At 39.2% G+C, this 60948-nt stretch overlaps 1 protein-coding gene across 1 annotated transcript; it reads right to left on the minus strand.

The window, feature by feature from the left end:
* Window positions 1-22816: 22816 nt before the first annotated feature.
* Window positions 22817-58547, minus strand: DUSP22 (dual specificity phosphatase 22). The gene is made up of 7 exons (XM_007423861.4): window positions 58191-58547; window positions 49548-49581; window positions 45105-45187; window positions 36820-36869; window positions 31549-31623; window positions 30489-30660; window positions 22817-23949 (listed from the first exon to the last, which is right to left on the minus strand). The coding sequence occupies exons 1-7, from the start codon at window positions 58209-58211 to the stop codon at window positions 23818-23820; spliced, it is 567 nt and encodes a 188-aa protein (XP_007423923.2). The 5' UTR covers window positions 58212-58547; the 3' UTR covers window positions 22817-23817.
* Window positions 58548-60948: the final 2401 nt, after the last annotated feature.

Genomic DNA, 60948 nt, shown 5'->3' on the forward strand with positions numbered 1-60948 from the left:
ATCATAAGTAGGCTAGGTCATGAGATAATGTCTAGTCCAAGGACAGCCGGCAAGTTTCGTACTAAGAAAGGATCAGAATCTAGATTTCCACCCACCTCATCAGATCTAGTGCAAGATTGCTGGGTATTTAAATGTTTTGCACTATTTCTGTAACACCCCGCCTCATCATTACCATAACTGAATTTCACAAAGGGGTTTTTTTTTGTTTGCTTGTTTTGCTTTTAAAAAAAAATAAGACGAACATCTTCACATTTGGCTTCATGTAGGTTTAAGAGAGGAATCATGCAGCCTTATCTATCCAGCAATAGCATTATACTTTTGAAATTGCTGGTACAGTAAAACCTTGGTTTGCAAGCATAATTCGTTCTAGAAACATGCTTGTAATCCAAAGCGCTTGTATATCAAAGCGATCACCCACAATCCCGCAACGAGAGAGAGAAGAACCATTGGCTCAGTTGTGATCATGTGACATTCAGGGTCACGTACTACTCGTATTGCAAGACATCGCTCGTTTATCAAGTTAAAATTTCTTAGAAATGTTTGCTTGTCTTGTGGAACACTCGCAGAACAAGTTACTCGCAATCCAAGGTTTTACTGTATTCATGATTAGAGTTACTGTTGCCATTTTTAAAATCCAAAATTACTTTTTAAATGATACATATACATTCCACAGCTGAAGCATCTCAATGAAGCCAGTGGGAAACGTTCTCTGCTGGCACAGAGTCAGGTAGCATCAGATACGCTGCTGTACCTAGGAAGGCTTTTGCATGGCTCCATCTGCTGTTTCAATTATGACCTTTCCTAGATTGGGAGAACCTGTTCACTTTCACTTGTATCTTGGTCACCTCTTGTTTGGACTACTACAAATTCATGGCTTAGGACTGGGTTACCTTAGGGACCGTCTTTTCCCAGTTGTTTCTACCCGTCCAATCTGGTCTGGCAGGTTGGGCATGCTCCGGGTCCTGACAGCCAAGGAATATCGGCTGGCGGGTATCAAGAGATGTGCCTTTTCTGCTGTGGCACCTGCCCTCTGGGACATCCTCCCTCCTGAGATTAGGATGGCCCTGACCCTTTTGGCTTTTCAGAATGCCTTGAAGATCTGGCTTTATGCCCGGGCCTGGGGCCCCAAGCGTGTGAAGGGCCCCGTTTCATGATTGTGCTGATACTGACGGTTTTTAAAGATCTTTTGGCTGCATTTATATTTATATTTAATTTTTTGTACTGTTTTAAAGGTTGGCTGTTTTTATCATTGTTAGCTGCCCAGAGTCACTGGTTTGAGATGGGTGGCTATATAAACTGAATAAATAAATAAATAAATAAATAAATAAATAAATAAATTGGGGCTATCCTGGAATACTACTCGGGAACTTCAGCTGGTCCAGAGTGCAATAGTTCAGGTAATTATGGGTGCCAGTTGGCTTAATCACATAATATAACTGCTTTGAGAGCTTACCAGTTTGCTTCCAAATGCAATTTAAGGAGCTGGTAGTCACTTTTGAACCATGAGTATGTTTGGGACCACCTACTACTTCCAATGGTTTCTGCCCATTTATTAAGATCCAGAAGAGGAAGGCTCAAACGGGACCCTACCTCTAAGGAATGTCATCTTCAGGAACCATGGGGGGTGCCTCCTCAGCTGCTGCCCTCTTCTCTGAAAAACCCAACTTCCTTCAAAACCTAAGGGAATCTTCCCCTGCAGATTATATCAGCCCCAGCAATCTTGAGTTTTCAAAAAGCAGTTAAGACCTGGCTTTTTCAGGGAATATTTGAAGGCTGATGTATTTGTTTTGAGCCCTTCTACAGTGGAAATGTAAGAAATTGTTGTAGAGCTGTGGCTTGGGCAGTTTATTATGTTTCTGTATATTATCTTACCCTTCCTCCTGGAATTGGGTATGTGCATTACTCAGAGTTGATTATAATTAGAACTGTAAATAACCATTGTGAATACCATACCATACCATACCAGTTAGTAAGGATGTAAAAATTAACTGAAATGTTAGAATTAACAGAACTATTAATTTTGATATATAGCACTTAGCGTTTTATGTGTTTTAGTTTAGATGAGATCAGTAATCCTTGATCTCATCTAAACTGAGACATCACAAATAACACAAGATGCTAGTGATGGTAATTTAGCAATAGTTGGACAACCGTACATCATCCAATGTTAATCTAAATCCTTAAGGTTTTTTTTTTTTTTTTTACTATGATTATCCTTGTCTTTATGTTGATTTACAACTTGGATCCTTATTAAACTCTGTTGGCAGAAGCATTCTGACAGTGGACTACAAGTCAAAGGGGGAGGTGGGACCACAAAGACAAACATAAATGGTGAAAATAGCTTCCCTTGTCTTTCCAGTGGAAGCTTTCTTGTGAGTAGGGGAAATCAAGTGTTGATCAGGACAAACATTTTTAAAATGTGAAGTTTCCTTTACTGATTTATTGATTTGTTTTTTATCCCACCTTTATTTATTCCTTTGGCTGCCTGGTACATAATGAGATGGGCGGTGACAAATTTGAAATATAAATAAATATAAATATCCACTCAAAATTATATATCCAGACTGCCTCCCAGTTTGATGCCCATCAGATATGTTGGGCCTCCATTTCTATGATCCCCAATCAGTACAGCCAACATCTAAATTTGGAAGCATCAGCTAAGGAAGACTGTTTCACCACTTTTCAAAGGTTCATATAAAATGATTTCAGTAGCAAGAGGCTAGTGAGGTGAGCCAGTACCTTTATTTCCATATGATTGGGTCCTCACATTTTTGGAGCCAGTGACCCATCTGCAATTTTGCAACCGTACTATGAGTACTCACATATAATGGATGCCACAGTAGATGTGGCCAGTCACAAAACACCCATACACCAGAAGGCAAACAAAGCCCTTGGTGCAATGAGCTGTCATGCAATTTTCTAAGAAAGCCTCTGGGATCCATGTATCCAGTTCATGTTTGAAGCTATTGCTTTGCTTTCTGCCATGCTACATTCCCATTCATCTCCTTAAATTTAAATGCATCTACAAAAGCAGAATAAGGTAAGGCAGGATCCAGAAACATGTTGATGGACCCGTTGTTGTCCTCAGGCTACATGTTAGGAACTCGCTACAACCTGACTTGTGGCTTGGCTCTGGTTTGAACAGAGGACTTTTCCACCATAGTCACAGCCAGTGTATAGTAACAGGATTAGACATATTTGCTTCTTCAATCTTAATTCAGGGGCTTCCCCATCTCAGCTTCAACTACCTATAAAACCCCCAGGGAATTGAGGGAAGTTCTTAGTTTATAAGAGAAGAAACCCATATACATATCTTTCTATTCAACTTTGCATTAAAGTGTTTTCATTATTGGCTTGGTTTGCTGAATTTAAAATTATTATTTGTTTATTTTTTAATTCATACATACCCTGATTCTTCAGCAAATTTTTCTATTACTCCTTAAGATTACAAACCTATTTAGTAATATTCCAAAGCAGTTATGTTTTACTGTCTCTGTTTTCCTTTTTCTATCTATCATGCCATTCCTTTTTATTTTCAGCATCCTGTAGATGACTACAAACTACATCTTGTTTTTACTTTTTCCCATTTTCCCATTAAATCTAAGTTTTGAGCTATTTTAGACAGTGCACAGAAGATGGGATAAAAATTTCATCAAGAAATAAAATGAAAAATAAACCAACATGTAGTGATTGGTATAAAATAACCACTCATGTCCTGGATTCATCTGGGCCAAAGTCTGATCCTGCATCAATTATGCCAAAGATATTTTAATGCATTGTGTGTGTGGCTGCATTAATGCATGGGGTTTTTTTCTTCTATTTCTTGTTCTGATTGTTGGATTCTATTATATCTTCAGTTTGATTATACAGTAGTTGTGGTTTTTTTACATAATTTGCCCAGAGAGCATTTGGGCAGATATAAAAATAAATAGAACCAACTTTGGACTATGGGCCCACCCATTGACAGTTACATGCAAACATTTAGACTGTCTTGGTCCAATTGCATATTTCAATGAATCCCTAAGTGAACAGAAGCTGACATGACCTCTGTGTGGAACAATGATAAACACAACATCTTTATGCAGGCTTGAATGCTTGCTTACTATCCATGTACAGCTGTTTACAGATTCAAAATAAGGTAACCACAAAAACAGACAAAGGTATTATAAATGTGAGATGGATAACCTTAAAGGGGTTTGACCAGACAATCCTCTCCATCCCTTTCACCCATCTCATCAGTATATGAATAGTCATTATAATGCTCATCACAGTCAGTATATAATATGACCTGGGATGTATCCTACCAAAGCTTCAAGCTGACTTCCATTTGTTCAGCTGAAAATTGGATTTTTGCCACCATATGTAAGTTTAATAAAAGGCATAATGCAGCTCCAGAAGGAGATATGGGCAACTGGGAACAGACTGTGGTAGCATATGAAGATGCACTGTTGCAAGGCTATATGCTAGATCTAATACAATGAATGGCATTGTTTAAATGCTTTAAAGGATCGTATAAGGCATTCTAGAAAAGATGAGTGAGATTTCATTATATAGAAAAGCTTTCCCCTAAGCAGTATCTTTCAGATATGTTGGACTACAGACCCCATCATCCCTCTAGGGGAATATTAGGGGGAAGGTGAATAGGAGTCATAGCATTCATTCATTCATTCATTCATTCATTCATTCATTCATTCATTCATTCATTCATTCAAATTTATTAGCTACCCAACTCCTATGGACTATGGTTGGACCAAGTTCAACATACTTGGTTTGTGGCAAGCTGGGGAAGGCAACTGTAAGATATAAAAAGGGCATGCTTTCTCGGGACAATGGGAGGTGTAGTCCAACATATTCTGAGAGCATATTGGTGAAGATTGTTACAGGATCCTTCAGTCCTTCTGTGAGGAGGCAAATTCATGAGATAGGATATGAATGCTATTAAAGGAGAGAAGACCATCATTTTAAGAGCACAGAAGTTGGTGTGGTAGTCAGTGGCAGCACTTTTCCACTCAGAAGGTAAGACATTTTTGACCTGTTCTCCCTGGCTGCTAGATATCATTCAAATCAAAAATCACCCTATAACAGTGGTTTGATCACCTTGGCTCCTGATCTAGGCTCCCCCTCTGATCTAAGCTTCTGTCTTCTTCTCAGTAAGACCTATTACTGGAAGAAAGATATCCATGTAACTAAGAGAAGAGAAATGAGCCCAGTTCACTGGGGAGTGGGTGGTGTTAACATACATAAAAACCAAACTGTGGAGCCTAGACTATGCAAAAGAGAACTCAAGACCATCAGGGACCATTTCATGTGTCCAACACCTCCCAGAAAATGATGAGTCACTGTTCTCAACAGCCTTGGGGGAAATGGCAGGCTTGCACAAAAAAACTGCAAACCGAGAGGGGCCTAATTGTGCCCTGTGTGTCATAATGGGTGTCAGGGACTTTTATTGTTGTTGGTCTATAGCCTGAGACAAATCAGATGCATAGCAACAATTGGAGTTAACTTTCCTAGGGGAAAATGGCACATTTTAAAGAATGGGCTTCACATTTTTGAACGTTTTCATCAACCGGGTAGGAAGCTGACGTTTGATTTGCAAAAATTATTCTTTAAAAGAATCTTTTTTTAAAAAAGGTTCCAATTACATTCAATTATTTCTCAAAAACTCTGTGAAATAGATTAGGCTGATATGTAATGATTCATCTAAAACTAATGTGCATATAGTTGGAGTATGTACTTGAACCTAAATGGGTGACAATCATATGTATTCTTATGGACTCCTGGAAATATCCCTATAACATTTATTTATTCCTGATGTTTATGGGACTGCAGACTGAATTTACTGTATCTGAACCATAAAATGTATGTGTTTCAATAAATAGCTGCAATGCTTGCAGTTCAGTTGAAGCCTCAGAGTCAGTATCCTATCAATGCGGTTGTGATAAGAATGCTTTTAGTAGACTGGGAAATGCAAAATCAGATTTTTCTTTATTGTCTGGTAAAAACCTACTGAAGCCAAGCTACCATAATTATCAGTGAGTATCTCTAAATCAGAACACTCCCTGCCATCTCCAAAATGTTATTGCAATAGTTATGCTGCTCAGTACAAGAGAGACTCTTGGAACAGTTGTGACAGTTTTTCCCATGAAGATTTCTCAAGATTTTCTGCTGAGTGTTTTTTTCTCTCAGCATACATCCAAACCCTCCTCCACAGTCTTCTTCAGCCTGGGCATCAGAGTGGATGTTCACATTTCAACACAGAAACCCAAGAATTACACTGCTATCCCAAACTGGGAGCTTTGTGTTAGACTTCTCCTTCCCACCTGATAGAGTTGGGAGAGCTGTGGCTTTCTACATGTTCTGGATTCCAATTCCCATCAGTACAATCACTGGCCAATAGACTAAAAACCCCTGGAGGGCCTGAGGTTCCCATCACTGCATTACTGTACCTTCTGGGCATCTTGGGTCCATCAATGGCAGCCACTTTTGTAAAACAAGAACTTGAAAATATTTCAGTTCACATTTTTATAGTATAAGTTAGATCTGGAAGGGAGAAAGGAGACAAGAACTATCACAATATATATGTTGGGATATGTAGTTACAGCCTAAATATTTGGTGGTGGTGATTGCTTGGGAAGCAATGCACACTTTCTTCTATTCTGTAGGACAGGGACTGTTATCAGTTGAATATAGTGAGATTTGCTTCTAAGTAAAATTAAATAGGGTTGTTCAGATAGTTAATTTGTTCAGCTTCATAGAGAATGCAGAATCTTTCTAACCTAAAATAAGCCTTTTGTTGTCTGGTGAGTTTATATTTTTAGACTCCATTTGTTTCGGATTCAAATGTCAAAGAAGGATTTTAAAATTCATATTGTAAATTTGATGATTTTTTTTAGTTTCTTTTTTTTTGGTAAGATTAAATATTGCTTTATTACAAAAAATAAAGATATTGCATTTAAAAAGAAAAAATCAGCATGCTTGTTTGTTTCAACAGTGGCTGTTAGAAACAAGTTAAGAAATGAGAAGGAAAAGATGTGGTCAATATCTGAGTAAGAGATTTCTGCCTGATGTGGTTACTTATGCTTGTTATCTCTTGAATAGCTGAGGTTCTTCAAAATCTCTCTCTCTCTCTCTCTCTTTTTTTTTTTGCTGTGGTCTGTTTCCACATTAAAATCAACAGATTTTTGCAATTGTAAACAAACATGACTGTGGTCTTCAGAAGTTTCTAGCTCTTGGTCTATGCAGAAATTAAGCAGAATATTATTTTTTTCCATTTACTGTATTATTATATAAAGGGCAGATAACGGTTTGCTTTCTTAAATATCAGACTTTGTTTAAGGACACAAAACGTTAGTGATCAATATATAGAAATTTAGACATCACTGTACTTGCAATGGCTATGAAGTTGCGAGAGCAGCTATTATTTTATTATTTACAAATGTAATACGGAGGAGGCTTTACCATAAATATATTACAAGAGAGAAGGAGAAATTAGGGTCATATTTTAACCTATAGTTTACTCACCCTTGGTTTACTGAATAAATCACAATCACTGAATTCACCAACTTGAATAATGTGGTACTTCCTAGCTACCTGGAAATTCTGGAATACTGACTGGGATTCATAGTCCCAGTCCAGCTGAGAATGCTTTGTTATTAAAAAAAGAACAGGTTTTTACAGATGTTACTTGGAGTATTAAACCTGAATGGACATTTTCAATGAGTGTGAATTAGAAAAAACTCTCATCAACTGCTGGCCATCATTTAGACCTGATAAGAATTGTAATCCAATATGTCTGAAGGAACTATACTGAATACATTAGAAAAATGCAGTATTTTCCCCATTTTCTATATAGTTCAACTGTTTATATCTCAGACTAACCTGCAATCCAAATATATGCAATGGTTGGATTTTGAGAAAAGAGACATTCTTAAATGATTTGTGAATCAACCCTCAGAAGCTGAAGGTGTAATAGATTAATTATAGCAAGTAACTTTGTTTATTGCCAGGGACCAGAGAAACAGCACACATACCAGAAAAAGGCACAATTTGAAAAGTAAAACAGTGGAAGGAATTTTTAAAATTTAAACATCAGCAAAAAATGGGGAAATGTGACATGGGAGGAATAAACAGAAGTGAATATTTTATGATGAGAAAGGTTTAATTGTCAGTCACAGTAGTGATCATGCAGAATCTGGCTACTTTTCTAGAATTTTTGTAGATGCATCAGCCAATAAGAGATCAACTTTCTCCTGATAAGGCCTGCCAGGGCAATTTATCAGCAAAGGGGCTATTGATTTTACATGCCAGGCCATATAAAAAGGAAGATGCCATATGATCCACTCACTCTGAAGATTGGTGTCAAGCACACTTGGGCTTTCCCCATATCCTCAGTGATACACATTCCTTGCATGGGAGAAAAGTACAATGTTTTGAAAGCCACTGCCTCTCACAGTATTTTTCTTGCTGTGCCTCTGAAATAAGGTCAGCAAAGTTGCCGTTCTCACAGTAGGGTAGGACTGTGGTTGTGTGGAAGGAGGAGGAGAAGGAGAAGGAGAAATGAAAGAGAAAGAAAGAAAGAAAGAAAGAAAGAAAGAAAGAAAGAAAGAAAGAAAGAAAGAAAGAAAGAAAGAAAGAAAATCTTTGGCTGCTAGGAAGGTTTTGTTCTCTCTGGCAGCCAAGGTAAAAGTGGCCATGGAGGAAAATAGCCCCATAGCCAGATTGGAGTGGGTGTTCCTGCACCAGGCTAGTTGGCACCTCCCTCAGGCTCCTCCTCCAGGTGAATCAAAGTGTTTACACAGGAGATTGTATTGCACTTTCCAATGGAAAACACCACTTTCCTCCTGGATCACATCAACATGTTCTCCACATATTGTTAGTAGGCCAACTTGGCATCAGAGCAGGGAGGATGAATGGATGAGGATTTGTTTCAATTCCATGTTGGCCCCCCTAATCCTGAGTAAAAATAAATACTGGGTTGAAATATCATAGTATCTAACCTCTAATTCAATACCTTTTTCACAAGATTGAAAACTACTCCAAAAGGCTCAGGAAGCCAGAAAATCTCTCATTAAATATCAATATTGACCAGAACCTTAGCTGACAGAGCCTCATATGAATGCATAAAGAAGCTAGTCAGATTCCAGGTATAACCAGGAGCTAGATACATTCCAAGGAACTCAAAGTATAGATCTTAAGATTCTGAATTAGAACTCTTCAAGGGGTATTGTATCTTGGAAATACAACTCTGGGAACTGTAAAGCAAAAGTCTACTTGCTTGAACTTTACGGATATTTATAGAAGCGGGTTCATAATTATTGCCTTTGCTACCCTGCAAAATGCAGAATGGCATTAGTGGTCCTATGAGCTGATCAGTGATAGCTTTTATTCATTCCCACCAGGCAAAAATAATTCCCAGATATTTAAAGATTTTAGTTTGTTCTATGGAGATGTTATTTATTTGCTAGCAGTGGATGTAGCTGGCAAGCCTTTAAAAAAAAAAAACATTATTTCCATCTTACAATAATAATGAATGTTTCTTCTCCACAGCAAGAGCATGAAGACTCTACTTTAAGCCTTGTTGGATTGTGAAGAGAATGGTGGTGAGATAAAAGAGAACTGAGGTAGGCAGGTAAGTAGGTAGATAGATGATAGAAGAGAACTGGGGTGGGTGGATGGATGGATAAGACCTGAGATTATTCCTGGTTGGATGGTGGTTGCATAAAAAGGCATTCTGGGGAATGCAAAACTTGCATTAGGTACTTACATGAAGTTTCATAATCAAAAGTAGCAGATCAGTTGAAGAGCTTTGCCCAAAGCTTATCTCTGGGAGTAGAATGCTAACTTTAAATCAATAAAAGCAACTTCTAAATTAGAGTATTTTTTTTCTGCTAGATGGTGTAGATTACACCCCAGCCAAAACATTTCCTGATCAGCCAGCAGTCAGCTTCTAATATAGGTGTTCAGCAAACAGTTTGATAACTGAAGGTAGGAGAATAACAGGATGGAAACTTGCCAGATCTGTGTTTACTTCTTTTTTAAAGATTGGAACTGTTACTTACTGAGACCAGTCCTAAGGGATCTGGAAAGCATGGGCAATATGGGTCAATGAAGAGGCCAATGTAGGACCCACAAGTTAGGATTTACCTTTAATAATTTGACTGGGATAAAATCACCCCAGTTACCTGTAGGAAAAGTTTATGGATCTCCGCAAAGGACACAGGAAGACAATCTAGAAGGGAGTGAAGATCTCTCAAGAAAGATTCAGTCATGTAACACATTGCTAAATAAAGCATGGAAGTTAGCCCAGTCCTTGGGAGGAATTGATCTAACAGACCAAGAGAAGGCTTTTGGAAAGATATGAACTACAGTACCAGACCTAAAAATGCCAAGGAGTTCTTGTATTTGACAATTTGGGCTAGTTTCCACCAGTTGTCTAACTGAGCCTTGTGTTTTTCCTCTCTAGCAGAGATTTATAACCCTTTTTGCAAGTAAAGTATTGGTCTGACAGGTGATGCACATTATTAGCTCTATAAAACCTATGAACTTTAACTTAATTCAACTTTGACTAAGGCAAGATAGGAAAAAATAGCATGCTATTGTAATCTCAAGCGTATGGACTGTTTCATAATTACACAGCAGCCCATACAAGTTTGGGCCAAGCTGATGCTTGATGGGAGTCAAACAGCCACTAAACTCAGTAGATAGTTAGATAAACAAGTTTTGGGTAAGGTGCTAGACACCTTCATGTGAGGAGTCTTCCAGCAAATTCCTTGATTTCTGAAAGCTACTGTTCCTTCACAATCGTGGAGTATGAAAGATAACAATACGCAGTATAGGAAGCTGACTTGGAGAGATGCCTGGAGATGCCAGAGCAGGTGCTCTAGCCTTTAGCATCATCTCATCTCACAAAACACAGTACCAAACCATTGCATCGGGGTGGGGGTAGGGAAGGGGGCAACATGCAGAGGGGAATAACTCCTTCAAACTATGACCATGCCTGATTAGATTGTACATCTAATATGTACAATAATATGTACACATATCTGTTTTGATTTTATTATACTTGCACGTCTTATAGTTAAGCAATAAAAAATGCAACATAGTTTCCCTCCTCACCATGCTGCAGATATGTATGGGGCAAGTTCCTCCCCTCTCACCCCTCAAGGTGCAGTACATGAAAGAGAGGCTTGAAAATAAGAGAGGAGAGAAGAATGTGATCCACATGAGGACCGAGTGGGCTACAACTTGCCAACAGGTCAGAGGATCCTCACTCAGACTCTGATATCACATTACCATTATAGTATATTTCAGCCACACAATGTCTAATATATCCAATCCGATCCTCTGCATGTGTACTCTGGGTTTGGTCAAATCAACCTCAAAAGATGCTTTTGAAATATGCAAACAGTAGGTCTGTTTGAAGCAGCACCATTTCACTGCAGTTTACTGCAGCTGGAAAAATGAGGTGCTCTCTCTTGGCACCTCCAAGTTTCATAGTGGACCACTTCCCTTCGATTGACCACTTTGCTGGAAATGCCAGCAGAAATGTCTTTTTGGGTAAGCAAATACATGCATGGAAGACCATCAAAAGTCCTTCTTATGATGTAACTCAAGCAGGCTGAGCCTCTGACAGGCACAAGGCACTACTAAAGGGCCTTCAGTCAAAGGCAGTGTTGTCCAAACTTGGCCACTTTAGGATGGCTGGTTGGGGAATTCTGGGAGTTGAAGTCCACTCATCTTAAAGTGGCCAAGTTTGGACAACACTGGTCAAAGGGAAGCATCTCTCTGAGGATTTGCACAGCTCTAGCCAACAGTAGTTAAGGAACGTACCCTGTTCCACTTTTTCAGCCTTACTGGAAGAAATTCATAAATAGGTTCTGAACGGATTGTTACATTTGTCTGACAGTTAATATTGATGCACATTTTTTTTCCTCCCCAAATAGCAGCTGCAATGACTGTTGACAGCTGATAGAATCGTAACTGCATCTCATTAGTTCCAACAGTGCATTGCCTTTGTCTTTTCACGAAGAACGCTGCTGAACGCCTGACTGCTCCCGCGAACAGGAAGAATACTTGAAAGGTTGAGCTACGAGCATGGCTGAGCATGCCCCTCTCTTTCTCTCTTTTACAAAAACATAATGTTTATTTATTCTTTTATTAAAAAAAAATTAAGAGAATAACCCTGCCATGAGCACAAAAGTAAAATGCATACACATAGAGAAAATACAGCAAAGAACTAATGGGGAGTGGAATCTCATCAGATTTACTACCAATGAAAACAGAGGCAGAAATCAATTTCCTGACAAAGTTTGCATCACCTGTGAAAAAGGCTTCTACTTTTCTGCCTTACTTTCAGGATACTTTGATGTCATTTTGAGCCCAGGTTAATGCAAGATGGTGAAGGTTATTACTATTGGTTTAACCCCTATTACTTCCCTCTCTGTCACTCCGTGGCCTTCGCAGCTGCCCACACATCCTGTTCTGAAAATATTGCATGGGAGAGATGCCATCCTAATGTCTTCCTTTGATGATTTGCATGATATATATGATAGATTTATTTATTTGGCACATGGGTAGTTCCTACTTCTTTAAACATGGAACTCACAATTCCATGGAGTTCCTAAGCAGACTCTGCACCCAGACCAGTGTAACTTTAGAAAGTAATTTGGAATCTGTGTCCACTCATTAAAATAGCTTTGGCTTTTCAGTATAAAAGGAAAGGGGGCCGGGGGACTTACTGCTGTTGGTTTTTCCTCTCTTTTTCTCCACATTGGCAATATTGCAGCAAACCATATTAGTTTATTTGTTGCATTCATATACTATTTGGTTGCCAAAAAGCTAAAAAGCATAGATGTAATAAAATGGCATAAATCCAAAGCCTATTTTAAAAGGCACAGAAGAAAAACAAAGTAAAGCCAACGGTAGACCAAGGACATGAACAAAACATCAACTCTTTTTTTTTTTAAATGGAAGGACCAAAAGCATCGCTTGATGGACACATTTGTCCATGACTCCATAAGTAATTATTCCTAAATTTGTTTGTGGAAGAGAAAGATCTCTTTCAGAGATCATATTTCTCCCCTATAATCAATGAGAGAAACAATAAGAAGATCTGGCAAATTCATAGTTCTTCCAGTCTTGGATCAGGACTGTACCTAACCCTGCTATTGTTGCATTCTCTTACTGCAAGGGGAAATAACATTTTCTGATACATATGTTACCACATGTGAACAGATATACTTTTGACTATACAGATACCCTAATACTGTAATTGTTGGTGGCTGTTATGCAAATAAACTGATTTTTACAGAGATCACATACCATCAGCTGAGTTAGGAACGTTGTAAATCACTTCCTGGATGCACAAACTAGCAGACCTTGTGGGGTAGCTTTCTTGATCCCTCCCTGTGGCAAATTTTCCATTCCTCAAATTTTCCATGAGGTCCTTGGAACTGTATATAGCTCTAACTTTATTGATGACTATAGATAGATGTGTGTGCATGCTTATATGCCCTCAGACAATACACCTTTGAACCTAATTCTATTTTTTACAAAAAATGTTATTAAAATTAGATATTTTTTCACTCCCATAAAAGAAGGCTGCTTAAGAAGGGGAAATGCTTTTGCACATTACTGATAATGCAAACTAATTCATGCAAAGAATGTTTGATCAAATGTGGCAAATTTTCAAAGAATATCTTGCCAGTACTGTTCAATACTGCTTTGATACTATTCAGTTAAACTAAATCATGGCACCTAATTTAAACTAAATCCTATCGTCCCATTATTGAGCTGGGGAGCTTCCCTAACCTGAGGCCATTGCTATCTGGGAATTATGGGAGTTATAATCTTCAGGGCACTTGGTTGGAGGAGGCTGGGTGCATATAACCTATAAGGTTAACCTATAAGTTAACAAAACCAAATCACAGTTCTGATTCCTGTTCCTTGAATAGCAGTATGATTTTTGGCCATCTCTGTGTGAAGCTTATCATAGTTTGGAGACAAACAGGACTCCCAGTGGCAGAAACAAAATGGCCTAAAGTTCTTGTATCGATTACAGAAAATGATGAATTTCCTCTGGTACAGCCATTATCTTCTCCCTCTGCTTAGGATTTAAGCTATAGTAGCAACCTGGCATCTGGCTACCCTCTGTTTGATATTTTTAGCAAAGCAAGAATTCATAGCTCCTAGTGTGGTTTATCCCTTTACTAGCCATGTTCTGTGTTTTCCATCCAGTGCCATACCATATTTCCCTCTTTAATTTCTATCCATTGGACTGCTATTAAATACAGGAGCAACAATGTCAATATGAAAGTTGGCAGCACTATTGCTCTGATAAGTACTAGAAATCCACAGGAGCAAAAACAAACCCTCTTGCTTCGGTTGAAAGAAATGTTGCAGCTCAAGCATTCCTTGACTTCAGATTAAGAACGGTAAGGGATGATCTTATGGAATTGTCTTGGTACCTTGGATCATCCAATGGGCATCAGAACCATTGGATTGGAACAAACTGGGCAAACAAGAAACCCACAATTACATGAGCACTGCTACTCAGTTTTACTCTGCCCCTAGGCTATGGAACAACACTGGAAGTGGTTCATCCATCAGTGATGGGCCAAAAGGGGATTAGTTTGGTTTGTTGTTTTGTGTATCTTGTAACTCTGATCACTGGTTCCAGGAATGACAGATAACATAATGATACTGCTAGTAGAAAGATCATCATCTCAGCAGGACTCAAGCAGATGGAGGTTGGATGGTCATGGCATCACCAGGCCCAGATTTCTCTACACACAGAACTTTCTTTCTGGAAGACTGTGAGTGAACATTATTGTTCTTCACAGGTACAGACTGATTATTTTAGACTGGAAAAGAATTAATCTTTGAGAGAGATGCAAGGTAGAGAGTATGTTTTGTCTTCTTCTGTAATACATGGCTTGACTGGCCATGTTCCATGATCTCAAGCTGCTTGCCCTGTATAAGCACCTTTCTGTAAGGCTCCTGCTCTCCAGGGTAGGAATTATCATGTAGGTGGATCTCCGGAAGATGGCTGATCCTGCCTTTGAACAGGATAGCAACATGGTGATGCTAGTACCCTATAATTAACCTGAACTAATTTTGACTCCCAGATTAGACCAACATGATACTTATTGAGCCTTTTTCATATGTGGGATTCACAATGGGCATTTCTACAGTGGATGTAATTTTGCTTATCCACACTTGATCACAGAGCTGACCTCTTTACAGACAAGGTAGTCATGAACCAGACCTTTATGCATCAAAGAATAAATATTTTCACTAGAGAACCCAGGTTCAAGAAGGAACAAAACAGGGGACAAAATTATTGCACCTTTATTAATTATGCAGAAGGGGAATTTCACACCAGCTGCAGTCCAACTCCTCCCTGGCATGCCAAGCTGGGCAGGTATAATTTTCCTCTTTTATTGCACAATTACTTAAAAAAAAAAAACTTACAGCATGCTAACTGTCCTTTCCACTGAACCCGTTCCCCCATGATCTCACTTTTCCATATATAGAGTTAGAGTTGCAAGCTCCTTTTTTAACCACTCCCTGCACTTATCAGCAGTTCACTGCCCCTCTGTTCCTGGGTCATCTTGTCCTGCAGATGTTAGCTGATGAAATTGCTAAATTATTTCAAAGTAGCAAAAACCTTAGTCTTCTGAGTTTTGTTAATGATGCTGAAGTGAAAAAAAAAACCCAGACTTTTTTTTTCCTGGTAATTTGGCAACCCTAGCTGGATCAGAGCGAATACTGAAAAATTCGGATGTACTTGGCGCTAGGCCATCGTATGTTGCAGCCAAGTTTGTTGAATATTCCTGGGTTCACAGACCCAGCTAAGGTTAAAATAAACCATGATTTACAAGATCCAGTGGCTGGGTGTATACACTGAGGTAAGCCAAAACAAAATCCCATTACAGCCTAATTAACGCAAGAGCCTATTCTCTGTGATCCTTACATGTATTTGAAAATAAGTCTGACTGCTTTGATAGTTGCCATGTCTTCTACTGAAGATTTTCTGTCTTAACTCAAATCTAATGTTGTTAATTTTTCAATGATCCTACTTTCCAAGGATAATAAAGGTGCTTCTTAAAACATTCCTTCTCAAATGAGCCTTGAGTTGTGCACTACAAACTGCATAAAGTGGACAATCACGAAGTTTGTTTATTTCAAACCTAACTATTTTACGCTGCTGTAATACATTTCTTAGTCCTTACCATAAATAAGATGTAACAGCTCTTTACTGTTCCCCCTGTGCTGTATAATTGTACAAAGGCTCTTTGGGGAGGTGGTTAAAAAAAAACAAAAAACTAAGATAGCCACTGGGGGGCCCCCATAAGCTTTCCCTGAAAAGGCAAAAATAATACCGCTTTGGCAGTTTGTAGAAGCTTCTCTGCCGTAACATCCTGAGACTGGGTAATTCTGTGCACTGAACAGCAGTTAAGACATAACTATGTCATAGAATATCTGGACTAGTAAGGGAAATGTAACACAAATACACATTGCACTCACAAACCCAAAGCCCTAACAGTTAGATGAATTTATGAAACAGTTAAACCTGAAAGCAACTTGGTAGAGAAATGTCAATGTTATCTAAATGGAATTATTAAAGAGGGATGGGAATCAGAATGGGCCCACTATGATTATTAAAAGTGTTTATTTATTGCATTTATATTCTCCAATAAGTCCTTTTCTCCCCCCCCCGAATTTACTTTTGTGTAAAGTTGGTTAGCAAGAGAAAGCAGTTGGCTCAGAATTATCCTGTGAACATCAGTAATAAATCCAGACCTCTTCCAGACTGCTCAGTTTAAAGCTGACCACCCTTTATCATCATCGCAACCAACCTAGAAACACAGTGCTAATGAATTGGGAGCACAGCCAGTGCCAACCAACCCTCTCCACATTGCATTGATTTGAGTTGGAAGAAATAATTATCATCACAGTGGGGAGAGAAGGGGCAAAAAACAAATAAACAAAACAAAAAACAAAAAATCAGGCACTATCCTCTTTGCTCGGTCCAAAAGGTAAGTGTCACACTGGTATGAAGCTATGGCAGTTTACCAACACAGGGAAGGGTAAAACCTGGGAAGTGGGAATTCCTGCCAATGAAAAACTCACCCCCACCCCCACCCCCACTCCCACTCCAACAAGCTCTGCACAGCTTCAGTATTTCAAGTGCAAAATCAGACTTGCAGTGATTTCTGGTTCATCACACTTGTGCTTCAGATAAATTGATTCTACTGTCAATGGAAATAACAGCATGGGAACACAATGTTGTGGAGCCCCTTCAAGAGAGCACACATACTCCTAACTCACCTTTGAAAATTAGATGCTCTTCAGATGTAATCATTAGAAACGTAATCACAGTAGCCAGCACAGCATCCTGAGTTTGGGGATGAGGGCAGTTGAATCCAATGTATCTTAAAAGCATCCTGTTAGGCAAGGTTGCACCACTAATGCAATGCACTGACTTTCATAATGTGCATCTTCATAATACAATCTAACCGAATTATTAAATCTCTCTCTCTCTCTTTCTTTTAATAATCCAGGATATTAATCCTAAATAAGTGAAGTCTCCTTGGAGTTGACATTTGATGACTTCATACTGTAGATACATCCATGTAGTTTTCTTGGCAGCAGTACAGCAGTAATTTGCCATTCTCTGAAACAATATTTTCAACTCCTCAGGTTAACCTACAGTCCTAAAATTCCCAAGGATATCCCATCCAAGTACAAACCAGACCTGGCTCTGCTTAGCTTTCCATGCCTGGTAAGATCAGCCAGGTGCTTCCACTGCTAAGACTCAATAGAATTAGGATTCATAATTCCCTCCACCCCCAATTAACATTCTTCATTGTGGTTCACAAGAAATGATCATAATGGTAAATTAGATAGAGGCAAATAAAACTATAGAGGCTCAATAAAATGACCATGGGCTGCTTGGTACAGCAAAGTTACCCAGTGCCACTTCACCTCCAATCACCAATCAGTGTCTTCCAGAGCCATTTTATCCTGGATGGATGGATGGATGGATGGATGGAAGGAAGGAAGGAAGGAAGGAAGGAAGGAAGGAAGGAAGGAAGGAAGGAAGGAAGGAAGGAAGGAAGGATAGTTCAATGGTATACCAGTGATAGGCTGGATATTTTTATTTTCCCTTAAAAGTTCACTAAAGGAACTGTGAATCTTTTTTTTAAGGCAAAATTTAAGAAAATGTGAAATTGACAAGAGTTTTGCCCATTTCCCCTTACAGGCCAGTAAGAGGACTAAGGGTAAAACCCTGATGTTTTCATTTTTCTTTTTTAATAAATTCACTAATGGAAGGGTAAAATGGTGGATCTTTCTTCTTTTTTCACCAGGGGAAACTAACAAGAGTTCTAACAATTTCCTCTTCCAGTCCAAGTCACAGGAATAATGGAAAAACTGTGTGTGTGTGTGTGTGTGTGTGTGTGTTTTACTAGTCCACCAGTAGATGCATCAGATGGGAAAGCATTAATTACAGAGGGCTATCAGTGGAAGGCAACACATACATACAAATGTTCTATCAATGGAAGTCACATATCCTCAAACACTCATCCATGGAAAGAAAAGTGATGACCCAGCCTGATAACTACTGGCCCTAGCGCTAGCCATCCAAGATGCCTGGATGATTCCAGCTTGGGGAAGCTGAATGACTGCAACACTGCGTGATTTCTGAAGAGCACTATGGAAATTGTGAATCAGAACAGTTAACCTTTTAAAAGTTCCATTTCTTTAGTGGAGCTTTACAGTATAATCCTGTACTTACCAAATCCAAAGCAAATTACTCTTAGATAACCAAGTAGAACAGCCTGCCTCAACTAGGCAACCACCAGATAGATGTTAGAACTGGAATTCCCAGGATTTCCAACCTATCATGATCAAGTCTAAGAATTTTGGGAATTTTAGATCTATGGGCCCAAAGTGAAGAAGGCCAATTAATAAGAATGTAAGCAGTATGTGTGTGTGTGTGGGGGGGGGAGTTTTAAAAGGGAGGAGAAAGAGGAAAAAATAAAAAGTAATTTTCAGTTACCTTAGTCCCTGGATTAATCTAGGCCTGTGTGTTCCTTATTCGTCTTGGGATGTCCCATGATCCACTGAGGCTTTGACAGTAAAACCTAATCAGTTTACTTCAAACCATCAGCATGAAGCTTGACAGAAGTTAGAATTGCTTGGTGCTCTGAGAAAATTTGAAAGGGGGAGGAAGAGCATGGAATTTTTGAGCATAGGACTTAGCCAATGACTGTGATCTTTCAGTTTCCCTCATGTTCTTTCCCAAAGGCATTAACCATGGTCGTCTACATATCTTGAATGACTCGTTGACCCAACTCCTGTTGAATCATTAACTTTTTTTTTCATTTAATTTGATCATCATACAGGGGATTGTTTTTCACTCAGCATGGGCACAAGTGAAAAAAATGTGGGTTGATCCATATATATATATACTCAGAAAGAACTATTACTCAGAAATCAGAATGCTGTGCTATATCCATAGCCACCTCAAGCCCAAAAATCTGCCAGGGTACACCAGCATGAACATACAATTTCTCAGTCTTCCCAACCCAAGGGCCCTCCAAGTGAGTTGGGTTGCAGCTTCTATTATCACCAGCCCACATAAGGTTTTGGACTATCAACCACTCCTACAATGACTACTACTAGAAATCAACTTGAAAGAGACACTTCAGCAATGATTTTTTCCGTTTATAAGTAGTTGTTCAAATTTTGATTCTGCCAGAATTTGCTTGGCTGCCTTATTATAGTCCTACAGTCAGCCTTCCTTCCTATTTAGAATATGAAGAAAATAACAACACTGATGTGTCTTACTTGGCTACCATATGTACTGGGAATTTTGAGGTACAATAAGTCGGACAATAACTGGGATCTACTACAAACTGCTCCTATTCCAAATCCAGCAACTAGCCATGCCCTTCTTCAGGATGCTCTGTGCCATTCAACCCTCTTTTTCTCAAGAAAAAACAATCAATATTCCATGATCAGCACAAATGTTTATTCATCACTGGGCTGTTCTGTTTGCAGAAACTTCCCTTAGTAATGTGGATACTGTTGAATCTATATTTTTAAAAAAGAGCATACCACGACTATCATTACTACTATTGATAACTTGTAGCCCAGACAGGAAATCCAGAGTGTTCTTAAGAAATTCTAATCTTATTGATCTCTAGAAGGGATTTCCCATGCTCTGGGCTTCAGTGGAGAATTGTGGATGACCACAATGATCTAGGATGCTATCTGAAGGTGCTATTTGTGCCTGATGATTGGAAGAATATTCTTATTCAAAGGATAGAGTATCATCCACATGTCCTGCTTGCCCCATGCAAAGACACCCTCTACCCGATGGTCCAGGACAGGAACACCTAATGTCCTCAACCTGACCCTGCCCCACTGTGAAGATAGCCTCCACCCATTCTTTCTTTCTTCAAATCAGAAGTATTTTTGAACTTCTGCCAGCATAAGCAGTGCTGTGTGGACTGTCTGTGGCAGTTCATTTCATTGTAGGTGATGCCTCTACTGCTATTGGCTAGTGTATGCCATTGCAGACCTGCTTCTCCCATCTAGTCCCTGGTAGTTGCCCTCTCACAGTAATTTTATCCTGGGCTGCCTGATCCTCTTCAGAAGGAATATTCCCACCTCCATCCTGACTGCGCTTCACTTTGAGAGACACATCTCAGGCCTGAGGAGGACTCCATCTATACCTGGAAACACCAGTATTGGAAACACCAGCACCACAGTCCCTCTCCTGGTGAGACACCAGTGCACTACTGAATGAAGATGTGAGCTGGCGTGAGTGGGTAACATGATAGCTGCTTTAACCTGCTTGTCCCTGTCTATCCCTCTACAGAGGATATTCAAGGCAAATGCAGTAAGGCAAGGCTGTTTTGCCTACTCTTTTGCACACTCCCTGGGACACTTCTGGGTGCAGGTGCTACAGACACTTGCTGCCACATATGGGTTTGGGATATTTGGGAGCTGGGATGAAATTGACAGATGTTCTGCCAATTTCCCCTTCTACCCCAAAGGGGAAAAAGATGGTAAAAGTTTCTCCCCCCCTTCTGCAAGATTGGCAAATCTGTTCAAAAATAGCCTACCTGATGAGTTGACAGGCTGGAGAACAAGGGGGAGTTTCATCCCACACCACTCCTCTGATCTACCAACCTGTTAGCTGGGCTGTTTTTGGATACAGTGTTACCAGTCTCACAGTACCCTAATAGATTAGACGACCAGTTTACCCTTCTTCCTATCATTTAGACTTCAAGTACCCACCCATAGTTGTTCATGCCCACCCCATGGGGTCTTCTGCCACTAGGAACTAGCACCAAGGGGGTTCATTCCCTATCCACTTCTCCACACCCAGTTCTTGCGTGGAAGGAACCTTTATTCTGCTTCATTGCCAAGGCAGAACACAGGTGGAAGTGTTGTCAACGTTTCCTTAAGCCAGTTCCCACCCTGGAAGACCCCAAAGGCAGCAAGAGTGAATAGAAAAACTACAGGGGCACTGGTTTGTTAAATGTGCTTGGGAAAGTCTTTGGCAGAACTCTGATTAAAATAATGCAAGAGGTGAAAATAAACAGCATTGGAGAAGCGCTGGGCAATTTTATGCCAGGTACAGGATGTGCAGACCAAATCATTGCTCCATACAGAGCATCTGACTCACTCAACTTCATGTTATGCACCAGTTGTGCTTCTTCCTAGATTGGGAGGCCCTGCTCATGGTCCCACGTGCCGTGGTCACCTCCCAATTGGATTATTGCAATGCACTGTACATGGCACTGTCTTTGAAGGCCACTAGGAAGCTATAATTGGTCCAGAATGCAGCAGCATGAGCAGTTATGCCCACATGACACCACCACTCTGCCAGCTGCACTGACTCCCAGTTGGCTTCCCAATGCAATTCAAAATGCTGGTTGTCATCTTTAAAGCCCTACATGGCATATGGCCAGGTTACCTGCAGGACTGCCTTCTCCCTAGGGTATTTGCCTGCCCCACATGCTCCAATATAGATGTACACACTTGGTCCCTTCATTGAAACTATGCCATTTTGTGTGATCCAGGAGGTGCACCTTCTCCATGGTGGCCCCTATCTTATGGAATTATCTTCCTCCTTACATACATTTGACTCTGACCCTGCTGCCCTTTAGAAAGGCTGCAAAACCTGGCTCCTTCCCTGGGCCTTTGGGTCATGATGTGTTGGTAACCCGACTGGATGATAGTGTCATCTGGATCACCATTGTATTATTTTCTTAATGTCTGTAGGTTTAAATACTGTGGTTTTGTTGTAGTTGGGCAGCCACATGCATGTTTTAAATAAATATATAAATAAACCTTTGAATTATGGAACATTTTATGTGAATACCGAGTTTGGGTTGATTGCAGAACATGGAAAGAATAGTATGGAAATAAAACATGCACAAGACTATATTAAAAGCATTGTGAATGGTTCAATGTTGAGTATGGAGTTTTCGAAGAAGAGTAATGTCCCTTTGGTTCTTTAATGTATTTGGGGATGTCAATGTGTGTGTGCTTTCATATACGGGCAATGCTGTGCCCTTGGCTAAGAATCCAAATGATCTGCAGAGAATGTTAGATTCTATGCTGTAATGAGAAGCATGGATCTGAAATGTATTTTCCTTCTAGTATGAGATACAGTTCATAGACCAGATTGTTTCCAGTAGGATTTCCAGCCATTGAAAAAGACTCAGAATATTCTCTGTTTGATCGTTTAACAACATTTTCATGAACAAATGGTCTCTACCACAATTATTGTTAACCTCTAAAAGTGGTGACATAGCATCACACTTTATTTAAAAAAAAAAAAAACCCTGAAGCTTTTATTGAATATATTCCACTGAGAAAAGCAGTCAAACGTGAAACTTCTCAAGATACCTAGTATACAATAAAATATTTTTTCAGTAGTATTTCGAGGGCATTTTCAACATCATTATAGCACAGTAGCCATTATAATTATGTCTTAATCTTTAAATATAATCTGTACATTCCAATATACTTTCAGAGTCCTCCATTGCCAGAGTATTAAAAGGAAGAAAGGAACAGAGTGATCAGCTTCTCTGAGACAAATGCCGGGGCAATAAAGATTGCAATGTTATCTATAATATTTTTGCACTAGTCAATTAAAACAGACATTCTAGAGGAATTACTTTAAAAATCATTTCTAAAAGAAGATATATGCATGAGAGCAGCAACCATGCATAGAATCAGAGCCCTGCTTCTTAATTTGGCTGCAACGTTTCCCACTGATGAAGAAAAAGCTACTATTTTAAACAGGCGGCTTCTTCTGCTGTGGGCCTGGCTGCAGCGAAACCAGAACTCCCGTTGAGTACAAGTTTCTCCCTGGGGCACACATTCCCCCCTTTAGAAAAACCCTACATACTTTGAAAAGTGCAGCTGTGCCAAACCCTGTCTATGCAGGCAGCCTGAAGAGCAGGGATCTGTAGAAATTTATTTGGCCATCAGAGAGCGGCATGCTGTTTTCACACCACTGGAAGAAAGTGGGCGCTCCACATAATAAAGGCAAGATCAACCACGAGCGAGCGTAACAGGTTCCACATTCTGGAGTCCCGCTCCTTGAAGATTGAAAGACACGTGTATTATAACAACCCAGATAGCCCCTGCGCCCTCCCCCCAGTTATTCCTTTCTAAGCAATCCTTTTTCGGCACGTGCAGGAAGACATGAACGCAAGTTGCCCTGCTTAGCTGTGACTACATCTTGAAGGTTACAATACATGATCAGCAGTCACCGAAGCCACATTATCATTCCACTGCCTTCCTGAAATGTTTGTAATGATCTGCTGCATGGACTCTGTACTTCTGCAGAAGAGTCTGGGCTTCTTGTTTGTCTTGCAAAGGGTTTTCGCCATACTCTGCTTTAAGCCAATCTCTGAACTGGAAAGAGGGAAGCACAAAAGACAATTCAGAAATGTTTAAAGGAAGCTGGGTAAGGACAGTTTATACAATAAAGTTTGTCTAAATTTCAAGAGACAATGCTTGAGTTAGACCAAAATACAGGTAAGCGCTAGTGATACAATGCACGTAGAAAACCATTATATCTATTACACTGGACTTCACCTTATACTTGGTCATCCCACTGGACTACTGAAGTTCAATATTGGGAAAGAGGCTGAGAGAGCTGGCATGTTGTAGTTGTTAAGGTGCTGGCCTGGGAACAGGGAAACTCAAATTTTAGTTCTCCCTTAGACATGAAGCCAACTGGGTGTCTCTCTCAATCCTAATCAGCATCAGGCTCTGTGACAAGCTGGCTGATAAACCATCCTCCTCGTGTCAACTTGCACTGATCACTTCACTGTAAGAACTAGGTGAGTGCAATGCAAAAACATGTGGGACAAATGCTAAGGAAAACAAAATTGGGAGAGAAGCTCTCCAGGGTTTCAGCCAGGAATCTTTCCCAATCCCTAACAGTTTCCCCAAACTTCCATCCCCACAACTGTTTTACTTTGCATTCCAGGGACCTTTAATACAACATTATAGATCTTCAAGGGTGCCCCTTAAAAAGGAACAACGAAAGCACTGTTGTTTCAAAATCAGTGAGACACCATCTTAGAAAAGGAACTCTTTCCTATAAAAGAAAGAGGAGGAATGCTTCTTCAGAGAAGATGGCTTCTGCCACACATTGTGAATAAACTAAAAGAGGGATGGTAAACATGTAGCCCTCCAGAGGTCACTGATCTAGAGTTCCCATTGTTGCTAGCCCCAGGCCATGATTAGAACTAATAGTCCTGCTCAGCCTAGCACCCAAATATTTCAGGAACTGCCCTGCCAAATGTGACTATCTGTCCAGTCCAAACATTCAGAGAGTCTGCTGAAGGTCTCACCCCATGGGAGGTTAAAGGGATGTGAGTCAGACAATAGGTCTTCTTAGTAGTAGCCCCCATGCTCTGAAACATGCTCCCCCTGGTGGTACCTTTGGCCACAACTCTCCTTGGGTTTTGTAAGGCTTTGATTACCATTCTGTTGACCTGCGATGACTGTTGGTGACTATCAATTATTATATCATACTGTACTGGGGTTCAGTAAATTTGGTTTGTTCTTTGATTGTTTTTATTCCTTGCTGAACACCACCCAGAGTCTGAACAATCAAGGTAGGTGACAAACATTGCAAACAGCCAGGTTACAGATTTTCCAATCCTGCTCTAAACCTCCCCAGACAAAAATGTATGTACTATATATTCAATCAATGGAGAAGTCATCCAGATTTTTTGTTTTTTAAGGAAGAGGTATAAGATGCTGTCATTTTGTTGCAACAGAAGCCAAATGTGGCTATGATTCTGATGAACAACTTTGGGGATATTTAAATTTTCCAGTAGTGGGTACATTTAGATAAGATATTTAGGGACACTTAAATAAGAAGAACCATGGTCAGGAACAGGTATTTAAGTCTTTTCCATGCTTGGTACTTTTCTTCTACATACGTATATTGCTTACCCATGTAACAACACACTGAAGCCTGTGTCTACCATCCAGAAAGAAAGAAAGAAAGAAGCAATTCACTACCCTCTCAAGTAAGCAAAGAGGCCATAATATATAGGATTATTAATTGTGATCATTGTCAGCTGTGAGACTTGGTTCCTCTGAAAACAGTGTAGGAGCAGGTGCCAATTTGGGTCTTCTCATTAAGGCTAAAATAAATCAAGCTGGAAATTTCTGTTCAGGACAGCAGCATGTATGTAAAACTTTGTTTTAATTGAAATGATTTAATCTTGGTAATTTGCCTTAGTGCCAAAACCAAAAAATCCAAATTTGAAACACTGCCAATCCTTTTATTTCTAATTAATACAAGTTTAGCAAACCAAGGATTTTACAGCATCTTCAGCATCAATCTGATATTTTTGCAAAACGAGCTCTGTAAGTTATGCAAACACAAAATAAGCTCAAGCCACAATAACACATCAAAGATCAAAAGTTGGGCTGAACTCTTTCTTGGAACAGTAATACTAGAAATGCTGTTCTTGGAATGTGAGTATTAGGAATGCTACCAAATCTGTGAAAGAAATGGACATACTAATTTACAGCTTCTCCCAAGAAAGATAAAGACATTTTGCCTGCATGGGGCAGAAAAGAAATTATTCCAGAATCTGACATGTACATCCCCAACAGAAAAAAATACAACTAAAAGCTTGCTGCATGTTCAATGATATTCCAAATCTGCCTAACGGTTAAGTGAAATGGCATAACATAAAGCACATTTTGTAAGACTGTGGTCAAATGTCACACAGATTGCAAAGTTCAAAATGACTAGAAACACGCAAATAGGCAGACAACTTCTGAAAGCATCAACTGAATTGCAGGAAGCTGAGAAATTTTGCTCCTGTTTGCTGCTTTTTGTAGGCTTGGCCTAACACTCACTTTGCTCTGTTTAGAACGACACCCTCTCAAATTTCACCACTGTAAAGGTAGATTAATACATTGTGCTGGTTTAAGAATGAATAAGCCACAATTGGCTGGTTCACCCATCTGGCTAAGTCAAAACAAAACAAACCACATTATGCTGTAACACAGCATGTGAATCTAGCCATTGTGCATAAAGCTGCTTTATGTCAAGGCAGTTTATCTTAGTATAAGATGGGACTTACTTACCTTGCATTGAGATAAATCTAAGATGATTTTTTGATCTAGCCTATTAAATTGCTAGTAGTTACTTTTAAAAAATAGTATTTCTATACCTCCCTTCCTGAAACTGCTCAGAGCAGTGCACAGCACTGTGAAAAAACAGCTTCACACTTTAGCCATTAAAAATATCCAGAATATATTTTCCAGAAGAAAAGTACACGTCACAAATGGGTAGCCGTAACATAATAGGCACCAGGCATCAGATGAAAGGGCAGTGCAGTTCTAGAAATATATTAGACCCCCAAACACAATGTTGTTTTAATATCTAGTCATTTTATTCACTTCTGTCTGTTGATTTATATCATACCACCTTGCTGACATTTGTGGAAAGGCAGTCCAGAAATAATAATTGTAATAAGAATAACTGTATAGCCAGAATGGCAATGAGAAGGTCTTGCCCAGTGTTATTCTCAAGGTCCTTCTTGCACGGAGATGTTAGGAACTGAACCTGGAACTCTCTGCATAACATTTATTTATTATTAAATTTATATACCATCCATCTCCCCCAGAGGTGACTCTGGGAGGTTTACAATGTGGTGCATCTGATAATAGAACAACAAGAGTTGATTGTGTTTTTCTAGTTCTTTTGCAACAGCTACAGGTACACCTAGCAACACCTAGCATAGTGAAATGATCAAGTGGCTTCTATAAAATGAACGTAAGATCTACATAGAAGCTGCTCTGTATTGTTATAATTTGATATAATCCATGGAGTCCACATTGGGCTTTAAGCAAGGCAAAACAAAGAATGATGGTACAGTATGATCAAGAGGGTTTGAGTTTTAATCTCCCGAGTCCAGTGATATGGAAGACAAGGGTCAATAGTAAGAGAGGACTTGGACCAAAATCAAATAAAAGCAGGCTTGCCTCAGATCAAAACATGGGAACAAAGGAAGCACAATTCCAAAACATGGGAATAGGACAAGATTACCCTTGCACAATGGGATTACCCTTCACACAACATGGTAAGTTAGGGTAAAATGGGGTTGGGTACTTGTGTCTCAGTGGAGTTCTTGGTGCTTTCTGAGCTTGACGATTTGCTTGCAGATGTTTTATTACCCAACTAGGTAACATCATCAGTGTGATGAAGATGCTGATGATGCTCATGCTGATGATGTTACCTAGTTAGGTAATGGAACGTCTGCAAGCAAACAACGAAACAAGCTCAGAAAGCACCAAGAACTCCACAGTTCAACCCTGAGCTATAGATATTCTCTTCTATTGTGTCCCAGTGCCTCGTGGATCTTAGTTGATTGCATGAATAAGCCTACAAAGATAAGCTGTAATGTGGTGTTTGGGCATAGCAGAACAGGGTGATTTGTTAATTCAGTTTAGGATTTAATGAGTTTCATGAGCTTGGTTACTACTTTCTAGACCATCCAAGCTATACTTACAACTGAGTTGTGGGGAAAGAAAGGGAAGGGGCTCTTCTCATGTTATACTGCTATGCAGCTCCTCCTCAGCTCAACGTAACTTCAAGTTCTGAAGGGGGGGGAGGGTAGTATACATGCCCCACTCACATCAATCAATGCATTGCTCATCATACCATCTAAAAAGTAGATCAGTCTATCTACCTCAAGAGAAAATATTGGACTTTATAAAATCTGTCCTCAGTGTGTTTAGTATTTCAGTGAGTGTGATGTATACAGTATGCATAAATTATATGGCTATGTTATATTTGAATGACAGAGTGACCCAGTGCTGATGATAAAGGCTCATACTGACCACCCCATTAAGGAGAGAAATCAGCAGCTTCTCTATCTTTCTCTAAGAACTGTTCCCATACTAGGATACTGAGCCCACAGCAATAACAATTTTTTCTGCTGTGGGAGGAGGATGCAAGTCACCCTGTTTGTCCTTTAAATAAAACAAACAGGAAATATCTCCCTTTGTGGGACTGGGAAAGGAGAGCATACATCTTCTGAAGGAAAAAAAAAAGCAGATCAAAAAGATCCTCATTCGGAAATGGCTCAATAGAGCTTCAAAGGAAAAATTGCCTCACTTGGTCTAACCTCCTTTTCTTGGTGACATGAGAACACATCTGAGCAAAGGAAAGCAGCACTGGGATCCTAGAAAGTACTGTGGAAAAACAACCAAAGCACAACAAATTGTTTTAAAATGTCCACACTGAGACATTAAATGAGATCCCATTGACAATCATATTATCACACCCACACCCCATCCATAGATCAAGGCTACATGGTTGTTTTCAGGAATAGGTTGACTCTCCATCTATTTTTCCTTTCAGCACGTTAAAAATCACAATTTAACAGTGACTGAGGGCAGGGGGTACCAGGAGCTGCAATCAAAGCTTTGTGGGACTCCAAGAACTCGAGACCTTCAGGCTCTGCCCCTTGGTAGTAAATCCCCATTAGCATAATGTTAATAATAAATAAGGATCTTGACTCCAAGAGGCTCTCCGCTTACATTCCACTGTTAAAATTCTAAAACACCCATAAACATAAAAACAGGCCAAAACATTTTGGCCACCTCCCTGAAATGTCACCATGGTCTCCTACCCAAGTTGTATCTCCCAACCATTCAAACATTCCCTGCTCCTGACCTAGACCATCCTTCAAATCTGTTAGACTATAACCCTGCTGGTATGGCTGACTAGAAATGTGGACTAACAAACAGAAAGCTGTGCAATAATTTTTTTTTAAGTGAACATATTCATTTGAGGACAAGTGAAAAAATTATCTTATGGCACTGAAATTCAAAGACATATACACACCGACATCCACTGATCTTCTAACAAGCTATTTATATCATGCAGGGGCATTTTATTAACTATCAACTATGAAATTATTGCAAAGGTTGAAAATTAAAAAGGGAGATATCCAGACTGGAAATTCCCTCAGTGTCCCTAGTCAGTAATAATCCCATTTACTTTAATTTTCAATAAATTGAGATAAATTACAGTTCTGAGAAACACTTACTTAGTACCGAAAAGTATACTGCTCAAACTTACAAATAATACTAATTAAGAATTAATTAACATTAATACTATTATGCCCCAAGTATTTAAAATTGTTTTCCTTTCTTTTGTATTAAAATTACAACTTGATGGTATAGTCTGGAGACTTTGAAGCAGCTAAACATGGCTCTCGAGTCTCAACTTTTTCACAGTTGGATAACAAACTTGATATGTTGGGAGCAAGGTCTAGCTAGAGAATGCTTTGGATTTCTGAGCTGAGAGCTGCAACAACTTTAGCCCAATGGCTAATCTAGGATCATTCAGGATGTTTGATGCAGTAGCACAATGTGGCACTAGGGAAATGGAGGTGGACATATCCAGTTGCCCCACATGGAGAATTAAATCAAGGCAAGGCAGGTGCCTAGTTCTGCTGAGCTTCCAGCAACTGTCCTATGATGCCTACTTCCCATTCTTCACCCAAACCTTGGCATTTGCTAGCATAGTGGCCTACAGGAAACTAAATATCAATTTCTCCAAAAATCTGAAGTTTGGCTTCAGAATAACATGCACAACAGAATGCATTCAAAGTAACAATGTGTGCACACCAGGCCTCCAGTCTGAAAAGGTCATTTGCATCTGTACAAGCCATGCAATGGAATGGCCACCTCTTGTCTGAATGGAAACAGATGTCTTCTGAACAAAATCAACATTCTACACTAAGAGAACTCCATTCCGATCTGGCCAGGAAAATAAGTTGTGTAACTCAGCAATTAGCCTGCAAATTTCTACTTCAGTGCAAACGAAAAGAATTCTCATAGCAGTGAGAGTCGACTCATGGCTTCTAATTTAAGCTGGAGATGCCAAGGATCCAAGAACTTACCTGGGCCACGTCATTTTTTTCAAACTCTTCAAGCTGTTGCTGGAAGCCCGCATTTGGGTTGGCACATGACCTCGACACTCGGACAACAGACAACGCATCCTCCCAGCCAAAATCAGTGATTGTCATTATGTAGGCTACAACCAAGGTCGCGCTCCTGGAAACACCAGCAAGGCTGCATTGCCATCCCAATGCAAATGAAAAGAGATGCAAGGTGAAAATATGTGGTAAACTAGCCTGAAGACCATTGCTGGATAGAAAGGAAGCATGATAAACTTTCCAGGAAAATAAACAAGTCAGCATGAATTAATGATTATGAATTAATTAGTGTTGGAAAGAAATTTTAGTTCAGTGACTGAGTGCATGCTTTGCGTGCAGAAAATCCCATATTTAATCCTTGGCAATTCCAGGTAAGGCTGGAGAAACTCTGCTCTGAAACTGTGGATAGCTGTCAGTCAACATCATCGACAGACTGAAATGCAAAGCAGGTCCTGAAACATCAGTGTTTAACTTAGAGTTAAAATTTAAGTTAGGGAAACCCTACAAAATGTCTCAACTTTATTGTAATTGACTTAGACTCCAAGAATTCTGGTATTTATCATGTGATATAGATGCCCACTTCGGACCTTAAAGAAATATAGTTCCCAAGGTTCACTGGGGAGAGAATAACTTAAATAAATTTAATTATGTGGTTTAGCCAAGCTTTAATTTTTTCTAAATAGGTTTGTCTTTGTACAAAAGACAATCCACAGGGAGAATAATGCTACTGTATCCAGTACATCATGAAACAGAAATGCAATAGTATTAAAGGGAAATCAATGCATTATTTCCATAAATTGTTGTTGTTCAGTCGTTAAGTCGTATCCGACTCTTCGTGACCCCATGAACCATATTGCTCCAGGCCTTCCTGTCCTTCACTGCCTCCCTGAGTTTGCTCAGTTAACTCATTGCTTCAGTGATGCTATCTAACCATCTCATCCTCTGCTGTCCTCTCCTCCTTTTGCCTTCAATATTTCCATAAATAAAAGAATACAATTTAGAAAACTTCTTGTTAAGTTCTTACCAGTGGACAAGACAGCTCTCGCCTCTAAGCCGACACTCATGGATAAAGGCAATGCTTTCTTTAAAGTGTCTGGCTCTAGAAAAGGAAGAAAGTTTAGTAGTAGAATTCAAGAACTTAAGAGCAGATTGTATTGGGACAAGATTTGGTGCAACAGTGAACACAGTCAAATTGACTTGGATGGGCTTAAAAAGAGATATTGGAATGAATGCATGAGCGTATTCCCTACAATGGGCTTATCTGAAGTGCAAGTCTGATAGATCCTATCCAAGATATTTCATTAGCCTTGGGTTGCCAACACTCATTTTCTACAGTCAAGCTAAATGCTCCAGTACTCAGCCTGTGTTTTAAAGCAAACCTTAAAAAATGCTCAAGTAGGTCTGCATGTTACAGAAATTGCAATGTAAATAAAAAATATACATAGTATAATCTCCCCCTGCCGATAAAACGTAAATGTTTTATACATATATTACTGAATAAAGCTTCTCTTATCATGTGATGTAAAAAAGACCAGCAATCACTTGGTTTCTGAAATAAATTCTGAAGAAGTACTATGTGATGTTCAACTCCCTACTCCCAAACAAGATTTGGAAAGCTGCACTAAATTTCCAAGTATTATCTTTTGCAAAGATATATGGTTACCATCACAGTTAGATTTTTTAAGTAGCAATTAAGGCATTCCAGAAAACATATCAAGCCCTCAACAGACCTTCAGACCTTTTAATAGACTGCTGGACAGGGAAAGAGAAAGGAAGAGAGAACAAAGAGGGGTTCACTTGATTTCCACTTAGCTCCGGCCCCTCCCACAATCAGCAGAGTCACATGGAATACGATCCTCAAAAAGAAAAGGTTCTCCACCTGTACACAGACATGTGCACTGAGGTTGGCCTTAAATTCAACTCAAATAGTTTGGGCATTTTTCAAATAAATTACATGACTAACATAACACCCAATATACATGTTATAGTCAGTGACCACCTAACAATCAAGGATGCCACAAGGAGCATCATACAACAGTTTATAACATGTACTAAGTATCAAGATCTCCTGGTCCAAGTCTGAGCTCTTTAGATTATTCAATCCAGCTATAAACTCACTGAATAGCCTTATACCAGTGTTTCTCAACCTTGGCAACTTTAAGACGTGTGGACTTCAACCCCCAGAATTGCCCAGCCAGCCATGGCTGGCTGGGGAATTCTGGGAGTTGAAGTCCACACGTCTTAAAGTTGCCAAGGTTGAGAAACACTGCCTTAGACAAACAACTACCTCAGCTGCCATCTACAATAAAAAGCTTGTAAGTACTAATGTACGTGGTATATAGGGATTATTGGAGTGATAATCAAACAAGCTCCATGCTTACCATTCCTCTAAAATACAGTTTTCACTGCTTTTTAAAACACAAGTGGGGGACATTTTCTCTCCCGCTCCCCTTAGTCTGGAGTAAACATTTGCACTAATGCTGGGAAAATTCTCAGCCTTGCTTTCAGAGGGCAAGCTTCTATGAAGGCTAAAGCAGGCAGCGATAGGCCAGGGCCATACACGAAACAGAATTCTATGGAGGGGATTGTGTTTTTCCTGCTTACAGGACTCCCGCATGTCTGCTATTTGGGAAAGCTAACAAACTTCTAACTAATTCAAAACAAGCAATTCAGAAGGACATACTGTAGGCAAGACTCATCAAGATTCAGGGAACACATCACAATCACAGTGAAATCCTTCAATACTACCCACCAAGAAACAGGATGGGTGTCATATAAATGATTTCAAAACTGCACGTTTTCAAGACAACTTTAAATCAGCTAGGGTTGGTTTGTTTGTTTATTTATATATATATATTTAAAAGACTTCTGAAGGTAAGGCTTCAGTGAATCTATCTGGACATTCTTCAAAAGGCACAAAGGATCACAATTCATTTACCCCCCAAATAAACAAACATAAGTTTTTTCCTAGTTAATGTAAATGACCCACATGGAATACCACTGCCTTGGAAAAAGGGCTAAGAATAAAAGCTGACTTCCACATCGGAACAACTAAAGCACATCAATCCAACTCCATCCCAAGCAGCTGCTTTAGAAGGATATCATGGATGATGGTATTAAAAGTTGTTGACAGGAAAATAAACAACATTGCATTTCCTTCGTCCTTCTATTGGCCTCAGGCAACTAAAGAAAACTCAGGGCCAAACCCAAGCAGAAATCATACTGAAATGGATTTACATGCCCAATGTCATCCAAGAGTGTGTAAACATGTGCATTTGCTTGAGTAGCTTCCCCACAAAATGCAGACAATGGTTGGAATAGTCATCAATCTTCAACAAAGCTTCTTTGAAGGAGGGGCTTCATAACTACTGCTGATACCCACTATCAGACTTCCTTGCAAGAAGACTTGATTAAATAAATATATAGTCTCTTTATTACTTGCTATTTGAAAACTTTTTCTGCATGACAATACTGTGAGCAAAATTGTAACTAAATAGTTAGAGGCTAGGATACTGAAGGACAACATTTTCTTCTATATAAATTGCAAAACCAGGGTCATGAAGTAAAGCACAATCATTTGGAATGGATTATCATTTACTTGGGGCAGATCTGAGCCTGGTCCATTCCAAGTCTAGACATCTATGGAGCTCCAGAACCAAAGTGTGTCTGTAGAGCTCTCTTGCAACAAAAGGAAAGAGAACAGCAGTGCTCCCCCTCTCAAATATTTTTTGTTGATATAAAGCACCATGGTGGGGGAGTGGGATTATCAGATTAAATGACAAAAAGGCCTGGCTTTAATCTGATTGGGCACTTGTAATTAGGCTACTGCTGGTTGTCCTGGTCATAGTGCTGGACAAATTGGATGGAGAAATTGTATAAGAATAAAACCATTCCACAGTTCCTGTTCTTCTCTTGTTTAAAAAAGAGCTTCATTTTTCTGAAACTCTTTTCAGATCTGGGGTACTGAGTCAGGCTGAACTGCATCTGGAACAACCTGGAGACCATAACAGGTTCCCGAAGCAGATCAGGTTATCTCCAGAATCCCCTAGAATAAAGCTACTAAAGTTTACAGAACTTGTTTCTCAATTTCACTGGCATTATAGAGGGCCTTCTTTGTGAGAGCACTGATTGTGAATCTGCCTCTTGAGGGAGGCTAATTTGGCTCCTCTGTTATTTCAGCCCATGAAAAACCTAGCATCCCTACTAATGCTTAGCATTTCAACTATTTTAAATGTACCTAAAGTCTCAGTTTTAAATTCTCTCCTATTTCTCCTATTCATTTAGCACACTATTTGTGAAGCTTTGAGGGAATTAATAGTTTAAGCTGGACAACTCATCAAAAGTCTTCTTTGGTCCAAAAGCTAACTATACCCTTTAAAAACAAATATGGTCCAATATTAGGTCCAAAACCTAACTAATATACCTCGAATGAATGAATGAATGAATGAGTGAGTGAGTGAGTTTTACCAGGGGTCAGATAATTGCTTTGGGTGCCTGATGAAATCAGAAGGCAGTATATAATACTGACCTCCCTTGGGAGGTCAATTAACAGTAAAGGGAAAAATTCAACGTGCCCTGCCAGCCAATGGCTGTAAGTCCCAGAAACTGTTGTCCAATACATTTGAAGAGCAGCAAACTGGGGAAGGCTGATACGTGCCTTGCACTGCTTGTATATGGCACTGTAGTTTTGGATTTAACTACTGATCCATACGGAAAGAGCACAAATGCTTTGGATACTGCAATACTGTGATTATCCTGTGAAGCTGATGAAGTAGGCAGTGTATTATGAACCACCACCTGGGAAAAGACTGGAAAAACATGGCTTCAGTTCGATGTATCCAATGAGCTGAAATGATCAACTGATGCAGTTGCAGGATGCTATACTGGGAACTCACTGTTCTATGAGAGAAACAAATATGCTAAAAATATATCTCGAAAGCATTGGGCGAAAGAGGCAGCACTGTGCTCTGAGCAAAAAAGCAGCGCTCCGTTTCCTTCCGCAGGCTCCAGGCAGGCCCTTTGAAACTACTTTTGTTTCTTTACAAATCAGATTATCAGGAAGTGGCTCCCCCCTCCTTTCCTCTCCTTTACCTCTCGTAAGTACAAACAGTGAAGGCTACGAAAAGCACGCCTGCCACTCAAATATTCTTGGGCAGCCTGTATCGTTCCACTTCAGCTGCAAATCTGAGCAGCGCCGCCTTGAAGCCAATACCTTTTGAGTGCAGGCCCACCTCAGCTGTGATTCAGCAAAACAAACACGCCAACTAGCCAAGCGCCGTGGTCCGTCAGGCACTTAATAGCCCCCCAAAAGGCTACGCAGGTTTGAAAGAAAAGGAGATGATTCAGCTCTTGAGTGGGCTGCCTCAAATACTGCCATGTCATTACTTTGGGCAGAACAACTGTCTCCATCAAAAAGGCTCAAAAGGCCCTATTTCTTACTTATCTATCCTGGCACATCTCCAGAAATTATCTACAAGGTGGCTTCCTTTTAACCATCAAAATAAATGACTGATGCGGAGATCAACATCGGTCAGGGCCATTTGAGTAAACTGCATTAGTACAGCAGTTTTCCACTCTATCAGTTTTAAAGTTTTTTTCCCCCCTAAATAAAAATGGGAAAAATCCACAGATGTTTTCGTCCTTAGCTTTCCCTAACACGGAGAGCACCAGACACAGCATTTTCAATGTATGCAGCTTGAAGCATCAATTCCTCCAAAAAACATTTTAAAAAAAGGCGTCACCATTTCCCTGACGTCCTCCTTTGTTACGTTAATTCCTTAGTTGTTGGTTTTTAAAACTTCCTTAAAAAGCTTACTTGAGGGAAATGTAACTACTGCTTTGTTTATGCAACTTTCAGGAACATGCTTTCTTTCTGAGACTGATCTTTTACAAATCAATAGGTTTGTGTGTGCGGATTTTTTTCTCTAACCAAAGTCAGATGCTAGAAGACTAAATTCAGTACTGCTATCGCTACCATTGTAGAGTTTGTTCTGAAAGATCCTACAGATTTCCTCCCATAGTAACCTGGAGCTGATTTCATTTACATTCATAACAATTAGAAAACTATGTGCCAAGTGAAATTTTAAAACATAGGCAGGGATTTGTACTCCCTAGGATGTTTACCCAAACACCTGTATCCAAAATATAGCTGACAGGGTAGCTGTTGTTTCTAAAAAGTCAAGAAGTCATGGAGCTAGACATACTTGCAAATCCAATCAGATGTATTTTGCTTCCAATGGACCTGAGACTATTATCTAGTGGTGAAATGTGAGGGTGAATACTTTTAAATACTTACAGATTCTGTGAGGGTGAATCTGCAGCAGGGATACATAGGTATTTTACTCCCTGTATAGAAAAGCAAAAGGAAAGTTGTAATAAAACATATCCAGAGATAGGAACCCACTTTTGTTCAGCATTGATAACCCCCCCACACACACACACACACAGAAAGCATTTTAAGTTTCATCACCCACATTTTATGCAGCCTGAATTTTTGCTTGTGAAGAAGCAAGTGAATTTTTGCAATGGAAACAGATATTCAGCTTTTCTGTTTTACTTATCACATTTTAATGTATCTTTTTTTTTTCATTCCAATGCTATAAACTGCTTACTAACTGTTTGACATGCATTTCTTGCTTTCTTACATGAACGTGGAAAATAAAATGCATGTGTCCTTTGGGGAAGGAAGGTATTACTTGCAGTGCTATATTTATTTGGTTTCCATTACTTTTTAAAAATCAAACAAAATTTAGTGTGAACTTTTTAAAATAGACATTTTCCTTTTGAAGATTATTACTGTACTGTCCTAAAGTCTTAACCATCTTCTAATCAGCAGCATTCACATTTTTGGTCAGCCCTTACCAACATACTGTAAAGCAGAAGGAATGAAAAGTGAAAAACCACGTAAGAATTGCCTTGCTGGATTCGATCAACTTCCTTAAAATCTTTGGTGCTCTCTCTATGTAAAAGAGAACCAAAACTGAAAGGCAGTGGAGTCATAGATCATCCTGCCTGTCAGCATTCATATATGGAAGACAGATGTCCAAGATCTCATTACATATACATTTCCTCAAAGGATGGGCCCTTGATTTTACAGGTTCCCAACTCCATAAGAGCTACAAGCATAGAATTAAACTCTTCACCTACCTGTCCCTCAACACTGGCAGATGTGGGAGACAGTGCAGCAGGACCAGCAATGCAGTCCTCTGGATTCCCAGTCCCACAAACCCTACATGAAAGGGGCTCATTTACTGCAGCATTCTAGCAATCTTTACAGCCAGCCAACCTTTGAAAACTCAAAATCTAAATAAAACATTGACCCTTGCTGCTGGATGGGTACATTGAGAGGTGGCTTGTACATACAGAATTTTTCCCTAGAGATTCGTATTACCATCCTTCCTATCCTATGGGGTTAGGATGGGGAATGAAATGGGGAAAACCTTGCATGCAATGCATAAACACTGCTGCAAAACCATCATCTTCACATTATTCCCAAGAGTATCAAGCAAGAGCCAAGACAAAATCTAAAAGGCATTTGAGTAGCCATATTTCAAAAAGTAAATGTGGTTAAGACAAAATCTAAAAGTGATTTAATTGACTGAATACAATTATTATTCCCCATGCATTTAATCATTTTCCCCATCTAACATATTAAAAATTACAATTCAGATGCAACTTTTGGAAAGTACTAGGGACACACTCAAGGTATTGGTGGGCTGCACATATACCCCTTAGAGACATATTCCCCTCACCTACTAGCCAGTTAAAAGCTACTTTGCTAACTTTTTATATATTACGTATTACTAGTCCAGTTTCAATATAGTCCATTTTGTACAGGTCTGCTTGGCCCAAAATATCCTTTGAGGTGTGCAGATTTCTACTTCTGACTCTATCAGTTCATTAACACAGCGAAACTACTCAATCCGTATAATCTGTTCCTATACTGGAACAGACAACCATTAAGAAGAATTACTGTGGAGACCCTACATTTTCCTACCCTCAAAAAAACTTAAATTTGGTTTCCACAACTAAGGACATACAATTTCTCTATATTATTGATACTCTGATACTGGATGCCCACTGACTCCTCCCCAGTACAGTATAGTGACTGATGTAAATGATGTGTCATATGCACTCACTTTGCATCAGGCAGTCAACTTATTGTACAATCAGTATGTCTGGCCCACATCTACTTCATACAGGTCTGTGACAAATACCAAGTAGGCCTCTTGATCTATTTGTTATCTTTTTTACTGGAGATTAATCTGGCATTAATAGCATCGTGCAGTTGTTCAGCCTGACTCTTCTGATAATTTCAGTAAGTAGAAGAGGCAGAGATAGGAACCATTTTGATTGGATGAAGGCTACCTCACCATACATATCTGCTTTTTCCCTTTCTACCATATTTCCCCTTGCCCAGTATTCCTTGGACAGGAGAGCAGTGCTGCTGGAGGAGGCTGAAAAGCACATACATAGACCACAGTAATACGTCCCCACCTCATTAAAACAATAAAGCAATGATAGATAGATAGATAGATAGATAGATAGATAGATAGATAGATAGATAGATAGATAGATAAATAAATAGGAATAAAAGGTACAGGGAGCAGAAGGAAGTCAACTAGCAATATAATAGAGTAAGTAGAGAGGGCACAAAAAAGGAAGAACATTTATTTGCAGGTGAGTGTAAATAAAACTATAGGCCTCCACAATTTGGAAAACTCATAACATTTCTAGAATTACAAATGAAAGAGAAACCACTGTGGCATCATGGTTATTGGAGTTTTGAGTTTGAGTCCATCCTTAGTCACGGAAGTTTACTGGAGCCTCTGGGCCAATATACCCCAGAAGACTCTTGTTGGAAAAATGGGAGATGGAACTGCTGTGCTTTGAATTTCTGGAAGATATCTATCAAACAACTAACAGAGAAAGAGATCTGCTTTACTGTTCCAAGACCTGCAAAAAAGTTCCCCTCTCCAACTTTTTTCTTTGTTTTGATCCTCTAGCTGGAACAATCTAGTTGCAGGGGGAATCAAGGCTAGTTGGTACATGCAAGAATTAAAAATCTCTTTCTCTCCCCCATCCCAATTCTAAGTTACAAATAACCTCACACCAAAGCACTCATGTTAGCCAAAACACACACACATTTGAAAATGTATACTTGTTGCCCCCACATGCCTTTCATGCAATATTTTTGCCAGCAGATGCTCTTCTGCCTAGTAGCACCTGATTCAACAGCATCTCTGCAGCTTGTGGATATGGCCAGAAATGGATGGAAAGAAGGCTACTGGGAGTTTCTTCTCTGACTAACCATCAGAAATCAAAAGATATGTAATAAATAATAGCATAGATACTCTGGGAAGTGGCATCAAACACAGACCCGCCTGCATGCAAAATGATCAGGCAGAAGTAGTTTCACACTCATTCTCTCAAGGCAGCACTTGTGAGTAGGAATTTTCTGAAATGGCAATAGAGCACATCCTGCAAACAAGCACACCAGAAAAGCTGTCACATCAGGATGCTATAACAATACCTGGACCGTATAAAACAACATGGAATGGAATGCAGATTCCAGACAAAGCCAGATTCTAGATCCATCCCTCCAAATTCCAGTGCATCTGAAGATGCTTGACAGAATGGGAAGCCAATAAGTTCATTTTCCTCTCAGTTTTCTATTTCATCAGACAAGAGTAACCACAAGCATAAACCTTTTATTTCTCTTAGGCCCTGAAAGTCAAGAAAACAGTTAAACCGATACAAAGGGAGAGTTAACAAAACTAGCGCAAGTCTTCTGATTTCAAGATTTGCTTCTTTCAACTTCGACAGTCAGCTCAGCCAAATTTCTAACATTTGCTCTCACTGCCCAGAAAATGATGATGGCACCAGATCAATAAACCCAGGCTTGGTGAACTGTTTCAGCAGAATTTTCTCAAAACTCACTACTTTTGTTTTAGAAACACTATCATTAAATTATTAGTATGTTCAAAATGTTTAGATTACACACACACACACACACACACACACAGATTCACTTTATTTACAATGTAATGGTGAGAATACTTTAAGCTAATTAATTTATTGTTTGTGTGAACTATATCTATTTAGTGAACTTTTAATCACAAACCATAGATGTAAAAACATAGTTACTTACTTAAATTAATAAGTATATAATATTAAATATTTTAAGAAGGCATTTTATTTTGCTTTATTGAAATAATTAAGGCTTAGAGCACCTGGAACGTGTAATTCCAGTTTGGTCAACCACATAATGACCATTCTGTTCTACAGTCAATCTTGTCTTTATGGTTTTTTTTTAATCTATTCTTAGTTTTTTTATGTTGCAACCTGAGTGTAAATTATATTTAATGGAACGGATAGATAGACTGTATGATTGTTATTTTTAAAGAAGAACTTGAGAAAGGAAAATCTAAACATAAAAAATATGAGATCACGACATCATGCATTCATATTCTATACGGTTCAAAGAGTGCCTAGAAATAACAAGTGCTGTGGCTAATCTGTTAAAAAAATGAAGTCAATAGGAAATCTTTTACTTTCAAGCAATCACAGATGCAGCAAACATGCCACATTAAAAACCTTCAGTAATTTGTTTCATACGTTTGTTTTTTTTAAGCCAAGAAAGTATACTGTTAGATTACATTAAATTAATAATCCACGTGCTGAAAGAAAATGTAACCATCCAATTTTAAGCACATTCTGCTAAGGACATTTTCTACAAATATGTTTAGAATTGGAAAATACATTCTTTTGAATGTAAGTGACAACCAATTTGTAGGAACACAGACGTCCCTTTTTCAAGTTCTCTTGGTCACTACAATAATTTTACATCTTGGTTCCCCATCTATTCACAGATCAATGAATCGCTATTTTTTTTTAATTTAAAGGCCAATAAAGCTGACTTTTAAACTATCGGAACCTCACCACAAATTTCTAGACTGAAATCAAAAAGAGGGGGGGGGGAGAGATAAGCATTGCAGTATTTTTGGCATTACACTTCTCAGTATTAAAATTTATGTAAATTTTTTCAACGATGACTTCCAAGAAATATTTTTTAACAACCAAAAACAAAACTTCAGGGTACCTAATTGTGAGGCCAGATGCAAATAAGAAGCCTCAAACACCTGGCAAGTTCTTTCAGGTTAGCCCAAAAACCCCCCATGTGTTATTTTGACATGCCACATCAACAGATGAGGAATGGATACTCTTCTTTCACGAGGGGCATTTTGTCAGAAACGGCTCAAGTAGGAAACAGTTGGTTTCTCATGGTTTTCTCAAAACTAAAACAACAAGAGGTTACCAAGAGTTCTGGCCAGCGCAACTACAGGACCAAACAGGGCAGGTGGGGGAAGAGGAGGAAAAGCCAGTAATTTTGTTCCTTTGTCCTTTCAGTTGCTTTAAAGGGCAGTCACCCAGGGTAGAACATGAGACTCTTGACTCATTTTATTATTGAAAATATTCAAAAAATTCCAGCAATAAGTAAAGCCAATGTACCGTTACTTCACCACTGAAGATGAGCATCCTACTATAAGAAGGAAACAGATTGTTTTATTTATATATACACACACACACGCACCATGAAGGTTTGAAGATTATGCAATATGTTATTGCTTTGAATATATCACAATGCTTGTTTGATCTTGACATTAGTGAAGCAATTGCTGAATCTCCCTCTTCAAGCTGTAATTGTTTAAAAATTAATAGAATCTCTCCAGCTTAGATTATACTGAAATTCCTATAAAGGTCATGCAATATCATTGGAGTATTGGTACCAAATACTAGCAAGTCACTAGCAAACCAAAGTCTCCAACTCTAAGCTATTTCAGAAAAAAATGTTCACATCACTGAAATTTAACACTTCTCCAAGAAGATCGACATACTTCTTCTTGGAGTTCAGTAGACTTCTCCCAGTTTTCAACAACTTACTTTCAGATGTTGATTTTGTTTGGCTTTTTAAAGACAGAAAAGATGGAAGAATTATATTTAGTTTTGGGAACAGGATTAAATGTCAAATGAGCTTGCTAATAATGGGAGGTATATACCAAAGAGTTTTAATGAAAAACATGGAAACATTTTTAAGATTGAAATGCTTATGATATACTACTTCTGAATCTCCAGACTATAAATTTGTGCTGGCAAAATGATAACTATGGTTCAGGTTCTGGTGAGATTTACAGCAGTTTTTCCTGTAATACTAGAGTTATGAAGTTTTAAACTATTTTTTAAAGTCCTCTTATTAATATTAAGGATATTGAGGACAATCTAAACGAACCTCAGGTTAAGAGAGCTACACTTATCTTCTCAAGGGATATACTGAATTATGTAAGACTATCATGCCAGCTTCATATATTTTTAAGTGGAAAGGACACTTTTCTAAGCATAGGATTTCCCCTAGGTATTGCAAAAAATGGGAATTGTAGAGATGTAGCTTTACACAAAAGTATTAGTCATGGGGCATCTGAGCCCTGAAATAAATCTTAATTTCATTTTGGACAGCCACTGAAGAAGGTACAAAAGTCTCCCAATGCAGATTATAGAAGTGCAAAAAATAAACATCACCATGATTCCTTTTTAATATTTAAGATGAAAAAAAATCCTTACTTTTTAACTTCAACTCTTGTGTGTTTTAAACAGAAATAACCAAAATGTAATTTGATCACTGATGTTTAAAGAAAAGTCAGATTTTCCAAAGGGCTGGCACATATGCGTACAAAGAATGTATAATTTCAGCCATCTTAGTAGCTACTAGGGAAGTATAAAGCACATTGACTTAGAAATTTCATTTCAACCCCTACGCCAAAATTCAGCAATGGTGGAACCCAGGGTTACTTCAGACTTCTACACATAGCTCTCCGAACAAATCACAATGAGTAGCTATGATATACTTGTGCAATGCTCTCCACCAGAAATCTACACCGAATTTTTGGGGGTACCAGGTAAAGTCCTCTTTCTCTTTTCCTGGTTTTTTTTTAATCTTATAATTTAACCTATTTTAACTCAGGTCACTATACATATTTATTGGATTAGATCTGTGAAATTCTGAGGACTGCTGTGAGCTTGCTGTACCTCTGTTATCCTCTGTTACTGGATTTATGAACTTATTTGCATATAACAGAGGTGAGCAACACTTGGTGACCAAAGGCTACCCTTAAGATGGGCCTCAAAGTGGTAAAATCACATCACATATATGGTAGGGACTGGGTTTTAGAGGGAGATTGGCATCTGTTTATTTTAACTATGATACCCCTGATTTAAACCTCATGGTACAATTTTTATATGCTTCCCACTTTAAAACGGTAGGAGCTATGCCATCAATTCTTAGCAATCATGCTCAAAGAGGATTCAACCCTTTCCTGATGTGTAGGTGTCTTCACTAGTCTTTCAAATTGTGTTCTCTCCAAGTTTAAGGTGCAACTTACTATTAACTACATTCTCCAGATACTATGCCTCATTGTTTGCCTTCCAAATTGGTCAACGTACTCTTCTCTACATGTTAATTTTTCTTTTTCAGCTACAACTTTGACTACACAATTTACAACAACGGGGGAACCTTTTCTTCTCTGGTCCCCTAGTTATGGAACAGCCTTCTGGTAAAGGTGTGACTTGCACCAATGTTGCAATCTTTGGGGAGCTAACTCAAAGTCTTTTTATCTTTGAGTTAGCTCCCCAAAGATTACAACATAGATGCTTTGGTTATTTTAACTGAATCTATTATTTTTGTGTGACAATGTATTATCTTTGTGTGACAACTGAATCTATTATCCTTGAGTGCCCTGAATTCCAAGGACTATTTGGAAATATTTTAAAAAGTAGTTATAAATATTATCACAGAATTCTTACTGCTTTTAAGGCAAAGTGTTAGCACCAGCCAATGGTGCTCTCTTGTGCACACATCTTCTTTGTCTCAGGGTTTATATATCACCAGATCCCAAATGATTAACTAAGGTTACTGATCTCAAGACGATATAAATGAAAGATAGATAGGACAACATATATATAACAGAAATCCTGGCATTATAATTTCCAAAATAGGAAGCTCAACTGACAAGTTTTAACCACAGACTATATTTAGAGTAACATTTCCATTAATTTTTGACTATGCAACAGACAAATATCTTCAACTCTTGAAACTCTGGGGACTCAGGGTGAACAAAGTTCTGGCTTATAGGATCTAATTATTTTTTTCAATAGAACCCCAAGATCCATCAATTAAAGCAGAAATGGGCCACATATTCTTTAGAAGTTGAACTACAACTCACATCATTCTTCACCATTGGCCATACTAGCGAAAGATAATAGGAACTAATGTTCAACATCTGGAGGAATACACATCGATTGCCCTTTGCAGTCCAATTTAGTGATAATCAGAAATCCACAAATACAATTACAACCAACACTGGTCGAATCAAATGGAAGTTAGAGGACAGTAACTTATCATGCAGTGGTTATATTGGACTCATTTGCACAGATTAATAGAAAAACAGAATAATCAGAGTGTAGCATTTTCCTTCTCATTCCTACAGAAACCACATTAGTTTAAGTTTGGTAAGTTTCTTATCCTACCTCCAGCATGGGCCGAGCACTGTCATGGATTGAAAGAATGTGTGTTATGTTATTCTGTTTTAGTTGTTCAGGGTCACGAGCATCTGTAACAGAGAGGAGACCTGGAAGTAAAATAATCATCTGTACCTAGCTTAGTTCTTATAAACATCCAAAAAAACATTGAGATGTCTTTCACTAGTGTAACCTACCACACAGGGTTATTATGAAAGTAAAATATGGAAGAACCATACTAACCCTTTGAGGTCCTAGGAGATAAATACAATAAAAATGCAGCTTGAAAGTGTTTTAATTTTTTGATTCTATAAAATTAATAGAATCAGAAGCTACTGTACCTGAAAAGTTTTGAATTTCATATAGTTATCTATATGGCAGATAACTTTAGATAAGAGTTATCTAAACTCTTCTGTGGCATATGAGGAAGGTCAAAACATATAGTTAACTGAATAAATACATTCAACAGCTTATCCTCCCATCACACCTCTCTATGATAAAAAAAAAAAAAAAAGCTGCTTGAACATATACATTCAGAGAAATACTTTTTTTTTTCTGCAAAAGGGAAAATCCCTGGCTTCTCCCATTATAAACTACTAGTGCAAAACAACTGGCTAATGATCATGTTAATCCCTGAAACAAAATAGTTAATCAGACCTTTTTCATCTTTTGCTATTAAAAAAAGTAACACTTATTTTCAAAATTGATATCTTTCTTTTTAAACAGTGGATTTTATGTCATGAGGGGAAAACAAATCTAAAATCCATTTTAATAGCTTGCCTGGTGTAGCTATTAGAGCAAAAAGAAAGCTATATCAACATTAATTCTAAATTGGAAAGTTTCCCTGCCAATACTTTAGGGCAGTATTTCTCAACCTTAGCAACTTTACGATGTATGGACTCCAACTGCCAGAATTCCCCAGCCAGTATTCTGAATGGGAAATTCTGGGACTTGGAGTCCACACATCTTAAAGTTGTTAAGGCTGAATAACACTGCTTCAGGGGTTGGGATGAGTGCAGCTTCTGTGGGGATTTATTTATTTATTTACTAGGATTATATGCCTCTCCCATCATGAACGATTCTGAGCAGCATACAGATCTAAATATAATAATCAGTTACAACATAAATCAAAACAGAACCCAGATCATCAGCTCCCCTCAAACTCCAAGAATAGCCCAATTCACTTCAACACCACCATTCTTCCCAGGAGGATCCATTTTACACATTAGATCCCAAAGACTTGCTGGAAGTCTTTAACTGCTTTTTGAAAGCTCAGAAGGATTGGGGCTGACTTGATCTTCAGGGAAACACTATTCTAGAGGAGAGAGGCAGTTACAGAGAAGGCCCATGGTCCCTGCAGATAGCATTGTCTCCAGGCAGGAACCCAGAGGGAGCTTCCTCTTCCAGCTCTTAACAGACAGGCAGAAGACACTGGGCCGTCCCAAAGATACCCAGAACCTGAACTAAGAAGAGATTTAAGGTGACCACCAGCATTTTGAATTGCACATGGAAACAAACAGATAAAACAGTGCAGCTCTTGAAGCAACTGCATTATATGGGCAAAACGACTGGTGCCCATAATTGCCCAAGCTGATGCGTTCTGGAGCAGCTAGAGCTTTCAGACAGTCTTCAAGGATAACCCCACATACAGCACATTGCAGAATCCAAATAAGAGGTGACTAAGGAATGAGTGATCATAAGCAAAGTCTTCTGATCTGGGGAAGGTTGCAACTGGCACCAAGATGGAGCTATGCAAAAGTCCTTCTAGCTGTATGCAGCTGCTTGTTCCTTGAGCAGAAGCTGTTCAGGAAGACTCCAAAATACAGAAAGTTTTGCTTAGGTAAGTATGACCTATCCAGAATCAAAGATGGAATGTCTCTGAAATCAGTAGACTGCCACACACAAAGCCACGCTGTCATGCTGGGATTGAGTCATATTCAGGCCCAAACAGTCACCAAGCAATAGGAGAGAAAGAACTTTAACCACATTTCCTGTTCCATACGTGTACATGAGTATCATCTGTATATTTAATTTAAACATTAAGGATGATCCTCCATTTCACACATGGAATTATATTAATCTTGGTATTTAATAGGAAATTATATTAATCCTGATAATAATGGTCTGAAGAAATGAAAAATACATCCATAAGTTGGCTATTGGGGGGCTGCAAAAATACTTTATCTTTACTCTCAAGTTATTTATATATTACCTCTGCAGGAACGGCTCACAGCACTTCAAGGGCCACTTCATGTAGGATTAAAAAGCAGCAAGGCTGGAAAACGTCAATAAGTGCTGATTTTTGCTAGAGCCATAAACATGTTTTTTTTTTTTTAAATGTTAAGATATATTTTAGTCTTCACTAACTACAGAAGGAAACATTTAAAAGAACCAAATTGGGAAACAGATACCAGGTCTTAGTTTCATCACATTGGGTGCCTCTGACTTTAAGGTCATATTGCAAAGCAAATCTCCTCATAGTATGATTCTAGTTTCAGATGAGATTGTGTACACCAATCCATATCTGTTTCTAACAGATTCAAACCTGCATCCCCTCTGTTAATAAATCCAGGTTACCTATCTCCCATTTGATGCATTTTTTTTAACTTCTGAAAAGTATTTATTCACATTATTTTCCATTCTATTATTTATATTCAGACAAATCTCTAAGCAGAATTCCTAATGAGAGTGAAAGCCATGATTTAGCAACTATGTTCATCAGGTTTCTCCTCTGATGTCATTCTGAACTGTAATGTATTATGGGGTTTCTGATGGAACAGGAATACAATGTCAGAATAAAATCTGAAGTGGTGTACTATCTCACCTGACCTGGAGATGCACCTGATAACAGCATGAAATTGTGCTTTTCAAGGCAACAGCCTAAAACTGTGCCTTCTCTTCATTACCTGGTTAACTGTCAAAGGTCTGGAGTTCTAACACACCACTTCTCTGCGGTAATATTGAACAACTTTTCAGCAAAATTAGAAAAAGCTGATGAAGGGTTTGTCATTTCATTTTTGTCTGAAAATTGAAAGGGGAATGCTGAAATAAATGGGGAAAGCTTCTGTATTTCAACTTTTAAGAGAGAAACAAAGCATACTAGACTGGTTCAAATTATGAAACCACAGCTGGATTAAAGTAGTTTTGGTCCCTATGGTTCACCTTCTCCTCCAGCTTTCACTTCCATTGTCAATCAGCCCTGGATGAGGGGTCTATCAAAACCCTAAATCAAGATGAATATTAAATATGGCAAATTGAAACAAACTAGCTTCATAAGCCAAAGTTTGAAGTTGTCTTACTTGAGTAAATTATATTTAAAATTAACCACACTTTGCCCAGAGTTTGGAGATTCCTTAGAGCTGGCTGGAAAAAATGAAGAGACAGCATGTGAAATCAAGGCTGGGCTAGGCTGGGCTGGTTGCATTTGATGGCCACTGTTCTGATATTCACAGAGGAAATGAAACTGATATGGTGTCCCCCTTTCAGCTCTAGCTTCAGAAGTTCACTGGAAAATATATGATGAAATTAGTTCCCTTCTTGATTTTTGTGATGGTGCAGTGTTTAAAGGAGCCAACAGGAGCATGAATTTCTACCTATTTAGGTCTTTCAGATTCTGGATCCCAGTGTGAAACAGCAAGTATGGGGGGGGGGGGGGGTTGCAGCCTGGAAGTGAAAGTTCCCCTAGGAAAATAAGGCCGTTAGGGAGAAGTGGGTAGCTGCAATGATAACGGATCTATTTTCAAAAGAAAGTAAGGGCAACAAGCACTCTAGATAAGAAGGAATGAATGGCATTTCCTTGGCACAGCTTTCCCTTCCAAAGAAGATCCATTGTGTGCAGACCACATGTTTGAATTCTTAGCAAAATCAGACTTTTGCCTGTAGAATATTAGCCCCTGAAGCTAAGATTTTTAAAATTTTTATTTTATTTTTGTCATTTGAAAACGCTTGCATTTATTTATGACAGCAAGATTTTGAAATTCCCAAATTGGGAAGTAAAAGACTCTAAATTTAATATCTGAAAAGTTGTTTTGCGAAACATACCACCAAATCTCACTGAGATTATGATGGCATGCTCCTACAGACTCCTTGCAAAGAGGCTCTGTTGATTTAATTTTATTATCTCTGTTTGTTGTCTTTCTACAAATGTTATCAGGAGATAGATTTCCAGTTCTTTGCTGTACAGCTTGTTGTCCAAATTATTGGAGTAAAACTTGCACAAGCACATGAATGGAAAATGGGTGGTTTGATACACCACTTCTCAATGTAAGGAAGATTCTCACAAAACTGATTAGCCACAGAAGGGCGCTCATATGTCTTTCAAATAAGTCAAACTTAGCCACTGTTCCTTAGGAGGACCAATCAAAAATTCTAGAGGAACAGCGTTATAACTTCTCAGCGTTGGGGATGCAATGCATATTACTCTACAATAGCCACTAATAAAACTCATCTTACCTTTAAAATTTCCAAGGAACAAACCAGGAAGTATCTGTGAGAGGAAAAAAGTAATAGTATCAAATGTCAATCTTTTGTGGTAACATGGTGTGACGCAGTTCAATTTGCATACAGAATGGAACATAACACTATTCAGGCACAGTAAGATTCACACGCTGTTTCTTGTCATGTTTCCACCTCGTTTAACACTTAAATGCCTTTTTCTTTTACCTTTCAGTTACAATGTCCCATAATTTAAGAACAGTAAAAAGACAACCTGGTGTCCTCCAGATGTCCTACAGTCCAAAACATCTGAAGGTTATAAGATCAACTGCTGAGTCTCTAAATTGAGATATGTCATTTATAAACGGGTTTACAAGTATATTTCTGGACTCTATATAAGAATTTTTAGAACAAAACAAGCAGAGGTGGCTGGGAGCCACCTCACCAGTTTTCTACTTGGTCATATCCACCATAGCAGTCATTTTGTGAAAAGACAAATAGCCTCATTGTAGCTCCAACACGTTCACAATATACCAAATGAGGCCACTGACCCCAAAAGGTTGCAATCCATGATATGAGTCAATAGAAAGCAGCTTCCCATTTTTCCAATATATGGCTTAAAAGAAGGAAGGCAAGAGAGAAACAGACAAAACAACCCCAAAGGAGCTCCTCTTTCTCCACCAAGTATTCCATCACTACTGGTGGAGCAGATCCTCCAAGTGAAACTCAGTCATTTGTTAAGGTCCTGAATTGTGGACCTTCTTCACAGCAAGGCTTAGTTGACTTCTACTGTACTGATTCTGATGGCAAAGATTTTTCTTACATTTCTCACATTCTTACATTTCTCACCTTTGTAATCTATTTTAATCTGCTGCTGTGATAGAAATTCACCCAATTCCTTAAGGCTGGAATTTTCTTAATGCCTTTCCCAGAATTCAACTGTACAAGAATCTCTGTTCCTAGCAGCAACATACCAAAATAAGTATAAAGAAATTATTATCTGGATATCTGGCATGCTGGGTGCTGCTTAGGAAGATCACTCAAAATAATGTTGGAGGGTGTGTTACCCAAGGCACGCTGAAGTTATTACTGTATGCTCCTATTTCTGATTCTGAAATGTTGGCAGGCATGATAAAGCCTGAACCCAAAGAGAAAACAGGGAGAAAAAGACCATTAGCTTGGCAGAGCTCTTGCCTTCTTTAAACCAACATACCCCAAAGCCTACCAGCTTCCACAAAAATCACGCTCAAGATTTAGCCGGCCTGTCATGATCTTTCCTAGGTCGGCTCCTTTGACAATGGGAAAGAAGGAGGCCGGAAACTTGTTCATCATTTCAGGAATGTACCCCATACGGATATCTGAGGTATGACGTTTGCCTGGAATACTGTGCCTTGTAAATTGTAATAAGTTAGCGGCAAGCGGGAAACGCCTGTGAAAGCAGTAGGAGATTTTCTATGGTTCTGCTTTGTTGTTTTCTTAACCGGAGAATCCTGACAGCTACTAAACTGCCAGCTGAATGGGTCCTAAGATGCCTGCTCCTCTGCTTTTAAAGATCTGTCTCTGAAGAACTTGGCAAGCACACAGCCTGTTTATTCACCAGTTATGTATGGACTGACATAGAGCCATTTAGGCATCATGGCTGTCATTTCTGCTACCATAAAAAGAGCTCTAAGGAAGACTGGTCCTGTTGCAAAACACTGCTAAAACATTTAGGACACACTTTTTTTTTTAAAGGACCTTGTAACCAATCCTAAATTCCCTTACCCCATCCTTGCCATTCTTCCTTCTAGAGCATGGCTTACTTTGGGGTTGGTCCCACATTCTCATGACACAGGGGGCCTGCAGACAAGCACCCCATAATCTTTTGAAGAAAAAAGTCCTATGATCAAAAAACCTGGATGTATTTTAGTACTGTTACAATATCAAAGAGTAAGAATAATAAGTGTATGCAGATATTAACATGTAGGTGATAGTTCAACAGTTATAGCAATAATCAAACATCACTTTAGATTAAATAAGCAATATCAAAGTACTACAAAATGAAGCCTCAGATAACTTTAATACACCAACAGCAGGACTTCTAGATCCCTACAGTTAAGGGAGCTAGAGCTAGATATTATGAAAAGATTCCTAATTTCTCCTTATTGTGTAATAATAAAAAAAATAATAAAAAGACTCATTTCAGATGCTAGAATTCCAAGAGATAACAATTTTCATAGTGATCCCATCCTAACATGCAGATCTGGAAACTACAGACATGGACAACCAAGGGAACTTACTGATTGCTCTATGAGCATAATGCAGTAAGGGCCAAAAATAGGTCCTTTTACAAAGTTGGGGTCCTAGTAGTATTTCAGATGTAGCTGAACTACAACTCCCAGAAGCCCAAGCCAGCATGGTCAATTAAGATGACTATCTGGGAGTTCTAGATAAATGACATCACAGCTTCCACTTCACTAAGCAATTTTACTTTAATATTGACATTCATAACAATACTGACCAAGTTCATCAGATGTATTTATTACTTCATCTCATTTGCTACTCCATTCCTGAAGATTCCAAGCAGGTCACAGATAATAAACATAACATTAAAATATAAACAATCAACTATATAACATAACAGCAAGAGGGCCCTGATGTGACACCCTTTAGGTAGGAAGATCTTCAAGTGTCCCCAACTGTCTCCCTGAAGATCCAGAGTTGCAAAGCTCTCTGAAAGTATAGTAGTGACAGAGTAGCCCAAATATGCAGAGGTAGGATATCCCGATCCAACAGAAATAATAAAAATAATGTGATCATACAGCAGGTACAATTATTATGCAACAAGAATATCATTCTAGACCTTGCACTAGAACTTCTGATCTCTTGTGTATCTCTGTACTACAAAAGAAAAACAGGATTGGCCAGGTTGCAGACAGATCATCCTGGAAAAGATCTATCTAGGTCAGTGTTTCTCAACCTTGGCAACTTGAAGATGTCTGGACTTCAACTCCCAGAATTCCCCAGTCAGCCATGCTATCTGAGGAATTCTGGGAGTTGAAGTCCAGACATCTTCAAGTTACCAAGGTTGAGAAACACTGATCTAGGTGGTTGCTAAGAGTCAACAGTGACTTGGTGGCACATAATTAAATCAAACCATGAGGAGCTAATATGCTGGGAGTGCACCATTATTTAATCCTGTCTGACTTTTTTTTAAAAAAGAACTTTTTTTAAAAAAAATCGAGAGCTGGAGAATGTTGCAAAACAAAGTACCAATCCCCTGTATCAACTTAATTGCACAGAATGTGTAACACAGGCTTTCTTGGAAAATAAAAACCATGGGTGGCTGCAGGTCAGCATTTGCTTGGATATATGCCCATCTACCCAGATTTTTTTTTTTTTTAAAGCAAATGTAAGATGGGGCATCAGAAAGCACCCTGGGTAATTACACAACATAGAGAATTTGCATTCCAAACTTGTATTTACTCAGAAGCTTGAACCATTTATTTCACTGGGAATAAGGCCAGTGGGACTAATAGGATTCTGCTATTATTTGAGACGCTCCTTCCACTGAAGATTTTTGCTACCCTAACCCCTTTTCCAACTTCTGAGTTTAAGGTCTTGCAAGGGAAATGTTAACTTGAGACCTCTGCAGCTTCCTTTCACACAACAGAAATAGCAGCAATATTAGTAAGAGTTTTGTATGTTTTTTTACCATGAAAACAATGAAAAAGTGGTAGCCTACTCAGTTGTTTACTTTCTTCTCCTTCTGTGCAAAAGGAGTACGGGTGAGGTTCTTTGTTGCTGCAGGACCCACAGCAGCTCAAGGTGGGACACTGATTTTCACTTGTTCTCAGTATCACAGATGACCACAAATTGTTTTTGATGAGGGTTAAGGGAATAAAAATGATGATGGCATGGAAGAACCCTTACATCTATGAAGTATAAATAATCTGGGTGGCATGTATGCACGTATTTCCTGCTTTTACATTCATCCTTAAAATCAAAGTGGGGAACATCTTATAATGTGTTGTTATACTTAATTTAAAGCCTGTTCACAGGTAAGCACTGTCACTAGGAAAATTAGAGAATAGAAAGGCTGATTTTTGCTGGACGCCATGAATCAACCTTCTCTTCTAAAGGCAGCAAAATACAGATAAGAAGATGCCCAGCTCAGAATGGCAGGAGGAGAAAAGGGAAATGTTGAGTTAGTTTGAAAAGAGAGATGACACATGAATAAAATATCTAGTAAATATTTGTATATATGACAACTGGGAAACAACAGTAGCTCAGTAATGTATCACAAATTCGGTAGACAGCATAAAACAGCCCCAGGTCCAATGCCCAGAATCACCAGGAAGTCCTAGGAAATACCCTTGCTTGGAGGACCCATTGTCCTTGGTTTATGGAAGTTGCAGTCCAAAACCTGTCCCTTATTTTTGTGCCAAGACTGCCCATGTGAGCCAAAGGGAAGGCACCAGGTTGCCTCTATCTTAGTCTACATCATCTTAGTTGATGAGTTACACCAGCCTCTGGAATGATCAGGAAGCAATCCAGCCAGACCTATGATGCTAAAGAGTGTCTAATCTAAAATAAGGCAAAGGGAAAACAACCTGGAGACAAAAAAGAGTGTGAGGGGAAGGAAGAATGTGAGTGAATGTCTCTCATTCCACTTTATGTAGGTTCCAAGAGCGGACATGCTACCTTGGGTGGCATTACCGATTGGTCAGACACAAGGCAGGAACAAACAATAGCCAGATGATCCAAGCACCAATTGTGGCAACAGCAGCTGTTTGCAGGCTCTGGGGGCTGTCCTGGTCAGTAAGGGGAAGGAAGTAAGCCTCTCTGGCTTAAGAACAAAGGGAGTTTTTAAAATTGAAGTAATCCCACCAGCAGATTTCTCTTCTCAAAACCATATATAGCTTTAGCCAAAGGATAGGCTCAGTTGACCAACTAAGGTCATTTATGGAGGTCGGGTCAGATCCAGGGGCATATAATTTTGCAGTTTAGCCTCTGATCTTTATCAGACATTTGTATGCCATTATGGTACCAAGCAGAGTTTTACTCTAGCTAATTGAACAAAAATATGGTCAAGCCCCCTCACTCAGCAAGGAACTTCCTTTTCTCATTCCAAGTTATGACCCTGAATACAATAGGGCAACTGCTAAACCTATCCATTGTTCTTGTGCCAAGGCTGCCCCTGTATCACAAGGGAAGTATCAAAGTGCAAAGTGGATGGGGCTTGTCATGGTCACACCCACTTTCCCTATTATGCCCCACCCACACCTTGCAACAAAGTCATCACAGCTGAACTTAGTTTATTTTGATAACAATAGATATTTAAGCTACTCCCTGTTTCCTCCCCAAACCTTGTACACTAATAACATTACAATTGCATAGACAAGCTGAATTTCAGAACAAGGGATGATTTCTTTAAAATCTCTCCCCTCTACTCACCTGCAGATATGTGGGTCAAACCTCATTACTAAAATATGTACATTTAGTTCTGGAGCAGGCATCCTCCTTCTACAGAACCTTACAATCAAATCAGTTACATTCTTTACCATACTTCCATCAATTTGTACATAGATAATCATCAATTTAATGGTGAGCAGGGTTTCACCTTTACTAAGACTGCACTACTAGCTATTACAAATTCTACTCTGCCCTCTCAACAAATAAACACCAGGAATTGCATAAAATGAATAAAACCTAGAGCTCATTTGCTAAGTATAAGAGGCAGACCCAGTTTTAAAAACAAAGGCCGTAGTTAAATATGACGTCCTATTTTGCCTCTTGGCATAAAACTGATACTATGGAGGCAGGGAAAATCCAAAACATCTGTTTGCTCACCTTAAAGGATCAGATAGTACAACTGTTTACACAATTAGCTAACCTGCGAATTACTTAATTATAGTATAGAATTTTAAAAAATAACCATGCTCACACACATTGAACAATAAATTTAAATATACGATCTGGATTCATATAACACACTGAACTAGCCAACAACATTTAAGGTTGTAGGAAACTTGCAACAAATGTTTCAGTTGTGGAAACCTGCAATGCAGCCAACGCTTTACAAAGCCTTAACGCAGACAAGTTAGAAACATAGTTTGTGTGGAGTCCTTGGGGTTCTCTGAGCTTGGTTGTTTTCTTGCATATGGCTAGGTAACATCTTCAGTGCTAGTAACAAAACATTTGCAAGAAAACAACCAAGTTTGGAGAACCCCAAGGACTCCACAGTTCAACCCTGAGCTACATATATTCTCTTCTATTGGTAACACTGTTTGTGCCCAGACTATTTTCCTGGGGGCTGAGTAGCGTGTATCCTCTCTCAGAAAAACTTGATGTATTGGTCCAAAAGATCAGCTCTGCAGCTTCATGGTTCTCCTCATCCTAGCAGTGGTTCTGTTTTGACACACAGGACTTATCAGTAAATAGAGCATTTCCACCCCACAACCTTCCTTTGAAAAGCTAGATGTGGCTCAGGCTAATTATGGGATAATTATCTAAAGAACTGGATATAATAACATAATCCATGATAAATCACTCTTTAAAATAATGTATACACTTTAGTCAGTATAAAATGCTGCTAACAGATTTTGAGGTGGAATTATACCAACCTTCCCCAACTCAGGGGTCCCCAAATATATTGCACAAAAATTCCTATTAACCTCAGCCATCACAGACATATGGAGTAAAAATGATGGGAATTACCTCTGGGGGAAATATTTCACAGCTTGTAGAAACCCAAGTTAGGAATTCCGAATATCTGTTAATTTTGACTTTGTTCATTCCCAAATTCAATTTCAGCATGCCTTTTTATTTTTTAATAACGTAAAACATTTTAAGGATCACCTGCAACTTCCTTCAGGTACCCCTGCCAAATGAAATATTCTGGGCAACTATTAGAAGTATTTGCAATAGTAGCATCCTTCCTGGATAATATTCTGTCTCCCCACCCCGCTTCCCCAAGAACCATATTTTATTCTTCCAAATTCCTGACAAAGTAATGGCTATGCTAAACAGCTTTTGGTGACTATTCTCCTAGTTACTTTAATGATCAACTGGGTTTTGACTACAATTTTGTTATTTTATTCTGTATTCCTTATCTGTTTATTACACAACCTACTTCATGGGGAAAATGCACAATTCGGCTTAACATAAATAGAGGTGGATCAAAACCTAAAATAACTTATATGGAAACTTCATTATGATTGAATAGTACACACACATATCCATTAAGTACCTAGAATAGAGTTTCTAAATCACCCTACAGAGTCATTACTAGCTTCCTGGTAATATCAACACTTATTTCAAGGAAAAAAAGGAAGGAAGTGCTGTTCTGTGGAACAAGAAGAAACCCTACAGCAGTGCTTCCTAAACCTGGGTAAATTACTCCAAATTGGGTAAAAGTGGTTTTTATTTGGGTAACAATACACAAACCCATGACAACAGGGGCATTTAAATTGACTTCTGATAAGACATTTTGGGTAATGAAGGAAAAAGTTTGGGAAGCACTGCACTACAGTTAATATGCAACAACATGAAAACCTCATTTTTGATCAATAAGGCTCAGGAAGATTGCAATAGTTGTATATTGACATTAAGAGAGTGTTCACATCTGAACCCACATCTTCAGTGCTGCCCACTTGGTCTACTAACGCCAGTTTCTCTTTTCTTCTCTATTTGGAAGTCCTTGTTTGAGGTTCCAACCGCGGGCCGTTTGTCTGCGCAAAAGAGCCGTCACAAATCAGCTTCCACACAAGTTATTTCACTATTAAAAGTGGGCAGCTCTCGTGCCGAAGTGACGTACACGCATCTACCACCGGACCAGGTAGCAGACGAGATCATGGAAACTGGAATCATGGAAATTGGGGCGGGAGGGAGCCAAAGGCCTCGCTGTTGATACCACAGCACCGCCGCGAAGACCAGACGGCGGAGAAGGTACCCGCAAAAGCTCCCGAGTTATGCGAGCGATTTAAAGCGCACAGGCAGCCTCGCCCAGCTGCTGAATAACCAGCTGCAAGATTTTTGACAATCTCGAGCGTTTCCGGCTCTATATGCAAATGAGAAAGACGCCAATATTCAACGGGGGAGGGGGAGCTGGGCTTAACTTTGAAAATGCAGACCTTCAGGCTGCCTGGTATCGGCGCGCTGGGGCGTCAGCGCAGCTTTCATGCTCGAGGCGGGTGTTTCTGTCTTCTATTTTTAGGGCAAGTAGTTCCCCCCCAAACCGGGATATTCTAACAGAGGCGGTGCAAACGCGTGGTTTCAACTTTAAATCCATGACCTTAGAGTAAGCCCCATTAGAAACCAACTGGATTTGCGTTTGAGCAATCAGTTAGTAGCGCGTGTGAATAATCCACTGAACGCAGCGCAACCACCTTCCGAACGCACCGGGCATTGGATCTGCCGCACGCGCACACGGCATCCACGCACAGAGGCGCACACGCGTCCTCCTCTTTCCGCAGACGCCCCCGCTTTCCAATCAAACGCGCGTCTGCTTCGTCCTTACGGCATCTAGAACGTTCTTCGGGGGCTACTCAACACGCCCTTCTGTGCTGATCAAAGCAGAGACCCGAAGAGGGGAGCTCGGAAGCGCTCCGTCCTGTGGGTCCTCGGCCCTCGCACGCGAGCACAAGCACAAAAATAGAAAACAAGATAAGCAGAGTTTACCTTATTCATCCCATTCCCCATGGCTCTAAACGGTCTGAAACTTTAGCACCAGAGACTGGAAGCAATGTATTGGATAGGAAGCTGCGAATCAAAAATACTGGGGCGGGGGAAAAACGATATTGACTCTATATGAGTGAGCGATCGAATATAGAGGCGATTATATTGTTAACTATTATTCAGCGCAGAATCTCTCAAAATCTCCCGTCCATCAAAATTAGCCGGGACTTTCCTCTTGGGTCTTTTATGATCAGAATCCGCCCCTGGACTTCTCTGGATAAAAGCCTAGCTGAACTAGTTACAAGTTTATACTGCCAGGAATTACGTCTCGGTCAATCCGACCTTTCTGATTTTACCACTCCCACGTGTGATTAAACTCCAGGCGCCGTGAAAAATGGCCCTAAATAACAGCGCTGAAGTTTCTGGGATTCGTAGTTCTTATGCCCATTCGGGAGCCGGCTTAAAGTGGAACGGAAAAACTACCACTCCCGGCATGCAGAGCGCCAAGCCGTTGCTCCACCTTCTTGAGCACCTACACAAAACGTGGGAGCCCCGCCTACTTTCATTCCTGGAAAGGATGAGTAAGCGCGGCGGCTGCTTTGATACGCGTTGTGGAGGCGGCGGGGCATGTTTGGTTTCTGGGCAATGGCAGCAGCCCTGTTAAAGCGGCGCACATTTCTATAGATAGTTTTATTGTTGCTGCTTATGCAAAATAGGCTTTGTAAGAAAACGGCCCTAATGAAACGGGCCTTTTCCAGTAAATTGCTATCTGCAGAGTTGTTTTCTAGAAGCGTATCGGGTTTTGATGTTCCAGTTATAGTAGCTGTAGCTGTAAATGGAGTTGGAAAAAAGTTAATTTTGTTATTAGGGGTTTTTGGGTGTTTTTTATTTTTGGTATACCTGAAATATTTTTGGCTTGTCTGTAAACATTTTAACTAGAGAGGCATTGTTTATTTCACTATGTTTCAGTAGTGAATATTGCACTATTTATTTATTTATGCGGCCATCAGAGATCAAGGCTGTAGCGCCCTGAATGTCATTAAATGAAATTAAAGCCCACAGGTATGGAGCCAGGTTGAGGAGTCTGGGATCAGGATACGTCTCAGATGGCCTTCACTCTTATGTACCCCTTTGGTCACCAAGATCATCAGAGAGATCCTGAATATCCACAACTGCTGAATGCTGACTGGTGGTGGGGGTGCTCTGTGATGACACCTACACAACATACTGTTCTCCCCCTGCAGTTCTGGAGGCACAGACAGGTTGTCCTGATTTAGCAACCACAGCTGGGATCAGCAACTTGGTCACAAAGTGAAACCATGACTCTGCATATAATCTTACTTCAGTTTTCCTTTGCTTTACAGACCTGCAAAGGTTGTAAATGTGGTCATGGTTGCGAAGTTACTTTTTCATCACCATCGTAACTGTGAACAGTCACTGCCCGAGGCAGTCACTAAATGAGGACTTCCTGTACTATACAGTCATTTAGGTGCCTCTCGCAAACTCTATTATTTTGTATTTCATGTCCTTTTATTATGTATTGCTGCTTTTATTGTAATCTACTTTGAGATGCTTTGATATTGGAAGTGGTGTAAAAATAAATTAACAAAATTTGGTTTGTATAACAAATCATTTTTTTGAACAACCAGGCTCTTTTTCTACATGGAACACTTTTTTTCTTCTGGAGCTGCTTCTACCATAAACAACTTATTCCATTTCACTGCCTTTTTTATGTTCTTTTGGTTTTTGATGGCACAATAAAATAGGGAAATGATCAAGGCCTAATAGAATATTAATCCTAATAAACCATAAGCAAGTTGCAGATACAGGTAGGGCACCCAAAGTTGAATTGGCTTTAGAAAACTTCCATTTCTCTGAAAGGCGATAAGAAACTGGTTAAATTGGATCTTGCCATGCCCTGAATTCAGCGCAGGTTCTACCTACATTCTCATTTGTCTTGCTAACTGCAGTGCTATGAAGGTCTCTTTTCTCTTTCTCTCCTGTGATAGGGAATATCAGTGCTGTCTGAAAAAATAAATCTCCAGGATGCCTGGATAATTGGTGGAACTGTTTACAAGACCCCTAAAGGGGAAGGCAGGGCACTCCAGGGCCTCTCTAGAGCAACAAGGGGATAAAGAGGGTAGATGCAAGATTTGACCTCTTCTCCCGCTTAATTTAACATTTGAGCCAATGCCTAGCTGACTATGGATAAGGAGGAACAAACAGATTAACTGACACTCTGAACTGTTGGAATTGAAATTTAACACACCTGGATATCACTAGGTTGAGCAATCCTGATTTAAAACAATGCAAGCAACACTAAAACATCCTAAATTAGTGTTAATGATATATTTTTAAAAAAACTCTTGAATATATTCTTTGTGTAAATTCAGCGATACCTTATTAAAGTTCATGATGAAATCACCATGATTGCAGTGATTTGTGGGTTGACAACTGGCTGCACCTAACTTGAGAGAAGACACTGGGTAAGGCTGGAGAATATACCACATGTGAGCTGCCTGATAATGATAAAAATGTGTGATGGGGGGAAAATGGACATAAGCAGGAAGCTTTAATTCATAAAGGAGGTAGACTATTGCCTACTGCTTCACCGTGCTTTTATCATATTCTTTCCAGAAGACTTACAGTTTCTGTTACATGGTTTCATAGTTCTTCTGTTGTGAGCTGCTCAAAATTGTGCTCTTAGGATGGGAGCCATTCAAATCTTTTAAATAAATAAATTCACATTGGACACTAATGT

The sequence above is a fragment of the Python bivittatus genome, unplaced genomic scaffold (genome assembly GCF_059951505.1).
Source record: "Python bivittatus isolate LINGU-HERP-01145 unplaced genomic scaffold, Pbiv_v1 ctg000840_np1212, whole genome shotgun sequence".
Classification (NCBI taxonomy): domain Eukaryota; kingdom Metazoa; phylum Chordata; class Lepidosauria; order Squamata; family Pythonidae; genus Python; species Python bivittatus.

Coding starts and splice junctions, on each gene's coding strand:
- DUSP22 (XM_007423861.4), bottom strand. CDS start 58,211: ATGGGGAATGGGATGAATAAG. Junction 31,624..36,819: donor GATTCACCCTCACAGAATCT/GTAAGTATTTAA, acceptor TTCCTTTTCTAG/AGCCAGACACTTTAAAGAAA. Junction 23,950..30,488: donor AAAAAAATGACGTGGCCCAG/GTAAGTTCTTGG, acceptor CCCTCTTTCCAG/TTCAGAGATTGGCTTAAAGC.